Below are 72,089 nucleotides of genomic sequence, written 5' to 3' on the forward strand. Positions count from 1 at the left end.
ATGGTCAAACATTCCCATAGACACACTCGGACTACTAAACCTTGTGGACAGTCTTCCCAGAAGAGTTGAAACTGTTATAGCTGCAAAGGGTGGGCCAACTCCATATTGAACCCTACTTACTAAGATTGGGATGACATTAAAGTTCATGTGCGTGTAAAGGATGTGCGTGTAAAGGCAGGCGTCCCAATACTTTGGTGATATAGTGTATGTCAACAATGACTGTCTGACAGGACTGGACTCACCTTAGCAACACTGTTATTCATATAATCTCTACCCTGGTCTTCTATCATTTTCTTTGCAAGGTAGACATGAATACCCTAAGACAGAAGGTAGAGTGTTAGAGTTACAGTACTGTGCAAAAGTTATAGGCAAGTGTGATGAAATGCTGTAGTAAGTAAGAACGCTTTAAAAAAATATACAGTATATTTTCAAATCTTTTTATCAATTTACAAAATTAAAACGTAATATAAACAAAAAAAGAGCGTAAATTTTGAAAAAAACAATACTTTTCACATTTTTTTCATATGAAATCCCCCCCCCCCCAAAAAAAAATGTAAAAATCAAAATTGTTTTAAATTTTTGGCCAATTTGTTTTCTGCTACCTATGTTTGGTAAAAAAAAAAAATCACAATAAGTGTATTTTGATTGGTTTGCGCAAAAGTTATTGCGTTTACTAACTAAGGGAAAGATTTCTGTCATTTTTGGTGTTTTTTTTTTTAACGAGTAATGGCGGCGATATGCGATTTTTTTTGCGGGACTGCGATATTGCGGCGGACAGATCGGACCCTTGACTGACATTTTTGACACTTTTGGGGGTACCAGTGACATTACTACAGTAATCAGTGCTATACATATGCACTGTTACTGTAAAAATGACACTGGCAGGGAAGGGGTTGACACTGAGGGTGATCAAAGGAGTTAATGTATGCCTAAAAGTGATTGACTGGGGGGGGGGAAGGGAAGGGCTCTGTGATAGGCACAGAGAGATCGGGGTTTCAGCTTAGCTGAAACTCCTGATCTCTCCCTGCCTGTCTGACAGAAGACTCGCCTGCTTAGTTTACATAAGCACGCAGGTCTTCTATCAGTTTCTCAGACGACTGCGGGAGGCCAGCGGTAATTGCCGCCGCTCCTCCCATGGCCCACCTTCCGCTGTGTCTAAACACCTCATGCCTCGGCCTCGTGCACAAAATCACATAGACCTATGTGATTTTGCGCAGCCGAGCCGCCCTGCCCCAGTAATACTGCCGCAGTAATACTGCAGTTGCTGGTCAGCAAGAGGTTAAAGACCCCCCAGCATTGGTGTCAGTGGATGAAATAAAGACCCCCAGCATTGGTGTCAGTGGACTCATTAAAACCCGCAGCACGGATGACATTGAACGCATTAAAACTCCCAGCATTGATGTCAGTGGACGCAAACCCCCCCCCCCCCATCATTGATGTTAGTGGACGCAATAAAACCCCCCAGCATTGATGTCAGTGGACGCATTAAAACCCCCAGCATTGATGTCAGTGGACGCAATAAAAACCCCGAGAATTGATGTCAGTGGACGCAATAAAAACCCCGAGCATTGATGTCAGTGGACGCAATAAAATCCCCCCCATCATTGATGTCAGTGGACGCAAACCCCCCCCCCCCCCATCATTGATGTTAGTGGACGCAATAAAACCCCCCAGCATTGATGTCAGTGGACACATTAAAGATGCCCAGCATTAATGTCAGTGGATGCATTTATAGACCCCCAGCATTGATGTTAGTGGACGCATTACATCACCCCCCCCATCATTGATGTCAGTGGACGTATTTATAGACCCCGCAGCATTGGTGTCAGTGGACGCAAAAAAGATCCCCACCATTGATCATCAGTGCACACATTAAAACTCCCCGGTATCGGTGCCGGCGGACGCATTAAAAACCTGGTCAAGAAGCCATATAAGGTCATATGTATAGCTTATACCTTTCTGATGTAAGGCTTGAGGAATGCAGGATGACCAAGCCCACCCTTCCCCTTAAAAGGTGAAATCACTGTCCAAACAATGGATAAGCGAGCCCTTTCTCCTCAGGAATGTGAATGTCATATTGTTGCTTACAAGGGTGTTGGCCAGGGGTGTTTTTTTCCATTTACAAGTCTAAATACCACTGCCCAAACTGGTAAGACTTTAGTCTCACCCAGAACAGCCATGAGGCAAGTGTCTGGTCCTCATTACCTGTGCCATGTTGCATAATAGCAAATGGGACTCCATGGAAGGAAACGTCTTTAGTTAAGTATTCTTGTTAGATTTTCTTTATCTTTATCTGTCATTACTTTTAATAAATGTTATACTTTTAAGTATGTGTGTGATCTCTCTTTGCACATATTGAACACAACCCCAAAAACATGACAAAACAAACCCCCAGCATTGATGTCAGTGGACGCATTAAAGACCCCCAGGATTGATGTCAGTGGACATAATGACCCCCCAGCATTAATGTCAGTGGACGCATTAACCACTTAAGCCCCAGCCCTATTTCGGACACTTTTTGTTTAAAGTTAAAACCAGTATTTTTTCCTAGAAAACTACTTAGAACCCCCAAACATTATGTATATTTTTTTAGCAAAGACTCTGGAGAATAAAATGTCGGTCATTGCAAAACTTTTTGTCAAGCGGTATTTGCGCAGCGGTCTTTAAAACGCCATTTTTTTGGAAAAAAATTGAAAAATCACATTTCACTGCATTTAAAAAATACTAAACAGTAAAGTTAGCCCATTTTTTTTTGTATATTGTGAAAGATGATGTCACGCCGAGTAAATAGATACCCAACATGTTACGGTTTAAAATTGCGCCCCCCCGTGGGATGGCGACAAACTACGGTCAATAGAGATCTCAATCTGCGACGCTTTAAATTTATTTAACGGTTACCAGTTTAGAGGTAGAGTGTAGCTCTTTTTTCTAAATTATTGCGCACGCTCCGGCGATCGCGGCAATACCTCACATGTGGGGTTTGAACAGCGATTAAATTGCATATACGTTTCTTTTTGTGCGCGAGCCAACGGTGACGGGGGCGGCAAATTTATTTATTTTTTTTTCCTATTTATTTTTTTTTTTTAAACTTTATTACAGGTTTTTAAAAAAAAAAAAAAAATCTGATCACTTTTATTGCTGTCACAAGCAATGTAATCATCCCTTGTGACAGCAATATGTGTGACAGGTACACTTTATGGAGGGATCGAGGGTCTAAAAGACTCTAGACCCCTCCACTACACTTCCCTGTATGCAAAACGCCAAAAACGGCATTTTTGCACACAGCCGTTTTTTAAATTTGCCGCCTTTTGCAGCACAGTAACCCGGAAGTGACGTCATGGACGCCGCCTCCGGGTTACGTCATTGGAGCCCCGATCTATGCCGTTTCCGGCATTCATCGGGACTCCATCCAGCCGGCGGACGTGCCGGCTGAGTGCTCTGGGCTCCCGGTGGAACGGGAGCCCCGGACAAAGCCACGGAAGGCGGCGGGAGGGGCGTCCCCTCCCGCCCCCCCCCCCGGGTAACGATCGAGCGGCTCCCGAGCCGCATCAGTCGTTACCGACGGAAAGCCGACCGTCGGCTTCAAACCACGGTACCGGGATGATGCCTCTAACTAGAGGCATCATCCCGGTATAAACCCGCAAAGTGTACCGACGTATCGGTATGTTACTATGCGGTAAGTGGTTAAAGAACCCCAGCAATGATGTCAGTGGACGCATTAAAGACCCCCAGGATTGATGTCAGTGGACATAATGACCCCCCAGCATTGATGTCAGTGGATGCATTAAAGACCCCCAGGATTGATGTCAGTGGACATAATAAAGAGCCCCAGCATTGATGTCAGTGGACATAATAAAGACCCCCCAGCATTGATGTCAGTGGACGCATTAAAGACCCCCAGGATTGATGTCAGTGGACACATTAAAGACCCCCAGGATTGATGTCAGTGGACATAAAAAAGACCCCCATCATTGATGTCAGTGGACGCATTAAAGAACCCCAGCATTTATGTCAGTGGACATATTAAAACCCCCAGCATTGGATGCATTACAACTCTCCAGCATTGATGTCTATTGATGCATTAACCACTTCTGGACCCGAAGGATTTGCCCCCTTAATAACCAGGCCATATTTTGTGATTCGGCACTGCGTTAATTTAACGAAGAATTGCGCAGTCCTGCGACGCTGTACATGAATAAAAATGATGTCCTTTATTTCCCACAAAAAGAGCGACAATTCTGAAAAAAAAAAAAAAAAAAAAAAAAACAATATTTTTCACATTCTGCTTTATAACATTAGCATTTTTTAACATTTTAGGCCAATTTGTTTTCTACTACATATTTTTGGTAAACAAAAATCACAATAAGCGTATTTTGATTGGTTTGCGCAAAAGTTATCGCGTCTACTAACTATAAGATTTATGTCATTTTTATTTATTTTTTTTACTAGTAATGGTCACGATCTGCGATTTTTAGCAGGACTATGACATTGTGGTGGACAGATCGGACCCCTGACTGACATTTTTGGGGGGACCAGTGACATTACCTCAGTAATCAGTGCCACAAATATGCACTGTTACTGTGCTAATGACACTGGCAGGGAAGAAGTTAACACTGTGGGTGATCAGGGGGTTAAATATGTACCTAGGAATGGGTTTCTAACTGTGGGGGGGGGGGGGGGGGTGTGGCTTGTGAAATGATCACAGAGACCTGCGTTCCTATAAAGCAGGATCACAGGGGCTCTATGATCATTCCAGGGAGAAGGAAGGCCGGCTGTGTTTACAACAGCTGACCGTTCTTCTCTCTCAGCGGGGAACAATCGCGGGTGTCAAGACGGCAACCGGAGCCGCTTGCCCTGTGCATCGGCTTTCCCGCTGGCGAGCGCTCGCCCTCTAGCTGCCTGCGCCTGAGCAACATATAGCTACGGCGGTTTGCCCAGGAGCGGCTGCCTGCCACAGTATAACTGCGGCAAGTGGACGTAAATTGGTTAAAGACCTCCAGCACTGAGATCAGTGAAGGCAATAAAGACCCCTCCCCCCAGCATTGATGTCAGTGGACGCATTAAAACCCCCCATTATTGATGTCAGTGAACGCAGTAAAGACCCCCAGGATTGATGTCAGTGGACATAATAAAGACCCCTCATCATTGATGTCAGTGGACGCATTAAAGACCCCCCAGCATTGATGTCAATGGATGCAGTAAAGACCCCCATCATTGATGTCAGTGGATGCAGTAAAGACCCCCATCATTGATGTCAGTGGATGCATTAAGGACCCCCAGCATTAATGTCAGTGGATGCATTAAAACCCCCAGCATTGGTGCCGGTGGACACATTAAAACCCCCAGCATTGGTGCCGGTGGACACATTAAAACCCCCAGCATTGGTGCCGGTGGACACATTAAAATGCCCAGGATTGATGTCAATGGATGCATTAAAACCCCCAGCATTGGTGTCTATTGATGCATTAACCACTTCTGGACCGGAAGGATTTGCCCCCTTAATAACCAGGCCATATTTTGTGATTCGGCACTGCGTTGATTTAACGAAGAATTGCGCAGTCCTGCGACGCTGTACATAAGTAAAAATGATGTCCTTTATTTCCCACAAATAGAGCTTTCTTTTGGTGGTATTTGATCACCTGTGCGATTTTTATTTTTTGCGCTATAAGGCCCCGTTCACACTGGGGTGATCCGACTTCCAGGGGCGACCTCCGAGGTCGCGGTGCGAGCAGCGCGCCGCGACCTCGGAGCGGCCGGCACGGACTTCATAACATTGAAGTCTACGCAGGTCGCTCCGGGTCGCCCCAAAGAAGCTCCGGACCCTTTTTCTAAGTCGGAGCGACTATTAGAAGGGGTCCGCAGCTTCTCTATGGAAGGCGACCTACGGCGACCTGTGAGGCGACCAGGTCGCCTCACAGGTCGCCCCAGTGTGAAGGGGGACTAAAACAAAAAAAAAGAGCGACAATTCTGAAAAAAAAAAAAAAAAAAACACAATATTTTTTACATTCTGCTATATAACATTCCCCAAAAAAAATTTAAAAATCTATTTTTTTTTTACATTTTTGGCCAATTTGTTTTCTGCTACATATTTCTGGTAAACAAAAATCACAATAAGCGTATTTTGATTGGTTTGCGCAAACGTTATCGCGTCTACTAACTATGGGAAAGATTTATGTCATTTTATTTTTTTACTAGTAATGGTCGCGATCTGCGATTTTTAGCGGGACTACGACATTGCGGCGGACAGATCGGACCCCTGACTGACATTTTTGACACTTCTGGGGGGGACCAGTGACATTACTACAGTAATCAGTGCTAAAATATGCACTGTTACTGTACTAATGACACTGGCAGGGAAGGGGTTAACACTGAGTGATCAGGGGTTAAATGTGTACCTAGAGGCGTGGCTTGTGAAATGATCACAGAGACCTGTGTTCCTATATAGCAGGATCACAGGGGCGCTATGATCATTCCAGGGAGAAGGAAGGCCGGCTGTGTTTTCAACAGCTGACCGTTCTTCTCTCTCAGCGGGGAACGATCGCGGGTGTCAGGCGGCAATTGGAGCCGCTTGCCCTGTGCATCGGCTTTCCCGCTGACGAGCACTCGCCCCCTAGCTGCCTGCTCGTGAGGCGGGCAGTCATAAAGTGGTTAAAGACCTCCAGCATTGAGTTCAGTGAACGCAATATAGACCCCCCTAAGCATTGATGTCAGTGGATGCAATAAAGACCTCCAGCATTAATGTCAGTGGATGCAATAAAGACCCCCAGCATTGATGTCAGTGGATGCAATAAAGACCCCCAGCATTGATGTCAGTGGACGCATTGAAGACCCTCAGCATTGATATCAGTGGACATAATAAAGACCCCCAGCATTAATGTCAGTGGACGCAATAAAGACCCCCAGCATTGATGTCAGTGGACGCATTAAATAACCCCAGCAATGATGTCAGTGAATACATTAATAGCCCCCACCATTGATGTCTGCGGATGCATTAAAGACCTCCAGCATTAATGTCAGTGGATGCATTAGAGACCCCCAAGCATTGGTGTCAGTGGACGCTTTAAAACCCCTCAGCATTGGTGTCAAGGGACTCAGTAAACCCCCCCTCCCCCAGCATTGGCATCACTGGACGCATTAAAATCCCCCAGTATTGGTGTCAGTGGATGCATTAAAGACCCCCCCAGCATTGATGTCAGTGAACGCATTAAAAAACCCCAGAATTAATGTCAGTGGATGCATTTAAGATCCCCTAGCATTGGTGGCAGAGGCTGCATTATTAACCCCTAGCACAGGTGCCAGTATTATTAAACCCCTCCCCCACATTAACCCCAGCAATGATGTCAGTGGATGCATTAAACCCCCCCCCCCCAGCATTGATGTCAGGGAAGGCATTAAAATTTCCCAGCATTGATGTCTATTGATGCATTAAAGACCCCCCCCCCCCCCAGCACTCATGTGCAGGTGGACGCATTAAAAACCCCAGCATTGGTGTCAGTGGATGCAATAAAGACCCTCAGCACTGAATTCAGTGGGCACAATAAAACTCCCAGCATTGATGTCAGTGGATGCAATAAAGACCCCAAGCATTGATGTCAGTGGACACATTAAAACCTGCAGCATGGATGACAGTGGATGCATTAAAACCCCCCAGCATTGATGTCAGTAGACGCATTGAAGACCCCAGCATTGCTATTAGTGGACATAATAAAGACCCCCAGCATTGATGTCAGTGAAGGCAATAAAGACCCCCAGCATTGATGTCAGTGGATGCAATAAAGACCCCAAGCATTGATGTCAGTGGATGCAATAAAGACCACCCCCCCCCCCCCAGCATTAATGTCGGTGGATGCATTAAAGACCTCCAAGCATTGGTGTCAGAGGCTGCATTATTAACCCCTAGCACAGGTGTCAGTATTATTAAACCCCTCCCCCTACATTAATAACCCCCAGCATTGGTGCAGGTGGACGCATTAAAACCCCCAGCAATGATGTCAGTGGATGCAATAAAGACCCTCAGCACTGAATTCAGTGGGCACAACAAAACTCGCAGCAATGATGTCGGTGGACGCATTAAACCCCCCAGTTTTGATGTCAGTGAACGCATTAAACCCCCCAGTATTGATGTCAGTGAACGCATTAAACCCCCCAGTATTGATGTCAGTGAACGCATTAAACCCCCCAGTATTGGTGTCAGTGGACGCATTAAAGATCCCCCAGTATTGATGTCAGTGAACGTATTAAACCCCCCAGTATGGGTGTCAGTGAACGCATTAAACCCCCCAGTATTGATGTCAGTGGACGCATTAAACCCCCCAGTATTGGTGTCAGTGGACGCATTAAAACCCCCAGTATTGATGTCAGTGAACGCATTAAACCCCCCCCCCCAGTATTGATGTCAGTGAACGCATTAAACCCCCCAGTATTGATGTCAGTGAACGCATTAAAACCCCCCCCCAGTATTGATGTCAGTGAACGCATTAAAACCCCCCCCCAGTATTGGTGTCAGTGAACGCATTAAACCCCCCAGTATTGATGTCAGTGAATGCATTAAACCCCCCAGTATTGATGTCAGTGAATGCATTAAACCCCCCAGTATTGATGTCAGTGAACGCATTAAACCCCCCCCAGTATGGGTGTCAGTGAACGCATTAAACCCCCCCAGTATGGGTGTCAGTGAACGCATTAAACCCCCCAGTATTGATGTCAGTGGACGCATTAAACCCCCCAGTATTGGTGTCAGTGGACGCATTAAACCCCCCAGTATTGTTGTCAGTGGACGCATTAAACCCCCCAGTATGTCAGTGGACGCATTAAACCCCCCAGTATTGGTGTCAGTGGACGCATTAAAACCCCGCAGCATTGATGTCAGTGGATGCAATAAAGACCCCCAGCATTGATGTCAGTGGATGCAATAAAGACCCCCCTCAGCATTGATATTAGTGGACATAATAAAGACCCCCCAAGCATTGATGTCAGTGGATGTAATAAAGACCGCCAGCATTAATGTCAGTGAAGGCAATAAAGACCCCCAGCATTGATGTCAGTGGATGCAATAAAGACCCCCAGCATTGATGTCAGTGAAGGCAATAAAGACCCCCCTCAGCATTGATGTCAGTGGATGCAATAAAGACCCCCAGCATTGATGTCAGTGAAGGCAATAAAGACCCCCCTCAGCATTGATGTCAGTGGATGCAATAAAGACCCCCCTTCAGCATTGATGTCAGTGAAGGCAATAAAGATCCCCCAGCATTGATGTCAGTGAAGGCAATAAAGACCCCCAGCATTGATGTCAGTGGATGCAATAAAGACCCCCAGGATTGATGTCAGTGGATGCAATAAAGACCCCCAGCATTGATGTCAGTGGATGCAATAAAGACCCTCAGCATTGATGTCAGTGAAGGCAATAAAGACCCTCAGCATTGAGGTCAGTGAAGGCAATAAAGACCCCCAGCATTGATGTCAGTAAAGGCAATAAAGACCCCCAGCATTGATGTCAGTGAAGGCAATAAAGACCCCCCAGCATTGATGTCAGTGGATGCAATAAAGACCCCCAGCATTGATGTCAGTGAAGGCAATAAAGACCCCCAGCATTGATGTCAGTGAAGGCAATAAAGACCCCCCTCAGCATTGATGTCAGTGAAGGCAAAAAAGACCCCCAGCATTGATGTCAGTGAAGACAATAAAGACCCCCAGCATTGATGTCAGTAAAGACAATAAAGACCCCCAGCATTGATGTCAGTGGATGCAATAAAGACCCCCAGCATTGATGTCAGTGGATGCAATAAAGACCCCCAGCATTGATGTCAGTGGATGCAATAAAGACCCTCAGCATTGATGTCAGTGAAGGCAATAAAGACCCCCACCATTGATGTCAGTGAAGACAATAAAGACCCCCAGCATTGATGTCAGTGAAGGCAATAAAGACCCCCAGCATTGATGTCAGTGGATGCAATAAAGACCCCCAGCATTGATGTCAGTGAAGGCAATAAAGACCCTCAGCATTGATGTCAGTGAAGGCAATAAAGACCCTCAGCATTGATGTCAGTGAAGGCAATAAAGACCCCCAGCATTGATGTCAGTGGATGCAATAGAGACCCCCAGCATTGAGGTCAGTGAAGGCAATAAAGACCCCCAGCATTGAGGTCAGTGAAAGCAATAAAGACCCCCAGCATTGAGGTCAGTGAAGGCAATAAAGACCCCCTTCAGCATGGATTACAGTGGATGCATTAAAAAACCCTATAGCATTGAGGTCAGTGGACGCATAGAAGACCCCCAGCATTGAAATTAGTGGACATAATAAAGACCCTCCAGCATTGAGGTCAGTGAAGGCAACAAAGACCCCCAGCATTGATGTCAGTGGATGCAATAAAGACCCTCCAGCAATAATGAAAGTGGACGCAATAAAGACCCCCTAGTATTAGTGTCAGTCTATGCAAAAAAGACTCCCAGCATTGATGTTAGTGGACGCATTAAATAACCCCAGCATTGATGTCGGTGGATGCATTAAAGACCTCCAAGCATTGGTGTCAGAGGCTGCATTATTAACCCCTAGCACAGGTGTCAGTATTATTAAACCCCTCCCCCACATTAATAACCCCCAGCATTGGTGCAAGTGGATGCATTAAAGACCCCCCAGCATTGGTGTCAGTGGATGCAATAAAGACCCTCAGCACTGATGTCAGTGGGCACAATAAAACTCGCAGCAATGATGTCGGTGGACGCATTAAACCCCCCAGTATTGGTGTCAGTGAACACATTAAACCCCCCAGTATTGGTGTCAGTGAACGCATTAAACCCCCCAGTATTGATTTCAGTGGACGCATTAAAGATCCCCCAGTATTGATGTCAGTGAACGCATTAAACCCCCCAGTATTGATGTCAGTGGACGCATTAAACCCCCCAGTATTGATGTCAGTGAACGCATTAAACCCCCCAGTATTGATGTCAGTGAACGCATTAAAGATCCCCAGTATTGATGTCAGTGGACGCATTAAACCCCCCAGTATTAATGTCAGTGAAAGCATTAAACCCCCCAGTATTGATGTCAGTGGACACATTAAACCCCCCAGTATTGATGTCAGTGAACGCATTAAACCCCCCAGTATTGATGTCAGTGGACGCATTAAACCCCCCAGTATTGATGTCAGTGAACGCATTAAACCCCCAGTATTGATGTCAGTGAACGCATTAAACCCCCCAGTATTGATGTCAGTGAACGCATTAAAACCCCCAGTATTGGTGTCAGTGAATGCATTAAACCCCCCAGTATTGATGTCATTGGACACATTAAAGATCCCTTAGTATTGATGTCAGAGGCTGCATTATTAACCCCTAGCACAGGTGTTAGTATAATTAACCCCCTTTCCCACATTGGTGGTCAATGGCATTGAAATGTAACCCATTCCATGACCACCAATGTGGGGGGAGGGGGTTATTAGTACTGACAGTACCACAAGTGCAGAAGAGGGGAGGTGGGTTAAAATTAGTGGCGATCGACGGATATCGTTTTTTTAATGCCGATACTGATGTTTTGGTGATCGGATATTGGTATTTGTTTTATTCTTTTTTTTTTTTCTGCAGGTACTCCTTGTGGAGGGATATGGGTGTCTAAAAGACCCAACCCCCCCCCCCCCCCCAGCACCGACAAGCATTCAAAACACCAAGTTTGGCTGTTTTGAATGCAGTCAGTTTTTTTTAATTCGGCGTCGAGTACCCAGGGGGATGGAGAGCACAGGGGGAGAGGGGGGGGGGGGGACTGGAGAGCACTGTCTGGGGGAACTGGAAATCACTGAGGGGGGAGCCAGGGAGCTGGAGAGCACTGGGGGAGCCAGAAAGCAAGGAGGGGGGGGGGGAAGAGATGAAAAGCACTGTGGAGAGCTGAAGAGCACCGGGGGGGGGGGCTAAGAGCACGGGGGGGACTAAATGCACTGCGGGGGACTAAGAACACTGGGGGGGTGCGGCTAAAGAACACTGGGGGGGCTAAAAAGCACTGAGGGGGGGCATTATTACATTCAGAGTATAGCACTGGTACAGGTAGGTGTCCTTCCGGGTCCGCAGTTTGCCCTTACTGTCAGTCAGTGGCCAGCAGCAGCCGAGGAGATGACCCAATCAGGCAGCGGGGAGGGCCGGCCGCAGTTTGCCTGGAGACACTGTGACTGGCTAGCAGCAGCAGTAACAGCCGGGAGATTATCAACCAATGAGGCAGCGGAAGCGTCACTGGAGGGCGGGCCGGCCGCATGAACGTGATGAGGCGGGGGTGCGGTTACCGAAACGGTTACCGCCCCCTTCCACGTCATCATCACTATGTTATGTGTGCTATGGGGTATAGGAGAGGGGTGGGTCTGAGGAAGAGGGAGGGTCTAAGGAAAGGGGGGGGGGTCAAAAGAAGAGAGGGGGTGAGGAAGAGAGGGGGTGAGGAAGAGAGGGGGTTCTCTACTAAGACAGATAAATTAATTTTACTGCACAGCCTGCAAAGGGGAATTAGTGAAAAAGGACAATAATGATCCTGAAGACCCCTATATATCTAACATCAGCTCTTTTTATTGGAAATATCACAATGGGGGTACAGGGTCAGAGCCAACAGCCCCCCCCCCCCCCAGGCACCATAGCAGCTGCATGGACTGCGGTGGCAATTGTTACTTCACTGCATACAAAATCCATGAGACCCCCTCTTTTCAATCAACGGGTGTCCTCATTTCTGAGCATACATCCCCTCCCCCACCACTATTATTGATGCATAAAATATATTTTTAAAGTCATTTTATTGTTGGCTATTTTTAATTACAATGTATTTTTACTCATGGATTTTCATAAATATACATTAAAAATTATTGTATAAGTGTCGGTTCACATTTCTGCAATGTAGGAACGCTGCGAATATACAGCGTGTTCCCGCATCGCATCCGCACCCCTGGCAGTTCACACTGCCATATGCCATACACTGGGGGTGTCAATTAAAAGTTAACGACACCCCCAGATCAGATGGCATATCGCAGTGCAATCTATAAGTTGGCACAGAATCGGATCACACTAGTGTGAACCACCATGCCATCCGATTCTGCTGCAGACCAAAAAAAGGGTCCTGTGCGAGATGGGTGCGATTGCGGTGGGAATTCAGTCATACAATCTGTATGGGTGAATCTGCAGCGCACAGAGATGGCATGTTATTTTAGGAGCGCTCAGAATTACATGCCATCTCTGTGATGGCAGAAATGTGAAGCGGCACTAAGCCAACATTTATGGTTTTGCTGTTGTTTTGGATAAAGTGGTGAAGGGTTCGTCCAGAGGGGGGCTTTAGCAGAGAAATGCTTTATAAATGCAAGAAAGTCATGGAAATAAAAAAATAAGATGGAAATGTAGAAAATAAATGTCTGCTTTCATGGTAAAATAAATCAATAAATAAAAAGAGAATAGACTGACAGGCTGATGGGAAAAGCACTGATAGATTTACTGGGAGACTTTACCAAGGATTACCAATGACATTTTCTGGGCTCCATATAATATAAGCCTGGGGGGGGGGGGTAGGTGAGGAGATGGGGGGGGTAGGTGAGAAGATGGGGGGGTAGGTGAGGAGATGGGGGGGGTAGGTGAGGAGATGGGGGGGGATAGGTGAGGAGATGGGGGGGGGATAGGTGAGGAGATGGGGGGGGGGATAGGTGAGGAGATGGGGGGGGGTAGGTGAGGAGATGGGGGGGGGGGTAGGTGAGGAGATGGGGGGGGGGGTAGGTGAGAAGATGGGGAGGGGTAGGTGAGGAGATGGGGAGGGGTAGGTGAGGAGATGGGGAGGGGTAGGTGAGGAGATGGGGAGGGGTAGGTGAGGAGATGGGGGGGTAGGTGAGGAGATGGGGGGGTAGGTGAGGAGATGGGGGGGGGGGGTAGGTGAGGAGATGGGGGGGGGGGGTAGGTGAGATGGGGGGTAGGTGAGGAGATGGGGGGGTAGGTGAGATGGGGGGGGGGTAGGTGAGGAGATGGGGGGGGGGGAAGGTGGGGAGATGGGGGGGGGGGTAGGTGATGAGATGGGGGGGTAGGTGAGGAGATGGAGGGGGGGTGGGTGAGGAGATGGGGGGGGGGTAGGTGAGGAGATGGGGGGGGGTAGGTGAGGAGATGGGGGGGGTAGGTGAGGAGATGGGGGGGGTAGGTGAGGAGATGGGGGGGGTAGGTGAGGAGATGGGGGGGGGGAGGTGAGGAGATGGGGGGGGGAGGTGAGGAGATGGGGGGGAGGTGAGGAGATGGGGGGGTAGGTGAGGGGATGGGGGGGGGTAGGTGAGGAGATGGGGGGGGGTAGGTGAGGAGATGGGGGGGGTAGGTGAGGAGATGGGGGGGGTAGGTGAGGAGATGGGGGGGGGGGTGGTGAGGAGATGGGGGGGTAGGTGAGGAGATGGAGGGGGGGTAGGTGAGGAGATGGGGGGGAGGTGAGGGGATGGGGGGGTAGGTGAGGAGATGGGGTTCTAGGGAAGAGAGCAGAGGGGTAGGTGAGAGGGCTCTAAGGATGAGGAGGAGAGGGGGAAGGTCTTGGGCTGAGTTCTCCCCCCTTGTACTTACCACCACACCGGGAAGCATGTTTTGTTTTCCTCCCTCCAGCCATGTGACCAGGGTGATAGAGGGAGGACGGGCAGCCTTCCCTCACTATACAGCGGCGCTCTCTATTGCCACCTGCAGGCTGGAGGGAGGACAAAGTCTAATCCTTTCCCCAGCTCTCTCACTCCTGTCAGTAAGCATCGGGGATGAGCGGCCTCACTGGCAGCGCGCGGAGGTGGGCTCGCGCTTCCTCTGATTGGTGCAGGGGGCAGGCGGATCATGTGACGTTTGGCACGCGCAGGCAGAGCGGCGCCATTTTTACTGTGGTTGCCAGGGAGAGGGAGGGTCTCCTGTCACTGCCGTCACAGCGCCCTACAGCGGATTTTTCTGACATTACAGCTTCTATATCTAATCATCTGTATCCAGGAGAGACGGTAAGTGTCATTAGCTGTCATGTCACCTTACCAGTGAGGTCGGGTCCAGTGTCTGGATATGTGTGTGTGTGGGGGGGGAGGACAATAGAGACCTGGACCCGATTTGTACTGTAAATGATCTGTCAGCGTTTTCTCTCCTCCTTTCTAGTTGGAGGGAAGAGAAATCACTTTTTCACACTCAGGATCAGAGCTGCCATTAGAAATCACAGGGGCCCAGAACAGCCTCCTGACAGGGGCCCCAAACAGCTGACCTGACAGGCCCCCCCCCCCTTCACAGTTCAAATCTTTTTCCCAACTCACTCCCCCCCCCCCCCCCCCAATTCCCCCTCCTAGCAGAAATCTTGGCAGTGAAAGGTTTAGGACTCTTTCACACGGGCGATCCGATCAGATCCGCCTGTCAGTTTTTTAGGTGGATCTGATCGGATCCTCCATGCAGCTCTATGGGGCAGCGGATGTCAGCGGAGACACCTCCACTGACACCCGCTGCCACCCGCATCCGATCCTGTCCGTGAAATCCGGACGGATGGAAACCCTATTTTTCCATCCGTTCAGTAATCGGATCGGATCTGATGAGAGCGGACAGGCGGTCCTCTCTCATCCGATCCCCCATAGAGGGCAGCGGGGGCTGAGACACCTCCCTCTCCGCTCTGCAAGCGGAGACGGAGCTGTCATCCGCCGGCTCAGCGGGGATCGCGGATCGATCCCCACTGAGCAACACGGATCCGCGGACCGTGTGAAAGAGCCCTTAATGGTTTTTCTTTAACTTTTTAGGTTTATTAACCACTTAAGCCCCGGAAGATTTTACCCCCTTCCTGACCAGGGGGTATTTTGCGATTCGACACTGCGTGACTTTAACGGACAATTGCGCGGTCGTGCGATGCTGTACCTAAACAAATTTGATGTCCTTTTTTTCCCACAAACAGAGCTTTCTTTTGGTGGTATTTGATCACCTGTGCGGTTTTTTGATCATGCGCTATAAACAAAAAAATGCGTCAATTTTGCAAAAATAATATTTTTCCCATTTTTTTATATGAAATTCCCCCCAAAAAAATGTAAAAATCTAAATTTTTTAACATTTTCGGCCAATTTGTTTTATGCTACATATGTTTGGTAAAAAAAATCGCAAAAAGCGTATTTTGATTGGTTTGCGCAAAAGTTATCGTGTTTACTAACAAAGGGAAAGATTTTTGTCATTTTTGGTGTTTTTTTTTAACGAGTAATGGAGGCGATCTGCGATTTTTTTGCGGGACTGCGACATTGCAGCGGACAGATCGGATCCTTGAATGACATTTTTGACACTTTTGGGGGTACCAGTGACATTACTACAGCAATCAGTGCTATACATATGCACTGTTACTGTAAAAATGACACTGGCAGTGAAGGGGTTAACTGTATTGGAGGGGTTAAGTGTGTCCTAGGGGCGTGCTTCTAACTGTGATGGGACATGGCTACTAGTGTAAAAACAGAGATCAATGGTCCTACATAGTAGAACCGTCTGATGTCCATTTTTACACAGGGAAGAATGACAGGCGGCTTGTTTACATTAGCCGCCTGCCTTTCTCCCTCTTTACCGACGATCGCAGAGTGACCGGCTGACATCGGGTCCGCCGGTCACACGCACGGACTCCTCAGTGAACAAGCCGGGGGGCGCGCGCCTTAGTGGGCGCGCGCTCGCCCGCTATTGGCTCACAAGCCGGTCACAGGCTAGTGACGTATATATACGTCGCTTTGCCTGGCCGGGGCTGACCGCCGCAGTATATTTACTTGCGGCGGTCGGCAAGCGGTTAAGCACAAACAATTTCTGTGATTTTTAATCTTGCACAGTATTATTTCTGAGGGGAGCGCAGCCCCTGGTGGAGTCTTTTTTCTTTAGTACATAACTGTTAGAGCCATAATTTGGGGGAACAATTGTGCTAGTAGTAGCTTCCAAGGTCAGCTATAGCAGTAATAAGAGCCTAAACACAGGATTCTCATTGTATGGAAAAAGAAGAGCACAGGTAATACTGGTAAATGCTCCTTTCACCTCTGCCTGGCCGATTTTGGGAAGACCTTTCAGAGTTCAGTTCCTCCTTAACCACTTTACCACCGGAGGATTTTGCTGTCTTCCGTCCAGGCCACTTTTTGCGATTCGGCGCTGTCTGACAATTGCGCGGTCGTGCGACGCCGTACCCAAACGAAATTTACGTCCTTTTTTTCCCACAAACAGAGCTTTCTTTTGGTGGTATTTGATCACCTGTGCGATATTTACTTTTTGCGCTATAAACAAAAAAAGAGCGTTTATTTTGAAAAAATAACAATATTTTTAACATTTTTTTATATGAAATTCCCCCCAAAAAAGATGTAAAAACCAATTTTTTAAAAAAATTTTGGCCAATTTGTTTTCTGCTACCTATGTTTGGTAAAAAAAATCGCAATAAGCGTATTTTGATTGGTTTGCGCAAAAGTTATTGCGTTTACTAACAAAGGGAAAGATTTCTGTCATTTTTGGTGTTTTTTTTTTTAACGCGTAATGGCGGCGATCTGCGATTTTTTTTTTGTGGGACTGCGACATTGCGGCGGACAGATCGCACCCTTGACTGACATTTTTGACACTTTTGGGGGTACCAGTGACATTACTGCAGTAATCAGTGCTATATATATGCACTGTTACTGTAAAAATGACACTGGCAGGGAAGGGGTTAATTTTATTGGAGAGGGAGGGGTTAATGTATGCCTGGTGCTTACTGACGTGTAGGGGGGGAGGTGACTGAGTGAGTCATGGACAGATCGGATGTCCAGCTATGCTGAACAGTCCGATCTGTCACTCCCTGTCACTATGGAGATCCGTCCGCTTGTGTTTACACAGGCGGGCGGATCTCCACACTAGATCCCCGGCGATCGGGGCAGAGCAGCGGCGATCGCCGCTGCTCCTCCCTTGGCCCGACTCCCGCTGTGAATGAAAACAGCGGGAGCGAGCCTCCGGCGGCGCGCAAGCGCCGCCCAGAAGGGGGAGTGTCTGACGACGTTAATACTACGTCGTCAGACGATAACGAACCACTCTGCCGCAGTAGTATTACTGTGAGCAGACGTAAAGTGGTTAAATGATGGCGTTACCGTTTCACTGTTCAGGGTTTGTATATAAAGTACGTTTCTGCTCTAGTATGATGGGGAATCGCTCACATATATAAATAGGGAAAGGGGAGTTGTAGGTTTCAGGACAAGGTGTCACATGCTTGTGATGAATACAACCTACTCAGGAAAAGCCATTTCTCTTTTTGGTAACTGAGGATCAACTATGTAATTCATGACATAACTATCATATACTAAAAGGGATCAATCCACTAAAAAGTCACATTTACCTTCTAGGTGTATCCTGGTGGGTTGGGTCATTTTTGCCTTCTTATATGGCTACTCCAAGATCTTCTTATAATAAATTTCAAATGACATTCCACTAGAAAGGTGAGAATCAATGGGTCAGATAAGGAGCACTGATTTTCTAAGCCAAGCCTTACACAGAGCGAACTTCTTTCCTGCAACCATGGGTTGCAATAAAGAAAATCCCATCAACACCGACTCCCACAGAGCCATTGTGTTCTCCTGGCGGGGGAAGATGCCGCACTGAGAGAACACAGTGATTTTTGCTATCAGCTATAACAGCCACTAGCAATAATCACCTATAAACTCGGACAGGCTGGTTGTACCCAGGTTGATCGATCAACTAGGGTACATTCAGCCTGCCCATACATGGTTCCAATCTCAGCCGGTTCCTGCTAGTTACTTAGCTGTCCAGTTGGTTCTCTGACTTCTATACAATGGGAGTCACAGCCTCAGAGCAACAAGTGACATCAGAAAATCTTTGCATGTGTTTCTGGGTCAGTGGCTCAGAAAGTGCTAAAGCCCAAAAAAATGATTTTCTGTAAACAGGCTCCAAACAACTCTGTTTTGAGGTGGGGGGTGGGGGGGGGGGGGTAAAAAAAATGCATACTACCAGATCGGTGGTCTTTAGGAGTTATGAATGCCATTATGTCAGTGGAAGGAATGGGGTCCTTGTGTTAATAGGAAAAGGTGGCCCAGCATTGGTGTTCTATGAGACTCAACTTGCAGACTTCATCCCCTGTGCTTTCCCTCATAGGGAGGTCACAACCAGGCCTATAAGCACCATTGGAAAGGAGTTCACACCACCTAAGGGTGTCTGAAATAATGCCAGGTGCTGGAACCATCTGCCTTCCACCCTCAGACTTTCTGAATACAGTAGCTTGCAATGAGAAAGCTCTGCATGTAGGGCCTTCTCACAGGGGCTGGTCTATGGAAACCACCTTGCCATAGTTTGGGGACCTTTGGCTTAAGCCTTGTTCCCACAGGCATTAGTTTGAGTAAGATCAGTATGAGCTGCAAACTTCTTCCCAACTTCTAGCAGCCTTATTGATGCATTTAAAGCACTCCAGTTTAGAGAGGTGATACACACATCACAGAGAGCTGACTGTCACATTAACCTCCCTGGGGGTATTCCCGAGTGTGGCTCGGGGTTAACTTTCAGTACCAAAAGCAGTAACCCCGAGCCACACTTGGGATTACCACAGAATGTTATTCACCTTCCCTGCGATCCCCCGCCATCCCCCCTGCCATCCTCCCGGTCGTCCTCATACTCTCTCCCCGCTCTGTGCTCGGCCGATTGCTGGCACTTGCCTTCCGGTTCTCTTCCCTGCGAGCGTTGCGACGCAGGGGGGGGTGGAACCGGCCGCAAATTCAAGTGTAAATACACCAAATGACATGATACAAAGCTGTGATCCTAACGGATTACACTGTATCATCCCATTTAACCACAGAATTTCACCGGGTGACTTTTCCAGTGCCCTGCCATTGCTTTTCCAGTTCTTTGTACCTGGAAAATAGAGAACGACCATGGCGTCCAAAAAGTGTTCTTTTTGCGCAAAAGCACTTTTAGACGAACTGGAAAACAGCGACAGCGAAACTGAGTTACTTGAAGAACTAAGCGATAGCGATTTGTGTGAAAATTCGTCATCGGGTACAGAAAGTGACGACAGTGACGATTCTGATGTCTCTTCCTAGCACATAGCTTGTGGAATTTGGGAAGTATATCAAATGATTCTTCAGAATTTTCAACAGAGTTTTGCGCCAGAAAGAGACATCAGAATCGTCGCTGTCGTCACTTTCCGTACCTGATGACGAATTTTCCCATGAATCGCTATCGCTCTGTTCTTCAAGTAACTCAGTTTCGCTTTTGCTGTTTTCCAGTTCGTCTAAAAGTGCTTTTGCGCAAAAAGAAAACTTTTTGGACACCATGGTCGTTCTCTATTTTCCAGGCACAAAGAACTGGAAAAGCACAGGCAGGGCACTGGAAAAGTCACCAGGTGAAATCCTGTGGTGAAATGGCATGATACAGTGTAATCCGTTAGGATCACAACTTTGTATCATTTCATTTGGTGTATTTACATTTTTGAATTTGCCGCCGGTTCCACCCCCCCTGCGTCGCAACACTCACAGGGAAGGGAACGGAAAGACAGGTGTCAGCATCGGCCGAGCACACAGCGGGAGGACAGTGGGAGGACAGCGGGGGGAGGACAGCAGGGGAGGACAGCAGGGGATCGCAGGGGAAGGTGAGTTTTAAAATATAAAAGAACAGATTTGCATGCAAAACAATGTAGCGCTTTTAGCACAGTAATCTGTACATAATTAGACCGCCAGAGAGGTTAAACATGCTTCTAGTAGAATTGGGGGAGCTTCAGCACTTCTTGCTGTGTAGGAAAATGGTGGTTGCTTGCTGAAGCTTGCTAGCAGCTTGTTTAAATGACATTTTCATTAGGATTTAGGTTTGCCCTGCCCAAAGCTTGCTTAACCACTTGCCGACCGCCCATCGCATATATACTGCGGCAGGCTGGCTCAGCTGCGCCAATCGCCGTACCTGTACAGCGGTTTGCGGGAGCACTCCTGGGGGGAGAGCCCATGCCGCCGCCGGCACGCACCCACCCCCACTAGGCAGCAGGGATGCCGATCAACAGGGCCAGCAGCCGCGATTGCCGCTGTGCACCCGGGATGGCTCCCCGCTGATAGAGAACACCAGTCAGCTGTTGTAAAGACAGTAGACCGTTCTTCTCTCTAAAATTTTCACAGAGTGCCTGTGATTCTCCCATATAGGATCAAAGGTCTCTGAGTTTATTTCACAAGCCCATCCCCCATACAGTTAGAAAACACTCCCCTAGGCTCACACTTAACCCTTTGATCGCCCCTGGGTTAACCCCTTCCCTGCCCTTGTCATTATTACAGTAACAGTGCATATTTTTAGCACTGATTACTGTAGTAATGTCACTGGTCCCCCCAAAAGTGTCAAAAATGACAGTTAGGGGTCCAATCTGTCTGCCGCAATGTCGCAGTCCCGCTAAAAATCGCAGATCACCGCCATTACTAGTAGAAAAAAAAATGACATAAATCTTTCCCCTAGTTTGTAGACGCAATAACTTTTGCGCAAAGCAATCAAAATGCACTTATTGGGATTTTTTTTTTTACCAAGAATATGTAACAGAATACAAATTGGCCTAAAATGATGAAAAAAATTGATGTTTTATTCTTTTTTTGGAAATGTTATATAGAAGAAAATGAAAAATATTGTTTTTTTTTTTTGTAAGTGCCGGTTCACATTTGTGCGATCACCGAGATCGCATGTAATTCGGAGCGCACTGCTCCTAAAATTACATGCCATCTCTGTGCGGTACAGTTTGTATGGCTGAATTTACACCGCAATCGCACCTAACTCGCACAGGACCCTTTTTTGGTCCGCAGCAGAATCGGATCGCATGGTGGTTCACACTAGTGCGATCCGATTCTGTGCAAACTTTCAGATTGCACTGCGATATGCAATCTGATCTGGGGGTGTTGTTAACTGTTAATTGACACCCCCAGCCTGTCGCATATGGCAGTGTGAACTGCCAGTGGTGCGGATGCGATGCGGGAACACGCTGTATATTCCCAGCGTTCCCACATCGCAGAAATGTGAACCGGCACTTAAAGGCTTTTAAAGCATTGCCTATGGACAATTTTAGGTAGCGCAGTTTGTCACCATTTCACAAGCATGCACATGACAAGTTTGGTATCTATTTACCTGATGCAACATTATCTATTATATTTTAGCAAAAAAAAACAAAATGTGTATTAAAAAAAAAAAAATCAGTCCTCTGTCTGATCAGCTGTCTTGTAGGGCAGGGGAGGGATCGACGATCTAACAGACCCTTGATTTCTCCACGAGGAGTGCCTGTCACCGGCCAAAGCTATCACAGGGGGTCTTGTTCACCCCTTGTAATAGCAATAAAGTTGAATGAAAAAATATATTTTAACCACTTCCATACCAGGCCATTTCTGGCACTCCGCTCCTACATGTAAAATTCATCATTTTTTTTCTAGAAAATTACTTGTAACCCGCAAACATTATATATTTTTTTTTTTAGCAGAGACCCTAGGGAATAAAATGGTGGTCATTGCAACTTTTTATGTCACACGACACGGTATTTGCACAGAAATTTTTCAGATGCGCTCTTATGGGAAAAAACAAACTTTCATAAATAAATAAAAAAAAAAAACACTACAGTTAGCCCAATTTTGTTGTATAATGTGAAAGATTATGTTATGTCGAGTAAATAGATACCTAACATGTCAGGCTTTAAAATTGCGCACACTTGTGGAATGACGCCAAACCTTGGTACCTAAAAATCTCTATAGGCAATGCTTTAAAAAAGTTTACAGGTTACCAGTTTAGAGTTACTGGGGAGGTCTTGTGCTAGAATTGTTGCTCTCACTCTAACGTTTGCGGCAATACCTCACATGTATGGATTGAACGCCATTTACATATTACATATGTGGCCATGACGAACGCTTACGTTCTCTTATGCATGTGAGCAGGCGGGGATAAGGGCACTTTAATTTTTTAATTTTTTTTTTATATTTTATTTTTTTTATCACTTTTATTCCTATTACAAGGACTGTAAACATCCCTTGTAATAGGAATAGTGCATGACAGGTTCTCTTTATGGAGAGATCTGGGGTCAATAAGACCTCAGATTCCTCCTACAGGCTGGAAAGCCTGAAATAAAAAAAAACGATCTCGGCTATCCAACCGAGGTCACAGCAGTATTAACAACTGACAGGCCAGGCGTGACGTCATCACCTCATGCCCTGGCCTTCAAAAGTCAAAGAGACTGCAGGGGACCATCTGGTCCTCAGCAGTCTCTATGGTGTACTTCCGCCGGCGGCCGATTCCTTCCCCGGCAAGCCGATCGCACGGGAGAGTCAGTAGAAGCACCGGAGGGTGGCGGAAGGGGAAGATGTCCTCTCCCGCCACCTATAAGAACAATCAAACGACTGAACAGCCACTATGATTGTTCTTATGGTGAAGGGAATCGCAGGCTGAAAAAAATATTATCTGAATGATGCCTGCATCTGCACCCATCATTCAGATATCCCCACCTAAACCCCTGGATGTCATATGACGCCCAGCGGTAAGGAAGTGGTTAAAAGAGTGTAACAAAAAAAAATGTGAATAAAAAAATTATTATTAAAAATTAACAATTTAAATGACTCCCGCCTGCCCCCATGATCATGCCAAATGCAATTGTGTGCTTAGGTCTGGCATGCATATGTAAAGAATGATTGCATCACACATGTAAGGTATTGCTATGAACCTCATAGTGAGAGAAAACATTCTAGTGCCAGAGCCCACGGATAACCTATAAAGGCTTTTAAAGTGTTGCCAATGGACAATCTCAGGTACCGCAGTTGTTGCCATTTCACAGGAGTGCGCAATTTTCAGTCTTGGTGTTGGTGACGTATTACCGGACACAGCGCCATCTTTTATATTTTACCAGAAAAACTGGGTCTAATTTTGTGCACTAAAATTAGTTTGAGTGTAGTTTTCAAGAAAATATACAGTATGATGTATTATAGCATAACCCAATGGTGAAGAATTATATGGAGCTGCGTCTGTCAATGGATGATAGAGAAATATATATATAAAATGTTTGGGGGCTCTAGGTAATTTTCTAGCAAAAGATACTGGCTTTAACTTGTAAGCAACAAGTGTCAAAAAAAGGCTTAGGAATGAAAGGGTTAAGATGCCCAGAGGTGGGGCATAGCTTAAGATCACATGACCACCGTAGTTGGCTGTCATGTCATCCAAACATCCGTTGTCTGCAAAGCGATATTGACTGCAATTCACGCAAATATGCGGCCTCTCTGCGCTAAGGCCCAGGGGCCGAGAGGCCGCTAAATTTTACACAAGAAAAAAAAAAACCTATAGAGAAACTGTATATCACAAAGAATGCACTTTTCATCACAGGTACATTACCGGAGATACAAAGAGAATGCTGGTGCATTTAGTAAAAAAAGAAAAAGGACATAAGCACTCTTTAGACCGTAGCAACTTGGTTTCCAGGCCTCTGGCCTGATGTGGGTCTGCCATTAGTAGCGGAATCCTCTCCAGCCCATGTGAGCTGAGTCCCTGGGTGTGACAACTGAAGCAGCGACAACTCCAGCATCTTTGTTTTTGGGTTTTTATTATAAATTAAAGGGGATGAGAGAAGGGAATGAGTGGGATACTCCTTTAGGCTCAAACTAATTACAATTGGGACTTTGATCCTGAAAATGCCCGTTGGCGCCTCCTTGACGCCAGCCGGCGCCAGCCAACGCTCACTGACTCTGAGAACACTCTGTATAGCAGAAGAAGTGTTGAATCCCTGACTTATAGTCCAGTAGATCCAAGACTGAGAACCATAGAACTCCTGATACTGTTGTGCAGTAAAAGTCACTGAATACTTTCCCCCGCCTGGCACAGCTTGAGGTAGTATATTGTAGAACTCTGTATAACTGTCACTGTAACTGGCACGCACTGTACAATTCAGGGCCCAAACTGCAGGTGCCCGCTTTGACCTTGAACTCTTCAGGGTCCACTGACTATGTACCCCCTTTGCAAATTCAGGGTCCTCTACCTAGGTACCCCCTTTACAGCTAGCTGACACTGGATCCCAGAACCTCTCCCGGAGTGGTCCCCTCTGACTCTAGGCAGACCCCCAGGGACAATCCGCAGTACTCACAGCCTGTGTAGGCTTTCCTGGGACTGGACCCCCCCCCTCTCTCTCCGTAGGTTCTCAGCACACCAGATCCCCTCAGCTCAACTCAGCACTCTCTGGATACTCGGGCGACAACCCGCGACATCCTCCTTCCTCAGACAGGAGGAGAGACAGCCGCACTCTCCTTCCTGGGACTCTGCTCCCCCCAAAGACACCCTGTCATGCACTTCCCCCAAACTTATACCCACTCCCAGAATCTTTCACAGCCTAATCTGCCTTCTGGGGTAGTTACAAGCTGGGATGTGTCCCCTGATTGGGCTTCCCACACTGCCCTATGAGAAGCCTCTAACAGAAGCCAGTGGGGATACTTCCCCTTCAGCAGGCACATCTGGAAGCCCTGACACCCTACCTAACAAATCACAGCCTTGCTGTTAGGCAGACAAGGCCCACTATATACTTACTTAGCACCTACCTGTAGGGTGCTACAAGACAAATAGAGGGTGTGTACCAAGTTAATGTAATCACCTGTAAAGGCGGGCACGTAGGCGTAAACACAATACTTTAATTGCTCTAAAAAATACAATATAGAAACATAATCAAGTATATAAAGAGCCTCTGCCAATATCTTGAATGGCACGAGTATCAATTCTGCCATCTATGTAGTCATAACTATGTAGTAAGTTATAAAGTGGCAGATGCAAATATGTAAAATCAGCATTTTTTGCTAGAAAATTACTTAGAACCCCAAAACATTTTTTTTAAAGCAGGGGCATGAGAGGATTAAATTGTGGGTGTTGCAGTTTTTTTATATCACACGGTATTTGCGCAGCTGTTTTTCAATTGCTAATCTATTTGGAGGGCAATAATGCATTTTAATGCACAAAAACACAGTAGAATACCTAATGGTTTGGTCAAATATAAATGATGTTAAGCCACGTAAATAGACACCTAACATGTCAAGCTTTAAAATTGAGCAAACAAATGGAACGACACAATAAATTATCCATAGACGATGCTTTAAAAGCCTTTACAGTTTACCAGTTTAGTGTTACACAGGACACTTAGCGCTATAATCATTGCATATAATATTCTTGCTACAACGTTTGAGGCAATAACTCATGTGTGATGTGCGGTGGGAACGCCATTGATATATGTGTGTGTGTGACCTACATATGCATTTGCCTTTGCGCATGACCAGGGGGGGACAGGGGGGATTTCCATTTTTTTTTTATTTTAATAATTTTTTTTACAATTTTTTTGTTTACTTTTATGGCTACTCAGAAGGGATGAACAATATCCCTTGTGATAGCTGGAGCAGTGCCAGGTCCTCTTTATAGAGATCTGGGGATGTTCCGATCTTCAATCATCCCTATGGTTAGCTGGCGGAACTGCTGGATTCAGTCCAGGGCTCCCCAGTGGAACAGGAGAATCCACATTGCCCCTTCCGCTGCCAGTAAACGCGATCCAGCGGCTAATTAGCTATCACTAAATTAGCCACTAGGATCACTTTTACATTAAAGAGCATTGCTGGTTAAAAAAATAGATACTGGAATGTTGCCTGTAGCTGCAGGTCCTATCCCGGTGTAACCACTTCAATCTGGCTACGTACGGGTACATCACGGTGGCTGAAGTAGTTAAATTATCTCCTATTTTCAGGTTTACCTATGAGACAGCCACCTATCACACTTGAAATCTGTTAAAAATGAGACACTTGCACTAGTCATTTAAGGTTTATAATTCTGATAGAAAAGGTTATATGACAGAAATGCTGAAATCTATCCATTATTATTACAGGCATGGATTCACCAATTGCCCATCGCACACGGTCAAGAACTGCTCTACGACAGCAACGGGAGAACGCCAGGTCCAACAGGAGTCGATCTCCAAGGGAGCGCATCATTGCTGAGGACCAGCCAGCACCAGCCAGACCACCGGCCAGGGAGTATCAAGAGCTGCCCACATGTACAATCTGCTTGAGTGAAATGGAAGCAGGAGAGGACACTACAACCCTACCCTGCTCCCATGTATTTCATTCAAGCTGCATTGGAACATGGAGGGAGCAAAGAAATTCATGTCCCCTTTGCAGAGCAGTGATTAATGTTGTTCTTCCACAGGATGGACCCAGAAGGGTGTACCGGAGGGTCGATTTCTGGGACATGCCCCGTGGAGAAGACATCGACAACTTTCTTTTTCACTTTGAATATGATGAATTTGGAAATCCAGGTTTTATTTTTTACTTTGACCGTCGAAATCCAAATGTGGTCTTCTATCTCTAACATCTTTTCTGTTTATTTAGATCCCTGAAATCAGAGGACATCTGGTGAGTTATTAAGAAACAGGAAGACAGGACCACCTACTTCCCTGCCCTTACAGGTCTGTGCTGTGGTATTGTAACAATCCTACAGGCTCACCTGAGTCAGAGGACTGCTGGCCGGAGGTAGGAGTGGAGCCCAGTGGCAAGGACCGCAGCCTGGTAGTAGGTGCAGGAAATCTGGCAGAGGCGTGGTCAGACAATCCGGGTTGGCTACGGTGGTAGCTGTACTGGATACTGGATGGACACCAGGTAGTACTTTAATTAGATAAATATAGTGTTGCGCAAATAAAAAATTATTAAATTAATTAATTTTGTGCTTAACCACTTTACCACCGGAGGATTTTGCTTTCTTACGTACAGGCCACTTTTTGCGATTCGGCGCTGTGCGACTTTAACTGACAATTGCGCGGTCGTGCGACACCGTACCCAAACGAAATTTACGTCCTTTTTTTTCCACAAACAGAGCTTTCTTTTGGTGGTATTTGATTTTTACTTTTTGCACTATAAACAAAAAAAGAACGTTTATTTTTAAAAAATAACAATATTTTTAACATTTTTTTATATGAAATTCCCCCCCAAAAAAATGTAAAAATCAAATTTTTTTTAAATTTTTGGCCAATTTGTTTTCTGCTACCTATGTTTGGTAAAAAAAATCACAATAAGCGTATTTTGATTGGTTTGCGCAAAAGTTGTTGCGTTTACTAAGGGAAAGATTTCTGTCATTTTTGGTGTTTTTTTTTTAACGAGCAATGGCGGCGATCTGCGTTTTTTTTTGCGGGACTGCGACATTGCGGTGGACAGATCGGACCCTTGACTGACATTTTTGACACTTTTTGGGTTACCAGTGACATTACTGCAGTAATCAGTGCTATACATATACACTGTTACTGTAAAAATGACACTGGCAGGGAAGGGGTTAATTTTATTGGAGAGGGAGGGGTTAATGTATGCCTGGTGCTTACTGACGTGTGTGGGGGGAGGTGACTGAGTGAGTCAGGGACAGATCGGATATTCAGCTATGCTGAACACTGCGATCTGTCACTCCCTGTCACTGAGGAGATCCGCCCGCTCTGTTTACACAGGCGGGCGGATCTCCAAACTAGATTCCCCGACGATCAGGGAAGAGCAGCGGCGATCGCCGCCGCTTCTCCCCTGGCCCAACTCCCGCTGTGAATGAAAACAGCGGGAGCGCGCCCACAGGGGGAGGAGTCCAGCGACGTAGTACTACGTCGCTGGACGATAACGAACCACTTTGCCGCAGTACGGTCAACGTGACCGGTCGGCAAGTGGTTAAATAATTAAAAATCCAAAATATTCATAATGATGAAGTGACATAATATTAAAGTGCCAGTAGTGCTAATAAAGAAGTAAAATATAATATATAATATAATATTCATAGAAAAGAGAAAATATATAGATATAAAAGTCCAGTGTGCAAAGTGCAAAAAAGCCAATAAATAAAGTCCAAATATGGACACATATGAATATTTTAGATTTTTAATTATTTAAGCACAAAATTAATTAATTTAATACACAAATATATAGGAGAATAAACCTATGTGCTACCACTAGAAAAAAGAGCGGGGATAAGGAGGGGGCTGATAGCAAAATGGAGCACCCGGACTCCGCAGCTAATTCCTTAGTGTCACCACATACAAAGTAAGTCAAAGAGAAAAGGAAGAATCAGCGCAAGATGTCCCTACTGGATGAACCATAAATATAAGAGTAAAACTAATAGAAAGATAAATACTTCTTAAAATCTTCTATAATCCTAAAAATGTAAATGATGTGCAGCCGTAAAAAATCAAGTGCTTATTTGTGAAATAAAAGTTGATGATAAAACTACTTTTAAAATGATATACAAAAGTGCTCCTATAGATAAATAATTAAGATAAAAAAGAAAACGTCTTAATGAGATAATAGATGAAGTGATGTGAAAAATGCAAGTGAGTGCCCTCTGAAGAGTGAACCCCTACAACCAAGCAGACATTATCAACTTTATTTCATATACCCGTTGTACAGCCTGCTTGGTTGTTGGGATTCACGCTTCAGAGGGCACTTACCCGATTTTCATTTATCATCTATTATCTAATTAAGATTTTTCACTTTCACATACCCATTGTGCAACCTTTTGGTTGTAGGGGTTCACTCTCCTTTACTTTGTTTTAATTAATTTAATATTTTTTTATTTGCGCAACACTATATATTTATTTCAAATAAGCACACTATTATGAGAAGTGGAGCGTCTGCGGCAAATAACTGATTGATTTAGAGCCTCAGGGTCGCTCGCAGGATTTATTCCTAGTACTTTGATGAGGACACAGGTTCACCTGAAGTGCGGAAACTAAGTGCTAGCTGGTTTTCACTAGAGCCCCTGATGGTGGGGATAGACTGCGCTGCAAGCTAACACCAGGTCGCGGTCCCCAGGATCACCCAGCCAGGCAGAGTGCAGGTTCGGTCCGGAGGTGGAGGAGCAGACAAGGGATAACCAGAGAGAAGTCAGACGGGCCAAAGGTCGGGGGGGGGGGCAGCAGTAAACGTGGTCAGACAATAGGGATCGGAAGGGTTCAGTAGGTAGGGACAAAGCAGAAGAGTAGTCAGTAGTCAATTCCTGGTCAGCAGTGGATTTCTGGTAATAGGCAAGAGCAGCAGGTGAGGAGAAGCTTGATCAAGGCTCAGGAGCTCAATAATCAGCAAGCTGGAGTGCAAGGGGCTGGACTTATATAGGGAAGTACCAGGTGTGGGGAATCAAGGGTGATGAGCAAGGCTTGGCAAGACTAGGGTGGAATAATAGGCTTCAGGGAGGAATGTGCAGAGAGGACTGTAGCCTAGTAAGCAGGGCTACTGCATGGGATGTGGCTGGTCACGGGTTCGAATCCCGACAGGTATACTGAAGTTTACAATAAATATCTACATTCCTGCAAATATCAGGGCCGATGAGAGAGAACTGCGAGCCTGGTACGGCCACAGAGAGAGAGAGAGCTGTAAGCCCGGCGGGGCTGCAGACAGAAAGAGAGCTGTGAGCCGAAGAGGCAAAAGAGACAGAGAGAGAGCTGTGAGCCCGGCGAGGCGACAGAGAGAGAGCTGTGAGCCCAGTGAGGCCAAAGAGACAGAGAGAGAGCCGTGAGCCCGGTGAGGCCAAAGAGACAGAGAGAGAGAGAGCTATGAGCCTGGTGAGGCCAAAGAGACAGAGTGAACCGTGAGCCCGGTGAGGCCAAAGAGACAGAGAGAGAGAGAGCCGTGAGCCCGGTGAGGCCAAAGAGACAGAGAGAGAGCCGTGAGCCCGGTGAGGCCAAAGAGACAGAGAGAGCCGTGAGCCCGGTGAGGCCAAAGAGACAGAGAGAGAGCCATGAGCCCGGTGAGGCCAAAGAGACAGAGAGCCGTGAGCCCGGTGAGGCCAAAGAGACAGAGAGAGAGAGCTGTGAGGCTAAAGAGACAGAGAGAGAGCCGTGGGCCCGGTGAGGCCAAAGAGACAGAGAGACAGAGAGAGAGAGAGCCGTGAGCCTGGTGAGGCCAAAGAGACAGAGAGAGAACTGTAAGCCCGGCTGGGCTGCAGACAGAAAGAGAGAGCTGTGAGCCTGGCGAGGCAAAAGAGACAGAGAGAGAGCTATGAGCCTGGTGAGGCCAAAGAAACAGAGAGAGAGTTGCAAGCCCGTCAGGGCCGCACAGAGAGAGGGATTATGGCAGGGTGGAGGGGATTAGCTTATTGCAAAGTAGTGTAGTGTAGAGTAGTATAGTGTAGTGTAGGTCTGGCCAGAGAGGGATTACTTTGACGCAGTTGGCCAGCTTAAACATGTATTGCAATGCATTACAATTCATGTGAACTAAAAATCCCTGTTTTTATGTAAAGTTTTCTAGAAGGGTGTATAGCAGTGTGGAGAGGGTTCATTCAGTATTTTAAGCACCTTTAGCAAGAACTTGCTTTCACCTTAGAAAAGTAAAAAAAGGGAGACCTTTACCAATGCCGCATCCTAGTAGAGTGTATACTAACAAAATTAACAAGACATAGTCCTGCTATGATGGACTTTATTGGCACTAACATGAGACAGACAATGTATAAAGAATTGTCTTTATTTAAACATGTCAAAAATCACAATACACACCCAAAAGGGGCAAGTATTAAAATACATGTCAGACTTGATTTATTTAGGAAATATCACCATGAACACCTATACACCTATAATTGCTGGTCAACCAGCTAGTGACCAGCAATTAGGATAATATCTGCGTCAATTGCTACAAATGTCATAGTGATATTTCCTATAATATCACTCATGTGTGACATGTATTTTAATAGTTGCCCCTTTTGGGCGTGTATTGTGATTTTTTACATGTTTAACCACTTGCCTACAATGCACTTTCACCCCCTTCCTGCCCAGACCGATTTTCAGCTTTCAGCGCTCTCACACTTTGAATGACAATTACTCAGTCATGCAACACTGTACCCATAAAAAATTAGTGTCCTTTTCTTCACACAAATAGAGCTTTCTTTTGATGGTATTTAATCACTACTGGATTTTTTTTTGTGCTATAAATAAAAAAAGACTAAAAATATTGTGAAAAAAACGCATTTTTCTTTGTTTCTGTCATAAAATTTAGCAAATTAGTAATTTTTCTTCACAAATTTTGGCCAAAATTTATACTGCTACTTATCTTTGGTAAAAATAACCCAAATGAGTGTATATTATTTGGTCTTTGTAAAGTTATAGAGTCCACAAGCTATGGTGCTATTCATTGAAAATTGATCACACTTGATCACACCTGATGTACTGAAGGCCTATCTCATTTCTTGAGACACTAAAAAGTCAGGAAAGTATAAATACCCCCCAAATGACCCCTTTTTGGAAAGTAGACATTCCAAGGTATTTAATAAGGGGCATGGTGAGTTTTTTGAAGTTGTAATTTTTTCCCACAATTCTTTGCAAAATTAAGATTTTTTTTTTTTTTTACAAATTGACGTATTAACAGGTTATTTCTCTCACACAGCATATGTATACTTGGAACTACACCCCAAAACACATTCTACTACTCCTCCTGAGTATGGCGATTCCACATGTGTGAGACTTTTTCACAGCCTGCCCACATACAGAGGCCTAACATCCAAGTAGAACCGTCCGGCATTCTAGGAGCATAAATTACACATATAATTTCCTGACAACCCATTTTGCACTTTTGAAGGCCCTGGAGCACCAGGGCAATGGAAACCCCCATAAAATTACTCCATTTTGGAAAGCAAACACCCCAACGTATAATTTTTGAGGCATAATGAGTCTTTTGAACGTGTCATTTTTTCCACAAGTTTTTGGAAACTGTGGAAAGAAAATGAAAATGCATTTTTTTTTTTTACACAAAGTTGTTCATTTATGAAATATTTCCAACACATAGCATGTGCATATCAAAAATTGCACCACAAAATACATTCTGCTATTCCTCCTGAGCATGGCGATACCACATGTGTAACGCTTTGACATAGCCTAACCACATACAGAGGCCTAACATCAAGTAGCAATTTACACAAAGTTGTCCATTTATCCACTTTTAAGACTGGGCCTATTTTTGACACTTGGTGTTTACAAGCTAAAATCATTTTTTTTGCTAGAAAACTACTTAGAACCCCCAAACGTTCTATATTTTTTTTAGCAGAGACCCTAGAGAATAAAATGGAGATTGTTGCAATATTTTTTATCACACCATATTTGCGCAGCAGTCTTCCAAATGCAATTTTTTTGAAAAATATTCACTTTTTTATTTAAAATATAAGAAAACAGTAAATTTGGCCCAATTTTTTTCCAAAATGTGAAAGATAATGTTACGCCGAGTAATTAGATACCCAACATGTCATGCTTCAAAATTGTGCACGCTCACGGAATGGCGCCAAACATTGGTACTTAAAAATCCCCATAGGCAACAATTTAAAAATTTGTTCAGGTTACTAGCTTAGAGTTACAGAGGAGGTCTAGGGCTCAAATTATTGCTCTCGCTCTAACGATCGCGGCGATACTTCACATGTGTGGTTTGAACACCGTTTACATATGTGGGCGGGGCTTGCGTATGCATTCGCTTCTGCGCGCGAGCTAACGGGGACAGGGTGCTTTCATTTTTTTTTTTTCCTATTTATTTTATTTATTATTTTTTTATTTTACACAGTTTTAAAAAAAAAAAATGTTTGGATCATTTTTATTCCTATTACATGGAATGTAAACATCCCTTGTAATAGAAATAGGCATGACAGGTCCTCTTTATTGAGAGATCTGAGGTCAAAAAGACCTCACAACTACACTAAAAAAGAAAAAAAAAATTGTTGAAAAAAAAAAAGCGGCCCTTTAAACCGGTTGCTAGGCAACGACTTTTGACGTAGCTCCGGTCCTCCAAGACCATAGAGTTGAGTGAGGGCCATCTTGCCTTCACTCGAATTCCTGTCTCTGAGGATCCGGGACCGGATAGTTTTCCCCGCTGCCGGCGGGTCCGGTAAGCTGGGAAAACGTCTCAGATACGGCGGGAGGGGGGGGGCGGGGGACCTCTTCCCCTGCACCGTAAGGATAATTCCGCGGCGAATCCGCCACTGGGACCACCCTTATCTGAAAGCCAACCGCCCGCTGTTTAAAAAAATACCGGGGTTATGGCAGCTATCTGCTGCCATAACCCCAGTATTTAGCTTTTAATGACCGACGTATATAGTCGTTAGGCGGTCAGTAAGTGGTTGCATGTATATAGCATAAATTGCACCCCAAAATAAATTGCATAAAGGAAAGTGTACAGGAATAGTCCGAGTCCATCTCCGGTCCGCTACTATTAGCGATTTCAAATTCCGAATAGGGGATCGGAATTGGATTCGGATACTGATGAGAGCTCCCCGATGCTCTCATCAGTAATGGAGAGGACCTGAAGGGCCTCCTCGCTGCTGTACATCCTTTTCAACATGCTGGTTGTGATGGGCTGTGCGGCGGGTGACGGTTGACTGCGGATGATCACTGATGGGTGGCAGGTGACTGATGGGTTGACAGGTGACGGTCACTGATGGGTTGACAGATGACGATGACTGTTGGGTTGACAGGTGACGATGACTGATGGGGTGACAGGTGACGATGACTAATGGGGTGACAGATGACGATGACTGATGGGGTGACAGGTGACGATGACTGATGGGGTGACAGATGACGATGACTGATGGGGTGACAGGCGACGATGATTGATGGGTTGACAGATGACGATCACTGATGTGGTGACAGGTGATGATTATTGATGGGGTGAGAGATGACGATGACTGATGGGGTGACAGGTGACGATGACTGATGGGGTGACAGGTGACGATGACTCATGGGGTGACAGGTGACGATGACTCATGGGGTGACAGATGACGATGACTGATGGGGTTACAGGTGATGATGACTGATGGGGTGACAGATGATGATGACTGATGGGGTGACAGGCGACGATGATTGATGGGTTGACAGATGACGATCACTGATGTGGTGACAGGTGATGATTATTGATGGGGTGAGAGATGACGATCACTGATGGGGTGACAGGTGACGATGATTGATGGGGTGACAGACGACGATCACTGATGGGATGACAAGTGACGATGATTACATAGTTACATAGTTAGTGAGGTTGAAAAAAGACATCAGTCCATCCAGTTCAACCTATGATGTGTGTGTGTGTCCGCTTTTAACCGTACATTGTATACCCCTGTATGTTGTGGTCTTTAAGGTGTCCATCTAATAGTTTTTTGAAACGATCAATGCTCCCTGCTGATACGACTGCTTGTGGAAGAGAATTCCACATCCTTACCGCTCTTATAGTGAAGAACCCCTTACGCACTTTAAGGTTAAACCGCCTTTCCTCTAGTTTTAGTGAGTGGCCACGTGTCTTATTGTATCCCCTTTCTCTGAATAGTTTGTTCCTTATGCTAGGGTCGCCAGTACAGTATTTGTACATTGATATCATATCCCCCCTCAATCGTCTCTTCTCCAGAGAGAATAAGTTCAGTGCTTGTAGTCTTTCCTCATAGCTGATGTCCTCCATTCCCCTAATTATTTTTGTTGCCCTTCTCTGGACTTTCTCCAGTTCCAGCACATCCTTCCTTAGGACCGGTGCCCAGAACTGGACAGCATACTCCAGATGTGGCCGGACCAGAGTCTTGTAGAGTGGGAGAATAATCTCTTTATTTCTGGAGTGAATCCCCTTTTTTATACATGCCAGTATTCTGTTGGCTTTGCTTGCAGCGGCTTGGCATTGCATGCCACTACCAAGCTTGTTGTCTACCAGTACCCCCAAGTCCTTTTCCATCCTAGACTCACCCAGAGGTTCCCCCCCTAGTGAGTAGCTTGCTTTCTGGTTTCTGGCCCCCAAGTGCATTACTTTACATTTTTCAACATTAAATCTCATCTGCCATGTAGTTGCCCACCCCGTTATTTTGTTCAGGTCCGCTTGTAAGGTTTCCACATCCTGCATAGAAGATATTGGCATGCTTAGTTTAGTATTGTCCGCAAATACTGAGATTGTACTAGATATCCCCTCCTCTAGATCATTTATGAATAAATTAAACAGGATTGGTCCCAGGACAGAACCCTGGGGGACCCCACTTTCCACCCCCGCCCAATCCGAGTACTCCCCATTAATCGCCACCCTCTGTACTCTCCCCTGGAGTCAGTTCTCTATCCAGGTACTCACCTTATAGTCCATACCTACCTTCCTTAGTTTGTACAGTAAGCGTTTGTGGGGAACGGTGTCAAAGGCCTTTGCAAAGTCCAGATACACCAAATCCACAGGCTTTCCTTTATCTAGGTGGCAGCTCACTTCATCGTAGAAGGTTAATAGATTGGTTTGGCACGAATGATTTTTCATGAATCCATGCTGATTACTACTAATAATATCATTTTCATTACTAAAGTCTTGTATGTGGTCCCTTAACATCCCCTCCAAAATTTTGCATACTACTGAAGTTAGACTGACCGGCCTATAGTTACCCGGGATATTTCTCGGCCCCTTTTTAAATATTGGTACCACGTTGGCTTTTTTCCAATCAGCTGGCACCATACCCGTCTGTAAACTATCCTTAAAGATCAAGAATAATGGTCTGGCAATCACCTGGCTGAGCTCATTAAGAACCCTCGGGTGCAAGCCATCCGGTCCCGGGGATTTATTTATGTTAAGTTTCTCTAGTTTAGCTCTAAGTCTATCTTCTGTTAGCCATGGCGGCACTTCCTGGGGTGTATTATTTAGTTCGGCCTTACAAGCTGGGTTAGTGTAGCCCCCCCGATTCCTTTGTGAAGACTGAAGAGAAAAAATTATTTAACACTTCCGCCTTTTCTCTGTCCTCAGTGGCCATATTTCCTTTATCATCTTTTATGGGGCCAATGTGTTCTGGCCTCGCTTTCCTACTGTTTATATACTTAAAGAACTTCTTGGGGTTCTTTTTACTCTCCTCCGCTATATGTTTCTCGTGTTCTATTTTAGCCGCCCTGATTTCGTTTTTACATTTCTTATTACACTCTTTGTAATGCTTAAATGCTGCCAATGACCCCTCAGTCTTGTATTTTTTGAAGGCCTTTTCTTTAGCACTAATATACATTTTTATGTTGGAGTTTAGCCACCCAGGGTTTAGTTTTGCTCTTTTAAATTTATTTCCCTTTGGAATGCACTGGCCAAACCCCCTGTTAAGTATGCTCTTGAAGCACTCCCATTTTTCCTCCGTGTTCTTTGTTCCCAGGGTTCTATCCCTTTTGATATTTTCTAGCAGAGAGCGCAGTTTAAGGAAATTGGCTCTTTTGAAATTAAGTGTCCTTATATTTCCCTTGTGTTTCCTATAACTGTAATTAATACTGAAACCAATTGACCTATGGTCACTGTTTCCTAAGTTGTCCCGTATTTCTATATCCGTGAGCAGGTCTGTATTGTTGGTAATCAGTAGGTCAAGTACCGCATTGTTTCTTGTCAGTGCATTCACCATCTGACCCATGAAATTGTCCTGCAAAACATTTAGGAACTGCCTAGCCTTGGCTGAGTGCGCGGTTCCTTCTGCCCAGTCTATATCTGGATAATTAAAGTCCCCCATTATAATGACATTTCCCATCCTTGCTGCCAATCCTATCTGCAACATGAGGTCTCACCCTCCTCCCTCTGGTTGGGGGGCCTATAGCATACGCCCAATATTACCTTCCCCACCGTGCCTTCCCTCTGAAGCTCTACCCATAGGGATTCTGCCTCGTCCTTAGCTCCATTATTAATATAATCCCTCATATTTACCTGTATACTGTTCTTAATATACAGACATACCCCTCCCCCTTTTTTACCTTCTCTATCTCTGCGATAAAGGGAATACCCCTGAATGGTCGCCATCCAGTCATGAGAGCTGTCAAACCAAGTCTCAGTTATCCCCACAAAATCTAAGTCCTCCTCAAACATCAGCAGCTCCAGCTCTCCCATCTTGTTGGCCAGGCTTCTGGCATTGGTATACAAACCTCTTAATTTTGATCGGTTACATATATCCTCATTTGTTGTTATTAGGCTGCTCTCTTGATTTTTCCCCATACCCACCCTGGGTATAGGAGCTCCGAACACCCTACCGCTAATGCCCCCATTTCTGCCCTCTGAAACTTGCTTTCCACTGGCTAATTCTACATCTGTACCCTCCCCCCCGTCACCTAGTTTAAAAGCCCCTCTAACTTTTTGGCCATCCTCGCACCCAGTACGGCTGCACCCTCCCCATTTAGGTGCAATCCGTCCCTACCAAAGAGCCGGTGGCCGACTGAAAAGTCGGCCCAGTTCTCCAGGAACCCGAAACCCTCCTTACTACACCAGCTCCTCAGCCACTCGTTAACTTCCCTAATCTCCCGCTGCCTCTCCGGTGTGGCTCGAGGTACAGGTAGTATCTCGGAAAATACTACCTTGGAGGTCCTAGTCCTCAACTTAGCGCCTAAGTCCCTGAAATCGTTTAGGACTCTCCATCTTCCTCTGCCTATGTCATTGGTACCCACGTGTACCATGACAGCTGGGTCTTCCCCAGCCCCACCCAATAATCTGTTATTGATGGGGCGACAGATGACAATCACTGATGGGGTGACAAGTGACGATGACTGATGGGGTGACAGGTGACGATGACTGATGGGGTGACAGGTGACGGTGATTGATGGGGTGGCAGGTGACAGGCGATGGTCACCGATGGGTGACAGATGACGGGCGATGGTGCACGGCGGTACTGATGGCAGTCTCTGGTGACAGGTGAACTTTAGGCTACGTTCACATGTGAGCCGTAAATCATTGCAAATCATGGGGCGCCTGTGCGTTGCCCGTGATTTGCAATAGCACCCCAAACGCTGTGCGATGTTGCAGCGATTTCCGCCTGCCGAATCGCGGTAACATCGTGCAAACAACGCATGACGCCCCAAAGAAGCTCTTGTACCTTTTTTGGGCGTCATGCGATGTTTGCGGATGTTACCGAGATTCCGCAGGCGGAAATCACGGCAACATCGCACAGCGTTTGGGGTACTATTGCAAATCACGGGCAACGCACAGGCGTCCCGCGATTTGCAATGATTTCCGAATTGCGGGGAAAATCGCAGTGATTCTGCCCGCAATCGCTACGCTCACATGTGAACATAGCCTTGTGGGTGGCAATTTCTGGGCACTGATGAGGTGACTGTTGGCTGACAGGTGTAATTGGGGGGGGGGGGGTGCTGAGGACTGTGTGGGGACCTTTATTAGTGTGGTTTTACTTTTACAGGTGTACAGAGCAGTAACTCACTGTTTCTGGCTCTGCTCTCCTCACACTGGAAACTGTGTGAGGGGAGAAGAGCTAGTAACAGTGAGTTACTGCTCTGTGTTTACATTTTGTGATCGGCTGTGAATGGATTCACAGCCGATCACATAGTAAACAGCCACTGTCAGTGACTTGCTGTGTTCCTAGGGAACACAGAGCCACCGACATGACCGCGCTCCCGATCGCGCATGCGCTGTCATCTTCTGGGCTTTACTATTGTGATCGGCTGTGTGATTAGATCACAGCCGATCACGTGGGAAACAGCCATGCCCATTGGCTGTTTCCCCCCTGCCGGTGACGCGCTGTGTCCCGGGGACACGCCGCCACCGACAGTGCAGGGCGGCGCGCACACGATCGCGCGCCTGCCCTGCCTGAATGGGCCGCCGCCATATAACGGCGGCCCAGAACAATGGTCACACCGCTCCGCCGTCATTTGATGGCGGGCAGCAAGTGGTTAAAGACAGCCCTGATTCTAACAGTCTATTCAGTAGGACTATCAGCTGTGTATCCACCTGACTTCTGCACAACACAACTGATGGTCCCAACCCCATTTATAAGGCAAGAAATCACACTTATTAAATCTGACAGGGCACACCTGTGAAGTGAAAACCATTTCAGGTGATTACCTCTTGAAGTGTGACTCTACAATTTCCATAGTCATGAAAATAAAGAAAACTCTTTGAATGAGAAGGTGGGTCCAAACTTTTGATCTGTTCTCTATGTATATACATATATATATATATATATATATATATATATGTGTGTATATATATATATATATATATATATATATATATATATATATATATATATATATATATATATACACACACACACACATATATATGTGTGTGTGTGTGTGTGTATATATACATATATATATATATATATATATATATATATATATATATATAACGTGTGTATATATGCACAGTTTATATACTTTAACTTATTTAGAGTCATTTATTATATTATTTTTTTGATTTTGTGTTTCAAACTTTATCATACCCTAGATGTCATAAAGAAGAACGCACAGTAAAAAAAAATCATATGTAAATAGTTGCTTTGTGCTGCTCGTCATTAAGAATTACTAGCAAAATAATTGTACCGCTTTCAGCACCTAAAATCGGAAAGAATCATACCACCAGGGAGATTAAAGAAGAACTACACTCACCGGCCACTTTATTAGGTACACCTTGCTAGTACCGGGTTGGAACCCCTTTTGCCTTCAGAACTGCCTTAATTCTGGCATAGATTCAACAAGGTGTTGGAAGGATTCCTCAAAGATTATGCTCCATAGTGACACGATAGCATCACACAGTTGCTGCAGATTTGTCGGCTGCTCATCCATGATGCCAATCTCCCGTTCTACCACATCCCAAAGGTGCTCTATTGGATTGAGATCTGGTGAGTGTGGAGAACATTGGAGTACAGTGACCTCATTGTCATGTTCAAGAAACCAGTAATGAGATGATTTGAGATTTGTGACATGGTACTTTACCCTGCTGGAAGGAGCCATCAGAAGATGAGTACACTGAGCCATCAGAAGATGGGTACAATGTAGTCATAAAGGGATGGACATGGTCAGCAACAATACTCAGGTAGACCGTGGTGTTTAAACAAAGTTTTTTGGTACTAATATACAGACATACCCCCTCCCCCTTTTTTACCTTCTCTATCTCTGCGATAAAGGGAATACCCCTGAATGGTCGCCATCCAGTCATGAGAGCTGTCAAACCAAGTCTCAGTTATCCCCACAAAATCTAAGTCCTCCTCAAACATCAGCAGCTCCAGCTCTCCCATCTTGTTGGCCAGGCTTCTGGCATTGGTATACAAACCTCTTAATTTTGATCGGTTACATATATCCTCATTTGTTGTTATTAGGCTGCTCTCTTGATTTTTCCCCATACCCACCCTGGGTATAGGAGCTCCGAACACCCTACCGCTAATGCCCCCATTTCTGCCCTCTGAAACTTGCTTTCCACTGGCTAATTCTACATCTGTACCCTCCCCCCCGTCACCTAGTTTAAAAGCCCCTCTAACTTTTTGGCCATCCTCGCACCCAGTACGGCTGCACCCTCCCCATTTAGGTGCAATCTGTCCCTACCAAAGAGCCGGTGGCCGACTGAGAAGTCGGCCCAGTTCTCCAGGAACCCGAAACCCTCCTTACTACACCAGCTCCTCAGCCACTCGTTAACTTCCCTAATCTCCCGCTGCCTCTCCGGTGTGGCTCGAGGTACAGGTAGTATCTCGGAAAATACTACCTTGGAGGTCCTAGTCCTCAACTTAGCGCCTAAGTCCCTGAAATCGTTTAGGACTCTCCATCTTCCTCTGCCTATGTCATTGGTACCCACGTGTACCATGACAGCTGGGTCTTCCCCAGCCCCACCCAATAATCTGTTATTGATGGGGTGACAGATGACAATCACTGATGGGGTGACAAGTGACGATGACTGATGGGGATACAGGTGACGATGACTGATGGGGTGACAGGTGACGGTGATTGATGGGGTGACAGGCGATGGTCACCGATGGGTGACAGATGACGGGCGATGGTGCACGGCGGTACTGATGGCAGTCTCTGGTGACAGGTGAACTTTAGGCTACGTTCACATGTGAGCCGTAAATCATTGCAAATCGCGGGGCGCCTGTGCGTTGCCCGTGATTTGCAATAGCACCCCAAACGCTGTGCGGTGTTGCCGCGATTTCCACCTGCCGAATCGCGGTAACATCGTGCAAACAACGCATGACGCCCCAAAGAAGCTCTTGTACCTTTTTTGGGCGTCATGCGATGTTTGCGGATGTTACCGAGATTCCGCAGGCGGAAATCACGGCAACATCGCACAGCATTTGGGGTACTATTGCAAATCACGGGCAACGCACAGGCGTCCCGCGATTTGCAATGATTTCCGAATTGCGGGGAAAATCGCAGTGATTCTGCCCGCAATCGCTACGCTCACATGTGAACATAGCCTTGTGGGTGGCAATTTCTGGGCACTGATGAGGTGACTGTTGGCTGACAGGTGTAATTGGGGGGGGGGGGGGTGCTGAGGACTGTGTGGGGACCTTTATTAGTGTGCTTTTACTTTTACAGGTGTACAGAGCAGTAACTCACTGTTTCTGGCTCTGCTCTCCTCACACTGGAAACTGTGTGAGGGGAGAAGAGCTAGTAACAGTGAGTTACTGCTCTGTGTTTACATTTTGTGATCGGCTGTGAATGGATTCACAGCCGATCACATAGTAAACAGCCACTGTCAGTGACTAGCTGTGTTCCTAGGGAACACAGAGCCACCGACATGACCGCGCTCCCGATCGCGTGTGCGCTGTCATCTTCTGGGCTTTACTATTGTGATCGGCTGTGTGATTAGATCACAGCCGATCACGTGGGAAACAGCCATGCCCATTGGCTGTTTCCCCCCTGCCGGTGACGCGCTGTGTCCCGGGGACACGCCGCCACCGACAGTGCAGGGCGGCGCGCACACGATCGCACGCCTGCCCTGCCTGAATGGGCCGCCGCCATATAACGGCGGCCCAGAACAATGGTCACACCGCTCATTTGATGGCGGGCAGCAAGTGGTTAAAGACAGCCCTGATTCTAACAGTCTATTCAGTAGGACTATCAGCTGTGTATCCACCTGACTTCTGCACAACACAACTGATGGTCCCAACCCCATTTATAAGGCAAGAAATCACACTTATTAAATCTGACAGGGCACACCTGTGAAGTGAAAACCATTTCAGGTGATTACCTCTTGAAGTGTGACTCTACAATTTCCATAGTCATGAAAATAAAGAAAACTCTTTGAATGAGAAGGTGGGTCCAAACTTTTGATCTGTTCTCTATGTATATATATATAAATATATATATATGTGTGTGTATATATATATATATATATATATATATATATATATATATACACACACACACACATATATATTTTTTTTTTAAACAGTTTGGTTTTATTGAGAATGAACAAAGAATATAATAACAAAAACTTTGCGGTCTTTCTGTCATAGAAAGACATATGAAATGGTGAACAAGCGTATTGTAAAACATTACAATGGAAAATGGTTTTACAGCATTGGTAAATTAAAAACAGTTAGTCATATGATAACTCGCAATAGCATAAATTAGTCAAATGTAAACATCACCCGATACTTTGACCGGTGAGGTCATAACGTCACCAAAAACTTTTCCATAAAGTTTAATTTAGTAATTTATGCATTGAAGAAAACAAAATAAAAAGAAGTAATTAGGGTTAGAGTTTGTAGGGGGGGGGGGGGTAGATAGAAGGGAAAAAAGGGGGGGGTGAGGGTAAAGGGGAGGGGGAAATGAAAAAGGTAGCAAAACCAAGAGTATATGATGCGATATAGCAGAATTTGTTTAGTACAATCGATAACTTCTGTGGGTGCAGTTCAGGATATTAGTGGCATTTTTCCGCAAGATAACATTAGGAGTTCAATGCATACAATGAGCATTTCAAAAAATATAAGCAAGGAATTATGAATTATGTATCATAAATCCATTGATACGGATCAGGTAATATGGTTCAAGGATCAAGTTCAAGGATCAAGGATCAAGCAGGCATCAGCTCCGTATAATGATCAGAGAGGGTGAACAATTGCCAATTGGCCCAAATGTTCCTAAATTTAGCAAGTCTGTCATCTGACATTGTCAGTGTTTTTTCCATTTCGTAAACTCTCCCAATTTCAACTAGCCAGTCTTTTATAGTGGGTACATCCTGTGATCTCCACTTCCTCGGTATGAGTATTTTCGCGGCATTTAACAGGTGTCTTGTCAGAGTGTTCCTGTATTGCGTGATAGAGTGAGAGTGTACATTAATAAGGCAACGGGCTGGGTCATTATGTGTCTGAGCACCTGAGATCTCTTGTATGAGGTTACAGACTTGCGACCAAAATGTGGTTATTAAGGGGCAAGTCCACCATATGTGTAGTAATGTTCCCTTTTCATGACCACATCTCCAGCATCTATCACTTGTCTGCGGGAACCATTTCTGAAGCTTGTCTGGTGTGGCGTACCAGTGTGTGAGTAGCTTATAAGATGATTCTTGCATTTTTGTGCTAATGGAGCATTTGTGTGCCAGAGCGCAAGCTATGCTCCACTGATCCTCAGAGATTGTTAAGTTTAGCTCTGATTCCCATCGCTTCTTAAAGTTGTCTGAGGTATCATCGTGTTTAGCCTGTAGCCAAGAGTAAGCTAGAGATGTGGTCTTTCTTGTAGGTTTGCCTGACAAGCAGATTTTTTCGATGTCGGTGAGTTCATGTGAGAATTGAGATTTTTTCTTATGTGTGGTAAGAAAGTCATGTATTTGTAAATAGGTCCAAAATGGGATTTTGGTATTGTTGCAAACAATTTGTAACTCAGATTTGGTAATAATCTTTGAGTCTTTAAGACATTGTGCAATACGTAGGGGTTTGTTGTTTGTCGTTTTAAGTGTCAAGTGCGAGGACAAACCGGGCGGAAATTCTGGATTATTAAAGATCGGGGTCAGGGGACCCGGGATACTGGCAAGGTCAAAGTGTGCCGCCAGTTTGTGAAAGATTTCCAAGGTGTTAGAGATAAGTGGGTATTCCGTTAGTTTACTTGGATAGGAGGAATTGGTAATCCAAGGAGCGAGGCCAAGTGGCATATCTGTATGTGATTGTTCCAGGTTGACCCAGTCCTTGTTATTGGCGTGACAGTTCCAGTCTATTACCCTACCAACTATGATAGCATAGTAGTATCTCCTGAAGTCCGGTAAACCCATGCCATCGGAGTTCTTTGAGCGGGTGATAAGTTGGAATTTAATCCTAGGTTTTTTGCCTGCCCACACGAAAGATCTCTGGAGTTGTTGCAATTTTTTGAAGAAAAGGAGAGGGAGTTTGATTGGGAGGGCGCTCATGCAGTATAAAAGCCTTGGCAGGATTACCATTTTTATAATGGCCGCCCTTCCAAACCAAGAGAAATTGTTCGTGTTCCATCTTTTGAGATCTGAGTCAATCTTGTTTAGTAGTGGAATGTAGTTTTGTTTGTATAGGTCATTCCATTGAGGGGTCAGCCAGATGCCCAGATATTTGAGGGAATCTTGTACCCATCGGAACGAGCTATTTTTCTGTGCTCTATTTTTAACTCTAGTTGGCAGGGATATATTCATGGCTTCGGATTTGGTATGATTTATCTTGAAGTTGGAAAGGAACGTAAATGTTTTAAAGTCTAATAATAAATTTGGAATAGATATATGGGGGCTGGTCAGAAAAAACAGGAGGTCGTCTGCGTATGCAGCAACCTTGTATTCTTTGTCGTCTAGATGGAAACCTCGGATGGAATCATTAAGGTTAACTGTTCTGATCAGGGGTTCTAGTGATAGGATGAAAAGGAGTGGGGAGAGGGGGCATCCCTGTCTTGTGCCATTTTTGATGTGAATATCTTTTGATAGAGATCCATTTATTTTGATCTTGGCGGTGGGGTGGTGATATAAGGATGAAATTCTGCTGAGCATCGCCGGGCCTAGTCCAACATGTGAGCATACCGAGAACATGTAGTCCCATGAAACCCGGTCAAAGGCCTTCTCCGCGTCCGTCGAGAGGAGAAGGCCTTCGACACGACCCCGCTTAGCACTATATATTAGATTGAGCGCCTTGGATATATTATCCCTCGCCTCCCTGCCCGGCATGAAACCCACTTGTTCTGGGCCTATTAATTTCGTAAGTAAGGGACGTAACCTATTGGCCAGAATTTTTGCAAACAATTTAATATCGTTGTTTAGCAACGATATTGGCCTATAGTTAGAGCAGTCTGATGTATCTTTGTCCTTCTTGGGGATTACGGCTATGTGGGCCTCGAGGAAGGAGGGAGGGATGTCCTGACTTTTGGAAAGAGAGTTGAAAGTGTCGCATAGAGGGACTATTAGTAGTTCTTTAAAAGATTTGAAATATTGAGACGTCAGTCCGTCCGGACCTGGGCTCTTCCCTGCTTTTAGACTTTTAATAGCCGCTAATAGTTCTTGAGATTCTATGGGTCTTTCAAGTAATTGGGTCTCGGAAGCGGAGAGATGGGGCATCTTACTGTTTGAAAGGAAATCTTTAATAGCGTTTGTCTTGTCGTGAGATATATGGGAGGGTTTGTGTTGAACCGGTAGATTATATAATTTAGTGTAATACTCTTGAAACACGTCTGCAATGGATTTGGTGTCATGTACTACTTCGTCTTTCTTGTTTTTAATGCCAAAGATGTTCTCCACCATTTTAGCCTCTTTCAACGCCTTAGCAAGTAATTTGCCGCTTTTATCTCCCTTTTCGTAGTATACTCTTTTCCTGAAGAAAAGGGCTCGTTTGTAGTCCGCGTCAAGAAGGTCACGAAGTTCCCTCCTTGCGTCATTCAATTTTGCCATGTTTATTGAAGCGAGTGATTGTTTATGTGCGTTTTCGAGATCGTTTATGGTGGAGGACAGTTCTGCAATTTTTTTCAGTTTTTCTCTTTTTTTCCTGGCTCCCCATTTTATCAGTGCTCCCCTTACTACACATTTGTGCGCTTCCCAGTTTAAAATGTGTGAGGTTAATTCTGGTGAGTTTGTCTCAAAGAACATTTTGATTGTGTTTGAGATATCTGAAAAGATCTCTGAATCCAAGAGTAGTGCTGGATTGAGCCTCCAATTAAAGACCTTCTCCTGCCTCTCCTCTAGATTAATGTGCAATGAAATGGGTGCGTGGTCTGAAAGAGATTGAATACCTATATGGGCTTCTGTCACAACAGGGAGGTCTTTCTGTGTAACAAAAATATAATCGATATGTGAGTATTTGTTATGTGGGGGGGAAAAACAAGTAAAGTCTCTACCTGAGGGATGTAGTGATCTCCAAATGTCCACCATTAGAAGGGATCTTAATGCCTGCTTGATTCTTTTGAGAACTCCATAAGCAATCGCTGTTTTGCCATTTGAGGTGTCCTGGAGGGGATTCAACGGGACTTTAAAATCCCCGCCCAGTATCACACAACCTGAGGCAAAGCCCTTCAGCTCGTCCATTAACCTATTACAAAAGGAAATATGAGATTTGTTAGGAAAATATACATTAGCAAGCGTTACCGGCTTGCCTGCCCAAGTGCCCTTCAGAAATAAGAAACGACCTTCTGGGTCTGCCATTTGTTCTGTTACCGAGAAATTTGCGTCTTTGCTTATTAGGATCTAGACCCCTTTGGTCTTGGCTAAGGGATTCGTGGCATGAAAAGATTTGATAAAATAGCTGTTTTTTAAGTTAGGGATGTAGTGCGATTTAAAGTGCGTTTCTTGTAGAAACACTATTTTAGGTCGGATTTTCTTAAGCTCAGTGAGGACTTGCGACCTCTTCTCTGGAGTGTTCATACCTCTGATATTATGTGAGACTAGTAGAGGTTCACTGCCCAGAGATGTAGAGTAAGCCATGGTGTTAGAAGAAGTGAGAACAAGTAAATGAGGTTATGTGGGAGGGGGAAGGAAGCGGTGATGAAAGAAAGAGATAGAATGGGATAGAAATGGGTGAAAAAGAGGAAGAGAAGCGGGGAATGGAGGGTCGTTGGGTGTGGGAACTTTAGAGGATGGGGGGGAGGTGAAGGGAGTTAGGTTGTAAGGGTTTTGACTTAAAAAGTCAAGGAAATAGATTAACACAACCTTTGACAACTTGTGTCAATGGTTAAACAGTTAAAACCACTAGGGTGAGGGGGTTGGTGGGAGGTGTCAGTAGCAGGGTAAATATATTTTCTAGTTTGTGTGTGGTCTCAGGTGTACACCGTACCCTAAATGGACTACTGCATGCACTCAAAGACCTCTTGATATAAACTGATTAACTTACACTAGATATATCCACATTAAACACGGGACAACATCCCGCCCACGGCCGCAAAACATTGAAATATAAAGGCACTTAGCATTCCGTTGTGCATGTGGAGAAGTCATATAAACCTTTAACAAGTATGGATTCGCTTGTGCCTACAGATATTAAAGTGAACATTGTGGGAAAAATATAGTAACAATCAGAAATATGACAGACATAACAAGCACATTATGGGATCTGTTACTCCCTTGACTAGCCATTCTCCTCATGAAAAAAAAAAAAAAAAAAAAAAGGGGTCCAGGAGGACAGTAAAGTTCCATCCCAACGGTATAGGACAACTATGAGGGAATGCACCTAATCAATGGGCAGTATGCTTCTATGAGAGTCCCTTTCTCTTTGAGGGCATATATGTGGGTAACCGTCAAATATCTAGTAAGCAGAGCAGGATCATTATACAGTCTGTTACTCATTGTGTTAGACATTCCTCTCATATAAAACAGGTCCAAGAAGACAGTAAAGTTCCGTCTTAACGTCGTGGGACAACTATGAGAGGGTGCACATAATCAATGGGTAAAATGATCCTATGTGAGTCATTACTCCTTTGGGGATAGACTTGTAAACCTGTGATTGCTGGTTCGTGGCTCAATCAGTAGCATGAGCTCCTTTAATGGTAATTGAGTTCCAGTATTTCAGCGGAGAAAGTAGTCTATTCCATGTCGGTTTACCCAAAAGTGTCTTTCAGAAGGGGCATAAAGATCATCTTGTCTGTCTGTATTGTACAGAGTTTAGTGCCTCTTTGGAATACACGTGTCTTCTTGGTAGATTGTCACAGTAAGCTTCTCAGAGGCGTCTGAGGAGATCCACAAAGTAAGGTGACATAGTGGAAATATCCAGTATGTCAGCCTGAAGTAAAGATTTTATATAGAAATCAAAGATCGTCCGGGTCCTCCCTGAATCTGGACTGCTTCGATTTGGGGGAAGAAAAACCGGAGTTATTACCGCGTTGTCTGTTTTGTCTGTCTTTCTTGCGGGCTGAGTTAGGGGCGGCTGACTTCTCAGGTGACTGTGCACTCCTTAAAGCCGGTGCGGGTAGTTTAAATTCTGCATACCATTCCGGTACTTCTACCACCGGTATCTGTAGGGTGTTGCAGAAATCTGTCAGCTCAGCAGGCATCTTTAGTGTATATTGTCTGCCTTTGTAAGTGGCCTGTAAGGCGAATGGGAAACGCCAGCGGTATATTATGTCTTTTTCCCTTAAAGCAATCAGGAGAGGTTTAAGCGCCCTCCTGTTGTTCAGTGTTATAGGTGACAGATCCTGATACAGGAGTATAGTCTCTTCGTTGAATGTAATTAATTCATTTTGTCTTGCCTTCCTGAGGATCTCCTCTTTTAAAGTAAAGCTGGTGACACAGCAGATAACATCCCTTGGAGGAGCATTTTCTGCTGACCTGGGCTTAAGGGCTCTATGCGCTCTATCCAGCTCAATGGCTGAGTCCTCTGGCCGTTCAAGGAGATTATTAAAAATGGATTGTATAGCAGGCCTGATTTGTTCCGCATTTATATTTTCAGGCAGCCCCCTCACTCTAATGTTGTGCCTTCGACCTCGGTTATCCAGGTCCTCCAAGTGTCTGTTTAAGGCAATAAGGTGGGTGGAATGAGATTCAGTGACCTGTTCTAGCCTTGATATGGCCTTGTCTCTGTTAGCCCCTGCCTTCTTGTGGGTCGCCATTTGCTCGGATAAGGTCAGCAGATCCGATCTCAAGTCAGTAATGGCACTTGTAAAGGATCACTTTAGATCTGCAGCTATGTGAGTCATCTCGGTCAGCGTGAGTGGTGTCTCAGATCGGTCAGTGTCTCTTACCAACTCATCCGAGGGTGCAAGTGATTCGTCTCCCGAGTCCTCCTCGTGGCGCGCCGTCGCCATCTTGCCTGCAGACACAGTGTTCCGACGATTCTGTTTTGCATGGAATATAGCCGGTATGCTGTGCTGCGATGAAGAACTTGAGGTGTGCTGGGTCTTGGTGCTGTTTGAGGGCTTAGAGGGTCTTCCCATCGTGGGTCCACAGTAAGCTTAAATGCGGCCGTAAAGCGAGTGTTCCCCCGGAGCTCTTTCTCTAAGCGTCCATGCTGTCTGCGCGCCAAGCCACGCCCCACACATATATATATATATATATATATATATATATATATATATATAATATGTATATATATATATATATATATATATATATATATATATATATATATATAATATGTATATATATATATATATATATATTTATATATATATATATATATATATATATATATATAACATGTGTATATATGCACAGTTTATATACTTTAACTTATTTAGAGTCATTTATTATATTATTTTTTTGATTTTGTGTTTCAAACTTTATCATACCCTAGATGTCATAAAGAAGAACGCACAGTAAAAAAAAAATCATATGTAAATAGTTGGTTTGTGCTGCTCGTCATTAAGAATTACTAGCAAAATAATTGTACCGCTTTCAGCACCTAAAATCGGAGAGAATCATACCACCAGGGAGATTAAAGAAGAACTACACTCACTGGCCACTTTATTAGGTACACCTTGCTAGTACCGGGTTGGAACCCCTTTTGCCTTCAGAACTGCCTTAATTCTGGCATAGATTCAACAAGGTGTTGGAAGGATTCCTCAAAGATTATGCTCCATAGTGACACGATAGCATCACACAGTTGCTGCAGATTTGTCGGCTGCTCATCCATGATGCCAATCTCCCGTTCTACCACATCCCAAAGGTGCTCTATTGAATTGAGATCTGGTGAGTGTGGAGAACATTGGAGTACAGTGACCTCATTGTCATGTTCAAGAAACCAGTAATGAGATGATTTGAGATTTGTGACATGGTACTTTACCCTGCTGGAAGGAGCCATCAGAAGATGAGTACACTGAGCCATCAGAAGATGGGTACAATGTAGTCATAAAGGGATGGACATGGTCAGCAACAATACTCAGGTCGGAATCCACCCCTCCAGGCTATTTTATGTGGCCCTCGCACCTCTCCTGCAGCTACAGGAGAGTTCTAGCCCTCCTTTGGTCCTCCTCTAGACCCTGCACTTTCTTCTTCCCAGCAACGCCCCAGCTTCTTCCCAGCAGCAGCACAAGGTAAGGGAGGGTGGGAAACTCTTAAATTCTGATGGTGGGGGGGGGGGGGCTCTTGACATCTGATGTAAGAGGGGTGGGGTGCTCTGGACATCTAATCTTACAGATTCAACCAGCCCTTTGGGGGCAATCATAATGCTGATGTGGCCCGAGAAGAAACCGAGTTTGACACCCCTGCACTAGAGAAAAAAAATAAATGTGATGGTAGCCATTAAACATTCAGTCTCTTTCTTTGTGTACCAGAGACTTCAAAGAAGATCTCAACGTGTCTCCTATTCTTTGGCGCAATAGCACATACTTCTTATCCTTGAAACAAACTCGAGATCAACTGGAACCGTTCTTGCAAGAATTTTCTAACCAGTGTGGACACTATTATTTTCAATGTCTGGTGTGCTCATAAAGTGTACAGTAGAGGCGTGTTGCTACAGTTAGCGGCAGGAGAGAGGAGGAGGATGCAAGGTGTCGACTTATTGCTGTCAAAAATTAAATCCTTAGAGGTACAGTACAATCTAAAACTTAACCCACTTCTACCCTTACTGAAAATCTTTTGTGGTGTAGGCAACAACTCCTGCTACTTCTGTTGAATGAACAGGAGAAAGCATTAAAGACTGCAAAAGCGACATGCTATGCCCAAGGTAACAGAGCAAGCAAACTCTTGGCCAGCATGCTGAGGACCAGGCAACTAAAGTCCTGGCTTCCCTTTGTAATGGATTTGGTAAGGAATTCACAAGTCTCCCATCCAACTGATATTGCTAATGCTTTCCAGAAGTACTACTCCACATTGTACAAATTAAAGGATTAACCTACCACTGCCCAGCCTACGGATGCTGCTATCTCTGCATTTCTAGATACATACAACTTCCCATAGTAGACCCCACCGTGTAAGCCAAACTGAATGCACCTATTACCTCTTCTGAAATCCTTTATTTTTTTATGGTCTACTTGAGCCCAAATCTAAGTTTGATTCAAACAGACAGTTCATGAATACTGTATGGTGTTGTGGTGTACATGGCATGCTTTCCTTGTTGTTTCTCCTTTCTTTTCCTTCTCTTTTGTTTCAGGCTTTGTTTTCCCTAGAAATTAGGAATGTCTGGGGAATGTCTGTTCTTGGATATTTTTCTCTTTTGAAAGCCCCTCTGTCCAATTGAGATTATGAGTGGGCTTGGTTCTTAATACACTATATTGTCAAAAGTATTGTGACACCTGCCTATACACGCACATGAACTTTCATGACATCCCAGCCTTAGTCCGTAGGAGTCAATATTGAGTTGGCCCATCCTTTGCAGCTATAACAGCTTCAACACTTCTGGGAAGGCTGTCCATAAGGTTTAGGAGTGTCTATGGGAATGTTTGACCATTCTTTCAGAAGCACATTTGTGAGGTCAGGCACTGATGGTGGAAAGAAGGCCTGGCTCGCTGTCTGCGCACTTATTCATCCCAAAGGTGTTCTATCGAGTTGAGGTGCACAAAGCAAGGTCCATAAAGACAAGGATGAGCGAGTTTGGGGTGGAGGAACTTGATTGGCCTGCACAGAGTCCTAACCTCAACCTGATAGCACACCTTTGGGATGAATTAGTCCAGAGACTGCGAGCCAGGCCTTCTCGTCCATCATAAGTGCCTGACCACACAAATGCGCTTCTGGAAGAATGGTCAAACGTTCCCATAGACACACTCCTAAACCTTGTGGACAGCCTTCCCAGAAGAGTTGAAGCTGTTATAGCTGCAAAGGGTGGGCTAACTCAATATCCAACCCTATGGACTAAGACTGGGATGCTAATAAAGTTCATCTGCATGTAAATACTTTTTTACAATATAGTATATATTGTATTATGTATGCCTTATTTTCCTTACCTGAGAGCGGTGTGCTCATTATGTAATCCAATGGTGTGACACATTGTCAAATGCGATGTCCAGTTGTGTCTGGTGTATTTTATTTTCTTTCTTTGTAAAAATTCAATAACAATGATTGGATCATAAAGATGAGTGCCTATGAATCCCTGGCCATAGAGATGAAGCACCCATTTTCTTTTTGAAGTCTTTGCAATATGATGGACTTTATTTGCCTTCATGTTGCTGCACTTTGTTCTTAAAAATGGACAATACAGTTGACTGTTGTTACTGCACTTGTATTCATTCTCAGGCCTTTGGGCCCATGTATCCGCACTTTTTTTTTAATTCAAATAAAGTACTTGTGGAATATATAAAGAAATGAGTGACCAGCAACTGTTCAGTATGAAGAAGTGAGTCAAAGGTTTTATGAAGAAAAGTTTTGCAATGGTTTTTCCTGAATGTTAGAGTAAAGTAATGTATGTAGGAGATTGTGAACCCGGATCCATAATCCGTTTACCTTTGGACACCAGATATATGGCATAGTGCCCTCCTGGAGGCATGCTCGGTAACACGTAGAGGGATGATTTGGTATAAAGTAGGCCAGATAGGCTGGTATAAAATAAGGCATAAGATTTTGTGTTCGGATTCCAAGCAGAAACAAGGTGCAGTCATTGAGTTCTTGATGAAGGAGGGATGCAGGCTGTCTGACATCCACAGAAGGCTACAGACAGGGCCGGACTGGGAATAAAATTCAGCCCTGGAAATATTTTCATACCAGCCCCATAGCATTATTATACCAGCTCAACAGCATGTCATTGTATTCTTGTTCATAAAAAGGAAAACCATGCATTTTTAAGCACATCTGAAGAGTGTATTATAGATAAGACAGATATGTAAGCATATAGGGCTTTATATATATTAACTCCGGTTCAAAGTGGAAAAAGTGCAGACATGGTACAGGAGGTGGTCATAGGCTGTGTGGACATGGCACAGGAGATGTCAGAGGCTGCGAGCATTGTACAGGAGGATATGTCAGAGGCTGGGGGCATAGTACAGGAGATGCAGGGGCTGCGGGCATGATACAGAGATGTCAGAGGTTGCGAGCATTGGTACAGGAGATGCAGGGGCTGTGGGCATGCCACACGTCACTGGTTGCTAGATGCCAATCGGGCTGGCCTTCCCTAGCAACCAGTGCAGCGGAGAGCCGGAGACAGTCGAGGGCGGCACACCAAAGCAGCGGGGGTCAAGTCAGGGCAAGTCATAGGGCGCAAGTCAAAGTCAAGTCGCAAGTCATAGGTCGCAAGTCAAAGTCAAGTCGAGTCATTTATAGAATTCTGTCAAGCAAGTTGCAAGTCCTCAAACAGGTGACTCGAGTCTGACTCGAGTCAAGTCATGTAACTCGAGTCACCCACCTCTGCTACCTGGCTGGTTCATACCACCACATTGCAGTGGTGTGCACTTAAGAAAAGTATAGCAAGCCATACTTTTTTCCAGATCATCAAGACAAACCACCTCCTCGCACTGCATGGCGGCCAATAGAACTTTGTGAAATGGCACCTTGTGAGTGACATTTCCATGGATTTTATATACAAAGAAAAAGTGAACAGTGCGCTGTACTGTGATTGGCACTTTGGCACCTTGGTGTCTTTCCACCACACACCAGCCGGTGCTTTGTAACACAATGGCCAGTGTGAATGTACCCCTAAATAAACTGTAACCCTATTCTAAAATACTGGACATTATCATAGTTTGCACTGAAAGCAATGACATTGACCCCTTTCCCCCAGCCAATACCAACTAATTCACTCCAGTCGTGTTATCTGGTATGAAAGAGATATTGTGTCATTATTAGCATTGTGACTCATAAGCATTTATTAAGCATTGTGTTAAAACAGGCTTGATTACTTTTTCCTGTGTGATCTTTCATTGTATTCAATTCTATCGTATTCTGTCTTTGTGGCTTCTTCTTCTTCCCTTATTGGGCAGTATAAGGGGGAGGCTGATTAGTGGGGACTTCAGAAGTTGGGTATGATAGCAGTGCTGAGGCCATGGCATTTTTCTGAATTAGGAACACCTGGAAGAATGACACAAATACAGAAGCTAGAATACAGACATCAAACTGTTTTAAACATCATTATACCTTAGCTATAGCGTATTTGAAAATTGACACATTAAAAAGACCAATAGGCTTATGATAATTACAACATACTGTATCTGTGTCTCATTTACTTAACGTCTCACTAAACCCACATCATAAACTATAATTATAATAATAAATGGTGTATTGCATGCTCTTCATACTCACTCAGTCACTATGAGATTCGTTTTCTGTATTCTGCAAAAAACCTGGTTGATCCTGCTGCTCTATATCTCCCCCTTCTGTCCAAGTCCCCAGTTCAGCTAGGGATTTTGCCAGAGGCGTAACTAGAACCTTCAGGGCCCCAGTGCAAAAAAACATTAACCACTTTACGACCGGTGCACGACGATCTACGTCGGCACTCAGCCCCGGCCAGGCAAACTGACGTAGGCCTACGTCAGCACAATTTGCCGGCCCTGTGCGCGCTCCCGCGCGTCCCCGCCGCCGATGATGACTCGATTGGGTTCAGAACCGATCAGTCATCAGGTCCAGGCCAATCATTTTTGGTCTGGACCTGTTGATCGGTCCTGCCCAATCAGATCATCCTCTAAGCCTGTGAAATGTAAACACAGGCTTAGAGGAGATGTGCCCTCCCCCCACAACGGTCTTTTTGGATCCAGCGTGAGAGGAGAGCACATCTTACTGTGAGTACTGCACCAAGCACACCCACACACAGTTAGATAGGCACATTTCACCCCCGATCGCCCCCCCAATTAACCCCTACAGCACCTGACACAACACACACTATATACAGCATATAGCATATACCTATATACCTGTATAAGTGTGATTTGTGAACAGGTGTAGCCCTTGCGACCCCCCCTTTTCCACTCAAATTACCCCCCACCCCCCCTAATAAAGATTTAACCCACTGATCTCCCCTGACCCCCCCCCTGATCACCGCCGTTAACCCCTACACCCTCTGTCACATCAGCACTAATACAAACGCAATATACGGTGTTATTGTATTTTTGTATTAGTGTCATTGTGATCAGAATTAGCGCAGGCGACTAAGTTTCTGTCCCAAGAAGGTTTAGGGTCCCCGCCACCCGCCCAATAAAGATTTAAGCCCCTGACCCCCCCCTGATCACCCCTACACCCCCTGCCATAACACACACCGTATACAGTATATAGCATTTTGCTATATACCCGTATAAGTGTGATTTGTGGTCAGGTCTAGCGCTTGCGACCCCCCTTTTTCCACTTGAATTACCCGCCACCCCCCCCTAATAAAGATTTAAGCCCCTGATCCCACCTGATCCCCCCCTGATCACCGCTAGTTAACCCCTACACCCTCTGTCACATCAGCACTAATACAAACGTAATATACTGTGTTTTTGTATTTTTGTATTAGTGTCATTGTGATCAGAATTAGCGCAGGCGACTAAGTTTGTGTCCCAAGGAGGTTTAGGGTCCCCGCCACCCGCCCAATAAAGATTTAATCCCCTGATCCCCTCCTGATCACCCCTACACCCCCTGCCACAACGCACACTGTATACAGTATATAGCATTTTCTATATACCCGTATAAGTGTGACTTGTGACCAGGTTTAGCGCTTGCCACCGTTCCTTTTATCCTTAGGATACCCGCCAGTCCCTTCCAATAAAGATTTAAACCCCTGATCCCCCCCTAATCACATCCCGTTAACCCCTACACCCTCTGTCACATTAGCACTAATACACACATAATATACTGTTTTTACTGTATTTTGTATTGGTGTCATTGTGACTTGAGGTTGCGCTAGCTAGCTAGTTTCTTTCCCAAAGGAGGTTTAGGGTCCCCGCCACCCCCCCCAGATCCCCAGCGCATAGTTTAGAAGTAACCCCTTGATTGCCACACACGCACGCACGCACGCACGCACGCACCTACACTTCCATTTCTAGTATAGTGTTTGAACAGATCAATATCTGATCTGATCAGAACTATACTAGCGCCCCCATAGTTTAGGGTTCCCAAAACGCGGTGTTTGCACGATCAGTACTGATTCCGGCCAGCACCTGCGTTTAACCCTTTCACCCAGGCAAGTGTAGTAATCAATAGATTACTGTCACTTGCAAAAAAACACAAGACACAAAACCGCTGTGTTAGCAGAGTCAGGCCTGATCCCTGCTAGCATTAGCAGTTTTTTTTGTAGCGCTTGAAATAATCTTCGACAACCAGGTGCTTTTATTACCTGTGAGTCGCATCACTGTACGAGTAAATTTAGTTACCAAAATGACCAAACGTTCGTACAGGGATGAAGAGCTTATCAGTTATATGCTGACCGAGTCATCTGATAGCGAAGGGGAAGCTACAATGACCGAATTAGTGTCAGTATATGAACCTGATGACGGCAGCGGCTCCCTGACAGATAGCTCCGACGACAGATGGGTCCCTGTTAGACCCAGGCGTACCCGACCCCATTCTGAAGTTGTTGTGATGCAGGAATCGCAGGGTGCTCGTATGGAGCAGAGTGTGGGTACTAGTGCCGCTCATCCTTCTGGCGACCTGGCAAGCGCCAGCGGCCTAGTACAACCTGGACCTAGTACAACCAGCACTGCAGTAAGACCTGGTGACGTGGCGAGTCCCCTAAGTGCAGTTGAAGCTGGTGCGGTGGCTAGCACAAGTAGTGGCCCGCAGCCACCGCGTATTCGAAGACAGGCCCGTAGAGCCCATAGTGCCCTCCCTGATGCGCTGGCATTTCCTAATTGGCAACCCACTGATACTACAGCGCCAGTACTTCCCCCATTCACCGCCCAACCTGGAATCCACGTGGAGACAGCTGGTTTTACGCCCCTGAACTTTTTTGAGCTGTTCTTCACGGAAGATCTTTACAGATCTATTGTGGATCAATCAAATTTATATGCACAACAGTTCATCGCCGCCAACCCAAATTCACACCTTGCCAGACAATTCGGCTGGAAACCTATAACGGTTTCCGAATTTAAGATCTTTCTGGGCCTTTCCCTCCACATGGGCATAACTAAACAGAGTGAATTGCGGCTATATTGGTCCACTAGCCCAGTTCACCATATGCGCATGTACTCTGCCTCTATGTCCAGGACGAGATACGAGCAAATTCTGCGATTTATGCATTTCAGCGACAATGAACTCTGTCGTCCTCGGGGAGACCCTGCATACGATCGGCTCCACAAAATTCGGCCCCTCATAGACCACTTCAATCAGCGGTTTGCAGCCTTGTTTACCCCCGAACAAGTTGTCTGCGTTGACGAGTCCCTGATTAAATTTACTGGCCGCCTTGCTATGAAACAGTACCTCCCCAGCAAGCGTGCCAAATACGGGGTCAAACTGTATAAATTGTGTGACAGGGCCACAGGCTATACAGTTAGTTTCCGGGTCTATGAGGGAAAAGATAGCTGTGTGGAGCCCCCCAACTGCCCAGACTACATAGGGAGCAGCGGTAAGATCGTTTGGGACTTGGTGTCACCCTTATCCGGAAAGAGGTACCATTTGTACGTGGACAACTTTTATACAAGCGTGCCACTATTTAGTCACCTTCTCGATTTACAAATTGGCGCATGTGGCACCGTGCGACCTAATCGCCGGGGCTTCCCCCAACGGCTTGTAGATTCCCGTCTTAGTCGGGGGGCGAGAGCCTGCTTGAAAACGGACAAATTACTTGCGGTGAAGTGGAAGGATACACGGGATGTTTATGTTCTGTCCTCCCTTCACCCAGACACGACGATCCAAATTCCTACGGCAACTGGCGTTATGGAGAAACCCCTCTGTGTCCACGAATATAACCTTAACATGGGAGGGGTGGACCTTAACGACCAGCTTTTGGCGCCGTATTTAGTTGCCCGTAAAGCCAGACGCTGGTACAAAAAAGTGTCTGTTTACCTATACCAATTGGCTATGCTGAACGCCTTTGTCCTATACAGGGCGTCAGGACGAACTGGATATTTCCGGGAATTCCAGGAAGAGATCATCCTTGCCTACCTGTACCCAGGAGGCATGCCTGCCCAACTTCCCCTTCCAGATGCAGTGAGCCGGCTGCATGAGAGGCATTTTTCACATGTCCTCCCGAGTACCCCTACCCAAAGATGGTCCCAAAGAAGATGTCGTGTCTGTAGCAAGCGCGGATTTAGGCGTGACACCCGTTATTATTGTCCCAAATGTCCTGACCAACCTGGTCTCTGCATCGGGGAATGTTTCGAGCGCTACCATACACTAGTGGATTATTAGCGTAGGGTACAGCACGACACAGTGTAGGGCACATAAACACAGGGTCTGGAAGGATGTTGGAAGTCCATCGACATTTTGAGAGACCCAAGCTGGAAGAGAAGATCGCAGATGATCGCAGTCCCTCCCAAATCAAGAAGTAAAGGAACAGTTAGAAAGAAAAATAAAAGGATCCAAAAACTGTTGTGGTGTCAGTAATTTTATATGTCCTTCTACTCCTTCCTACTATACTTTTTTCAATGTCCTTTGTTTGTTTTTTCATTCTTTTGTGACCTGTTTCTCTTGCAGGTACTTGTCGGCTACCACGCATTGATTTTATATATTCTGACACAAACAGTGTTTGCGCTCAGCATATATGGATACCTTTGCTGATAGCAGCTGTGGTGATTTTCTGATTTCAGCACTGCAGTTAAAATCCTATTTTGGTATACGTGGATAGCGCCGTGTATACCCATCATTAAATTCAGTGGGTGGTTGTTTGGGCGGTTAATGATGAAGATCCAAAAACTGTTGTTGTCAGTCATTTTATATGTCCTTCTACTCCTTCCTACTATACTTTTTTTCAATGTCCTTTGTTTGTTTTTTCATTCTTTTGTGACCTGTTTCTCTTGCAGGTCCCTCGTCGGCTACCACGCATTGATTTTATATATTCTGACACAAACAGCGTTTGCGCTCAGCATATATGGATACCTTTGCTGATAGCAGCTGTGGTGATTTTCTGATTTCAGCACTGCAGTTAAAATCCTATTTTGGTATACGTGGATAGCGCCGTGTATACCCATCATTAAATTCAGTGGGTGGTTGTTTGGGCGGTTAATGATGAAGATCCAAAAACTGTTGTTGTCAGTCATTTTATATGTCCTTCTACTCCTTCCTACTATACTTTTTTCAATGTCCTTTGTTTGTTTTTTCATTCTTTTGTGACCTGTTTCTCTTGCAGGTCCCTCGTCGGCTACCACGCATTGATTTTATATATTCTGACACAAACAGCGTTTGCGCTCAGCATATATGGATACCTTTGCTGATAGCAGCTGTGGTGATTTTCTGATTTCAGCACTGCAGTTAAAATCCTATTTTGGTATACGTGGATAGCGCCGTGTATACCCATCATTAAATTCAGTGGGTGGTTGTTTGGGCGGTTAATGATGAAGATCCAAAAACTGTTGTTGTCAGTCATTTTATATGTCCTTCTACTCCTTCCTACTATACTTTTTTTCAATGTCCTTTGTTTGTTTTTTCATTCTTTTGTGACCTGTTTCTCTTGCAGGTCCCTCGTCGGCTACCACGCATTGATTTTATATATTCTGACACAAACAGCGTTTGCGCTCAGCATATATGGATACCTTTGCTGATAGCAGCTGTGGTGATTTTCTGATTTCAGCACTGCAGTTAAAATCCTATTTTGGTATACGTGGATAGTGTCGTGTATACCCATCATTAAATTCAGTGGGTGGTTGTTTGGGCGGTTAATGATGAGTAATACTACGCATTATTCCTGTGCTGATTTCTGATAGGTTCTCTTTTTTTCCGTTCAGCCCACAGGCTGCATGAAAAAAAAAAAAACCTATATGCCAAACAAGGACCAGCAATGTACTGGTACGTTGCTGGACTTTGAGTGGTTATACCAGGATGATGCCTGCAGATTTAGGCATCATCTTGGTATCGTTTTTTACAGCCAGCGGTCGGCTTACATGTAAAAGCAATTCTAGCAGGTAATTGGCCGCTAGACTGCTTTTACATGCAGTGGGAGGGGCCTCCCCCCCCACCGCCGCCTTCCGCAGCCTTCCATGGTTTTTCTCTGGCTCTCCTGTCCCACCGGTTAACCCGAGAGTGCAGCCGGTGGTTCAATTATCTAACCATAGAGCTAATTGGAGATGAGAATGGCTCCAATCATCTCTATGGCCTAAGATGCCGGAGGCTACGAGCATTTTATGACTTCTGTTTCGCCAGAAATAAACAGGGCCATTGGGAAATTGGGAAAGTATTTTATCACACCAATTTTGGTGTGGTCAGATGCGTTAAGGTCAGAGGAGAGATCTAGAGTCTAAAAGACCCCAATTTTTTTAAAAAAGAGTACCTGTCACCACAGATTGCTATCATAGGGGATATTTAAATTCACTATGATAACAATAAAAATGATTTAAAAAAAAAAAAATTAAAGGAAAGGTGTCAAAATAACATAAAAAAGCAAAAGAAAAAAGAAAAAAAAAAAAAAATTGAGCCCCCCCCCTTACCCCCGGTGCTTGCGCGCAATGGAGCACGCAAGCGGTGGTCTAGTGTCATATGTAAACCACAATTGCAGCATGCATGTGAGGTATCGCCGCGATCGCCAGATCGAGTGCAGTAATTCTTGCAGTAGACCTCCTCTGTAAGTCTAAAGTGGTAACCTGTAGAGACTTTTAAATGTTTTCAAAAATGTACATATGTTTTTGTCGCTGAGCAGGCATGCGCAATTTTTAAAGCATGTCATGTTAGGTGTCTATGAACTCGGCATAAGATCATCTTTTAAATTTTACCAAAAAAATTGGAATTATATAGTGTATTTGTGCAATAAATTAAAAAAAAATGTATTTTTTTCGCAAAAATTGCGTTTGGAAAATCTGTGCGCAAATACCGTGTGACAAAAAAATTTGCAACATCCACCATTTTATTCTATAGGGCCTCTGCTTTAAAAAAATATATAATGTTTGGGGGTTCAAAGTAATTTTCTAGTAAAAAAAAAATATTTTTTCATGTAAACAAAAAGGCACAGAAAAGGCTTGGTTTTCAAGTGGTTAGAAGAGTGGGTGATGTGTGGATAAGATTGAGTATAAAATGCCGGAACTGTTCAAACACCCCCCTAATGACCCCTTTTTGAAAAGTAGACACCCAAAGCTTTTTTCTGAGAGGCATGGTGAGTCCATGGAGTATTTTATATTTTGCCACAAGTTTCGGGAAAATTATTATTTTTTTTTTTTTGTTGTTTTTTTACAGAAAGTTGTCACTAAATGATATATTGCTCATGCATGCCATGGGAATATGTGAAATGACACCCCAAAATACATTCTTTTGCTTCTCCTGAGTACAGGGATACCACATGTGTGAGACTTTTTGGGAGCCTAGCTGTGTACGCGCCCCCGAAAACCAATCCACATCTTCAGGTTTTCTAATGGCGTAAATTGCTGATTTTACCCCTGACTACCTGTCACAGTTTCAGAGGCCCTGAAATTTCAAGATGGCACAAAACCCCCCCAAATGACCCCATTTTGCAAAGTAGACACTCCAAGCTACTGGCTGAGAAGTATGGTGAGTCCATGGAATAGTTTATATTTTGCCACAAGTTTCGAGGAAAAAAAATTTTTTTATTTTTTTTTATTTTTTTACACAAAGTTGTCAGTAAATGATATATTGCTCACACAGGCCATGGGTATATGTGAAATGACACCCCAAAATACATTCTGCTGCTTCTCCTGAGTACAATGATACCCCATGTGTGAGACTTTTTGCCAGTCTAGCCGCGTACAGGACCCGGAAAAACCAATGCGCACCTTTAGGCTTTCTAAGGGCGTAAATTGTTGATCTCACTCCTTACTACCTATCACAGTTTTGAAGTCCATAAAAAGCCAAGATTGCACAAACCCCCCCCAAATGACCCCATTTTGCAAAGTAGACACTCCAATCTATTTGCTGAGAGGCATGGTGAGTATTTTGCAGCTCTAATTTTTTTTGGAAAATGAAGAAAAAACAGGAAAATGCATTTTTTTTCCTCTTTTTTCAATTTCCAAAACTTTGTGACAAAAAGTGAGATCTGCAAAACACTCAACATGCCTCTCTGCAAATAGCTCAGGGTGTCTACTTTCCGAAAAGGGGTCATTTGGGGGGGGGGTTGTGCTGTCTTGGCATTTCATGGCCTCCAAAACTGTGATAGGTAGTCAGGAGTGAAATCAACAATTTACGCCCTTGGAAAGCCTGAAGGCGATGATTGGTTTTCGGGGTCCTGTACTCGGCTAGACTGCAAAAAAGTCTCACACATGGGGTATCCCTATACTCAGGAGAAGCAGCAGAATGTATTTTGGGGTGTCAGTTCACATATACCCATGGCATGTGTGAGCAATATATCATTTACTGACAACTTTGTGTAAAAAAAAAAATATATATATATATATATATATATATTTCCCGGAACTTGTGGCAAAATATAAAATATTCCATGGACTCACCATGCCTCTCAGCAAATAGCTTGGGGTGTCTACTTTCCAAAATGGGGTCATTTGGGGGGGTTTTGTGCTATCTTGGAATTTTAGGGCCTCCGAAACTGTGATAGGTAGTCAGGAGTGAAATCAACAATTTACGCCCTTGGAAAGCCTGAAAGTGGGGACTGGTTTTCGGGGACCTGTACTCGGCTAGACTGCAAAAAAGTCTCACACATGGGGTATCCCTGTACTCAGGAGAAGCAGCAGAATGTATTTTGGGGTGTCATTTCACATATACCCATGGCATGTGTGAGCAATATTTCATTTACTGACAACTTTGTGAAAAAAAAAAAAATATATATATATATATATATATATATATTTCCCGGAACTTGTGGCAAAATATAAAATATTCCATGGACTCACCATGCCTCTCAGAAAATAGCTTGGGGTGTCTACTTTCCAAAATGGGGTCATTTGGGGGGGGTTTTGTGCTATCTTGGAATTTTAGGGCCTCCGAAACTGTGATAGGTAGTCAGGAGTGAAATCAACAATTTACGCCCTTGGAAAGCCTGAAAGCGGGGACTGGTTTTCGGGGACCTGTACTCGGCTAGACTGCAAAAAAGTCTCATACATGGGGTATCCCTGTACTCAGGAGAAGCAGCAGAATGTATTTTGGGGTGTCATTTCACATATACCCATGGCATGTGTGAGCAATATTTCATTTACTGACAACTTTGTGAAAAAAAAAAAAAAAATATATATATATATGTATTTCCCGGAACTTGTGGCAGAATATAAAATATTCCATGGACTCACCATGCCTCTCAGCAAATAGCTTGGGGTGTCTACTTTCCAAAATGGGGTCATTTGGGGGGGGTTTGTGCTATCTTGGAATTTTAGGGCCTCCGAAACTGTGACAGGTAGTGCAGAGGTGACATGCACAATTTACACCATTAGAAAACCTGGGAGTGTTGATTGGTTTTCGCGGTCCTGTACACAGCTAGGCTCCCAAAAAGTCTCACACATGGGGCATCCCCATACTCAGGAGAAGTGGCAGAATGTATTTTGGGGTGTAATTCCACATATACCCATGTCATGTGTGAGAATTTTATCTTTTAGTGACAACGTTGTGTAAAAAAAAAAAAATAAAAAAAAAAAATAGTAATATTCCCAAAACTTGTGGTAAAATATAAAATATTCCATGGACTCACCATGCCTCTTAGCAAACAGCTTGGGGTGTCTACTTTCCAAAATGGGGTCATTTGGGGGGGTTTTGTGGTATCTTGACATTTCAGGGCCTCCTAAACCGTTAGAGGTAGTGAGAAAATGCAATGAAAAATGTACGCCCTTTGAAATTCTGATGGTGGGGATTTGTTTTTGTGGTCCCGTACACAGCTAGGCTCCCAAAAAGTCCCACATATGTGGTATCCCTGTACTCAGGAGAAGCAGCAGAATATATTTTGGGGTGTAATTACACATATACCCATGGCATGTGTGAGCAATATATCATTTCAATGACAACTTTGTGTAAAAAAAAAAAAAAAAAAAATTTTTAGTCATTTTTCAAACACCTGTGACAAAAAAATGAAATATTCAATGAGCTCAACATGCCTCTCAGAACATTCCTTAGGATGTCTACTTTCCAAAAAGTGGTAGTTTGGGGGGGTTTTGTACTGCCCTGCCATTTTAGCACTTCATGAAATGAGATAGGCAGTCAAAAATTAAAGCTGCGTAAATTTCTGTATTTACACCATAGTTTGTAGACGCTATAACATTTGCGCAAACCAATAAAAATACGCTCATTGAATTTTTTTTGTCAAAGACATGTAGCTAAATATATTTTGGCCAAAAAAAAATACATAAATTGAGTATATTGGATATTTTTTAAAAGACAAAGTTGAAAATGTCAATTTTTTGCAAAATTTTCGCTCTTTTTTTATTAATATCGCAAAAAATAAAAAGCGCAGAGGTGATCAAATACCACCAAAAGAAAGCTCTGTTTGTGGGAAAAAAAGGACGTAAATTTCGTTTGGGTACCACATTGCATGACCGCACAATTGTCAGTTAAAGTCACGCAGTGCCGAGTCGTAAAATAACCCCTGGTCGGAATGGGGGTAAAATCTTCCGGGGCTTAAGTGGTTAAGGCCCCCCCCCCGGGCCCCTGACCATCAAGCCTGGGGCTCTTCCCACTGATCCTTGGGCCCTTTACTCTTGTTGTGGGGCCCTTTCACAAGAGTGGGCCCCCTTACTGCCATCTTGGGGCCTCCCACGGTGGTGAAATGTCAATGCCAGGGCCGAGCCGCAAGTGTGACCTCTATGATCCTGGAAGTTCACCCACTGGTGTCAGTAGTTTTTATTTTTTGGTATTTTAATTGTATTATTTTTTATCATTTTATTTAATTTTTTTACAATGTCACTGTAAGGTTCTGGCACTCCCAGTGCCTCCTATCACATTTATTCCGGGTGATTTCCATCTACCTAGACAGAAGAAACACATATAGGTGTGTTTCCCTTTAAGGCTGAAGCTGTCATCACCCAGCGCCGGACTAGATGGCTATTTAGGGCGTCGGTTCTCACTCACATGTGTTCGTTCAAACACCTGTACCTGGATACTAATCTTGCTTGAAGCTTCCATGCTTGCAAGCTCTCCTCGCTGACGAACCTCGCTGCGCTGATCCCTGCATCCTGCTACTGGATCATCCGCATCTCCTGAGCGATCCTTCGGCTATCGCTATTAGTGCTAAGTACCCCACAGGGGAAATCTCTATAGACTTGTACTAGGCTTACACTATTTAGCTCTGCATAGCAAGGACTGTCTTTTACATCTGCATAACTAGATTGATAGCTCTTGAGGCTACTGCTACTATTTCCTGCACTGGGTTGATCTCTCCTGTATGCACCTGCTACTCTGTCATCTGTTATCATACATGATCGCTAACCCTTCCTGCATCCATCTGCACTGTCTCACCTCAAGTGTCTGTCACCTACCACTTCCACTCAAACCTATCCCTAAGACCTTTATCATTGTCTTACCACATGTATATAAAGTCACACTAGGAACCAGCTTAATTACTGTGTGTATTTACTTACTGAAATAAGACCTTCCATACATGATGAGTCATTGAGGTTGGGATTGGTATCTCAGCATATCTCCTACATGACTACTGACGTGGAACTACTTCTGCAGCTGAAAATCCACACCTTATAAGAAACGCAAGGAGCGTTACAGATTGAACGAACCCAAAAAATGGATTCAGCAGAAGTAGCCACTCAGGTGACACAATTAAAACAGCAGGTATCTGCGTTAATACACGCACTTGCTGAATTGAAAAATGACAATCAGGCTCTGTCGCAGCAGGTAATTAGACTGACACAACTTACCTCTGCACAGTCTCCTGAACCCAAGATAAATCCCCCTTTGGTATTTACAGGCGATCGCAAAAAATTTCGCGAATTTAAAAACGCATGTGAGTTACTTTTTTTGCTAAAACCTCGTACCTACCTTACTGATCACATTAGGGTTTGTACTATTATTTCTTACCTATCAGGCGATCCTCGAGCCTGGGCAGATTCTCTTTTTTGAAAAAAACGACCAGCTTCTCAACTCCTATGCCTTGTTCCTGGCAGAGCTCACTAGCCTATATGATGACCCCAATAGGCAGAGTACTGCCGATCTTCAGTTAAGATCCTTGAAACAAGGAAAAAGGCCTGTAGAAGACTTTGTCGCAGAATTCAAGAGATGGACCCTTGATTCAGGATGGAATGATGCATCTCTGAAAACCCAATTTAGGCTTGGCCTATCAGAAGCCGTCAAGGACGAGCTCGCCCGAGCAGAGATGCCAAAAACCCTGGATACATTGATACAACTCAGTATCACCATAGATAGAAGACTACGAGAAAGGAAGTCTGAAAAAATGGAAATGCCATTATCCAGTTCTTCTCAGAATTCAGCTATTGACCCCACTCCTAAACCCGCTCCAGGTAACCACAGACCCCGGCTACCTAAGGAAAAAAGGAGACCTAGTAGATATGGTGATCCTGCCTGGTCATGGTCCGAGCCTGCCTCAAACAGTCGACCTTGTCACTCTGACACATCCCATTTGGACCCTGATCCTACAGAGATGGATGAGGAGCCTATGGAGATTGGTGCCATACATGCTAGGTTGTCCTCACAAGAAAAAAGAGATCACAGGAGAATCTGTGGCCTTTGTTTTTATTGTGGTGAAGGGGGACATTTCATTACATTCTGCCCAACCAGACCCCATAGGCCTAAGGCTCTCCCAATGGAGGCCAGGCGAATCCGAAGGGTCTTCCCTGAAAAACAGCCTGGAAATTATCAAGGCTGTTGCCAGCCCTGTCCCCGTTCTATATCAGTGAAGGACACCCAGAAATTAACAAATATTGGAATAGATATTCCTTCAACTCAAGTGAACTTTATACCACGTTCAAAAAACCCTCCTGTACCACCTCCTGAGGATACTCCTATTTTTGCAAGCACATTTCTGGCTTCCGATGAAAATACAGAGATTCTTGCACCTGACTGCGTACGTGCTTCTAATGGCACGGTGGTATGTAGGAAGGATCTGAGGATGTTTGAAGAAGCATTGGTTGCTAGGTCTACTAGGATTACTTCGGATGGTTATGCGTCCGATTCTAGTGAGGGGTCCATGTAGCAGACACCCTAACAACAAGTGATCCGATTCTCATCGGTTTCCAACCTGATCCGATTTTCATATCGGCAACAAGGGATCCGATTCTCATCGGCTACCAACCTGATCCGATTTTCATATCGGCAACAAGGGATCCGATTCTCAGATCGGTTACCAACCTGATCCGATTCTCATATCGGCACCCATTTTTTTTTTTTTTTCCGATTTTCATATCGGAGACCAGTCTTATCCGATTCTCGTATCGGCAACCAGTATTATCCGATTCTCATATCGGCAACCAATTTTTTTTTTCTTCCCGATTTTCATATCGGCAACCAGTCTTATCCGATTCTCGCATCGGAGACCAGTCTCATTCCGATTCTCATATCGGCAACAAAAAAAAAAAAAAAAGAGAAAATTTTTTTTTTTCCTTCCGATTTTCGCATCGGCAACCAGTCTCATGTGATTCTTATATCAACAACCAGCCTTAGAGGCCTTCCGGAGCCGGCCTTACGGGGGGGGGGGGGTAATGTAAGGTTCTGGCACTCTCAGTGCCTCCTATCACATTTATTCCGGGTGATTTCCATCTACCTAGACAGAAGAAACACATATAGGTGTGTTTCCCTTTAAGGCTGAAGCTGTCATCACCCAGCGCCGGACTAGATGGCTATTTAGGGCGTCGGTTCTCACTCACATGTGTTCGTTCAAACACCAGTACCTGGATACTAATCTTGCTTGAAGCTTCCATGCTTGCAAGCTCTCCTCGCTGACGAACCTCGCTGCGCTGATCCCTGCATCCTGCTACTGGATCATCCGCATCTCCTGAGCGATCCTTCGGCTATCGCTATTAGTGCTAAGTACCCCACAGGGGAAATCTCTATAGACTTGTACTAGGCTTACACTATTTAGCTCTGCATAGCAAGGACTGTCTTTTACATCTGCATAACTAGATTGCTAGCTCTTGAGGCTACTGCTACTATTTCCTGCACTGGGTTGATCTCTCCTGTATGCACCTGCTACTCTGTCATCTGTTATCATACATGATCGCTAACCCTTCCTGCATCCATCTGCACTGTCTCACCTCAAGTGTCTGTCACCTACCACTTCCACTCAAACCTATCCCTAAGACCTTTATCATTGTCTTACCACATGTATATAAAGTCACACTAGGAACCAGCTTAATTACTGTGTGTATTTACTTACTGAAATAAGACCTTCCATACATGATGAGTCATTGAGGTTGGGATTGGTATCTCAGCATATCTCCTACATGACTACTGACGTGGAACTACTTCTGCAGCTGAAAATCCACACCTTATAAGAAACGCAAGGAGCGTTACAGTCACTGGCTATGACTCTGTCCGTTCAGAAAAGGAAGGAGCTGGTAAATTACATATTTACTGACTCCTTCCTGGTTCTCTATTGTGACACATCCCCTGCAGCAGCTGGCAGGAGAGGGGAGGGAGTACAGTGGGGTGGGGGGGGGGGACCAGTGGAGCCCACAGGGGTTAAATTTTCAGCTTTTAGCGCTGTTGCATTTTGAATGACAATTGCGCGGTCATGCAACATTGTACCTAAACCAAATTTGTGTCATTTTTTCCCCACAAATAGAGCTTTCTTTTGGTGGTATTTGATCACTGCCAGGTTTTTTCTTTTTTGGTGCACAAATAAAAAAGGACAGAAAAGTTTGAAAAAAAAAAAAGTTTTTTTGTTTAGGTTATAAAATTTTGTGAATAGATACTTTTTTTCCTGCACTGATGAGCACTGATGATGCCGCACTGACAGGCACTGATGAGGAGACACTGATTGGTTGGCACTGATGGGGTGGCACTGATATGCAGCACTGATGGGCACTGATATGTGGCACTGATAGATAGCACTGATATGTAGCATTGGTGGGCACTGATAGGCAGCACTGATGGGCACTGATCGGCGGCACTGATCGGCACTGATGGGCGGCACTGGTGGGCAATAATGGGCACTGGTGGGCGGCACTGGTGGATGGCAATAACGGGCACTGGTGGGCAGCACTGATATATGGCATAGGTGGGCAGCACTGATAGGAGGGCACCACTGGCAGGCTGTTTTCCATCCCTGGTGGCCATGGTGGGCATCCCTGGTGGTCATGGGTGGGCATCCCTGGTGGCTCTAGTGGCACCCCCCCCCCAGGGCTGCACTGGTAATCAATCATCTGATTACCAGCACAGACCCCCCTGTGATCAGTGAGTACTTAGAAATACTCACTGATCACCGCAGCTCCAGTATTGATCCTCTTCTTCTCCTCCCTGACAGGATCTGTCAGGGAGGAGAAGAGATCGAAGCCGTTACAACGGCTGTATTTACATTGCATGACGGCTGTGATTGGACACAGCCGTCATGTGATCAGGAGGGCCAATCACAGGGCCCTCCTGATGCATCTCGTTGCGCTGTGTCCGAGGGACACAGGCACATCGAGATCGTGCCGATGCGCGTGCACGCGGTGGCGCGATCTCGCTCCTTCTGAAGCACGTTCCGGAACGTCCATTCAGAAGGACGAGACTCCCACCCGGCGTATATGTACAATGGCCGGGTGGGAGGTGGTTAAAAACCAACTCTAGGAAACCTGAAAATTCTTGTTAAAATTAGGGGACAGTGAAAGCAATTTAACTTACCTGTTATTTTGTTCCCCTGACAGATGGTGCTCTGACAGTAGAATGCTCTTTAATGTCCTCATGGCCAACGCAGAGCTATGGACCCTGCATCAGTCTTTAGTATGTCGGAGGACATAGGCTACATTCACACCTAAAGGGCCATACACACTATAAGATTTTCTGAAGACTTTTTCCTTCAGATTTACCTTTTCTATGTAGTGCAAGGCCCTGCCAGATTGCATACAAATTGAAAGTGTTTAGGTTTGACCTCATATTATCTGGTTTTGGTAAATCTAAAGGAAAAAGTCTTCAGAAAATCTTATAGTGTGTATGGCCCATAAGACTGGCCATATGTTATGCAATTTTCTTTCCTTCAACAACGGGCTATAGCCAGCAGCAGTGATCGCACTAAAATAAAACTGACAGGCTGGTACTGAAGTCAATCAATAACCAGCTTGCCCATGGATGAATCGAAATTTGACTGGTGCCTGCTGAACTGGCTGAATTTCATAGTTAAATAGTTAATCTGATTGAAAAAGACACTTGTCCATCCAGTTCAACTAACATAAATAAAAAAAATAAAAATGATTTTGATCCGTCTATGGCCGGCTTAAGTGTCTCAGGTGTGAATGGGGAGCAGCACAGCCTGTCAGTGCTTAGACCATACATTTTACACTTCATCGAATTGGTCTTCATGGCTGTTGTCCCAGAAGGAAGCCTCTTCTAAAGATGATGTACAAGCAGTTTTCTGAAGACAAGCAGGCTAAGGACATGGATTACTGGAACCGTGTCCTGTGGTCTGATGACACCAAGATAAACATATTTGGTTCAGATGTGTCAAGCGTGTGCGGCAGGAAAAAGAAGAGGAGTACAAAGACAAGTGTGCCTTGCCTATAGTCAAGCATGGTGGTGGGAGTGTCATGGTCTGGGGCTGCATGAGTGCTGCTGGCACTGGGGAGCTACAGCTACAGTTCATTGAGGGAACCATGAATGCCAACATGTACTGTGACATACTGAAACAGAGCATGATCCCCTCCTATCGGACACTGGGCCGCAGGGCAGTATTCCAACATAATAATGACCCCAAACACACCTCCAAGATGACCACTGCCTTGCTAAAGAAGCTGAGGGTAAAAGTGATGGACTGGCCAAGCATTTCTCTAGACCTAAACCCTATTGAGAATCTGTGGGACATCCTCAACTCGAAGGTGGAGGAGCACAAGGTCTCTAACATCCACAACCTCCGTGATGTCGTCATAGAGGAGTGGAAAAGGACTCCAGTGGCAACCTGTGAAGTTCTAGTGAACTCCATGCCCAAAAGGGTTAAGGCAGTGCTTGAAAATATTGGTGGCTACACAAAATATTGACACTTTGGGCCCAATTTGGATATTTTGACTTAGGGGTGTACTCCCTTTTGTTGCCAGCGGTTTAGACATTAATGGCTGTGTGTTG

Source organism: Pelophylax lessonae, assembly GCF_965119305.1.
Source record: "Pelophylax lessonae genome assembly, chromosome: 9".
Taxonomy (NCBI): Eukaryota; Metazoa; Chordata; class Amphibia; order Anura; family Ranidae; genus Pelophylax; species Pelophylax lessonae.